The sequence below is a fragment of the Eretmochelys imbricata genome, chromosome 21 (assembly GCF_965152235.1).
Source record: "Eretmochelys imbricata isolate rEreImb1 chromosome 21, rEreImb1.hap1, whole genome shotgun sequence".
Taxonomy (NCBI): Eukaryota; Metazoa; Chordata; order Testudines; family Cheloniidae; genus Eretmochelys; species Eretmochelys imbricata.
Genome location: NC_135592.1, coordinates 13034671 through 13102923, shown reverse-complemented (window position 1 = coordinate 13102923; position 68253 = coordinate 13034671). Strand labels below are relative to the sequence as shown.

Here is a 68253-nt window from a genome sequence, read left to right as displayed (position 1 = left end):
CTGTGGGTACGTCTACACCGAGGCAGGGAGGTGTAATTCCCAGTTTGGGGTAGCTAGACATGAGCTATCCCAGGAACATTAGCAGTGTGGCTGCAGAGGCACGGGCTAGCCACCCAAGTACAATGCGTCTGAGATAGCAGGCAACGAGATGGGTCCTCATGAATTCTCTCCCCTTCCCCTGCCCAAAAATCAGCCCCCCGCAATGGGCTTGGCAGATAGCTTATGCTGCCACCCCAGCTGTGGTTTGCCCTGCTCTTGAGAGGCATCCCTGGGGGAGCTGTTGGCTGGAGGAACCCCTGTGCTGTCCAAGGGCTTGCAGGGCAATGCAGAGAATAGGGAACTAGGCGTATAGGCTTGTCTCCAGGTGAATTCTGCTGCCTGGCAGGCAGATCCTCACTCATATAAATCAGCGTAACTCCCTTGAAGCCACTAGAGAGATATTGACAGGTACCAGCTGAGGATCTCAGCCTCAGAGCCAGGATTTTACCCAGGGGGCAGGCGTGGAAGCGTTTTGCTGTCTGTAAAGTGCCAGGCAAATTTACAGCTCTCTATAAATACTTAATAATAATAATATTGGGCTTGCTCAGGGACCAGACAAGCTTGCTGACTCCACTAGTGGCCAGAGGCAGGCAAGCTCATGGGTGAGTAAATGTCACCATAAAGCAAATGCTATGGAACCGAATAGAGACAGGGTGGTAGCTGATTAATGGCCAGCCGCAGCCCCACAAGCCCCTGGGGAGCGATGCAGACGCCTGTCGGGTTTAATCGCACAGCTAGTCTGAGGTTAATGCACCAACGGCCACAAGCCGCTCTTTCTGGCAAACTGGAACCATGGCCTCCCCCCGTTAACTTGCTAGGCAGGAGCCTCGTCGGCAGCCAGTTCATTTGTGGGTTATTGAAGTGACTACTGAGTTATTATGTGGGATGGGGCTGTGATTAATATGGGCAGGCCCCTACGTGTGTGCTAAGCAGTAAGGCTGGGATTTTCAAAGCACACTTTGAGAGCCAGGCACCCAACTCCCACTGATTTTTCAGGGAGAACTGGGTGCCTAATTCTCTTAGGCACTTTTGAAAATAGCAGACTCAGGGCCTACAGTGGGTGCTAAAAATCTGAAAGGAAAGGACCAGTGTGTATGTGTTGCGGGGGTGGGGGTGAGGACTAACTGTACCCCGAGTTTGCAAAAAGAGATTCATTCTCCACAGTGCAGAGGGGCCAGAAAGGGGCCTCAGCATCATTTACGTCCTTTTTTAGAAGCTTAACTGGAGTTTAGCTGGTGCCTGGGCTTTGCACTTTGGTCTTCTGCACAGGGGGTAATTCTGCCTAGTGGAAGCAAAGAGGAGGCTTATGCCACATGCTCAGTGGCAACTGGGCTGGGTGTAAGTGATCCCTCTGCCCAGCCTGCTAGAGCCTCTCTTGTACCTGTCTGTTTGAATCAAACAGGGCCGGACCCAATCATTCTCTACATGAGGAAATGAACACAGCTGATGCATAAATAGACTTTCCCCTAGGTGCATCAATTCCATGTATAGCAGCAGACCTCTGTAAGACTTAGGGGGAGATTCACTCAGGGGGCCAGCACACTTAAGTCCCACCTCATGCCAGTTTTGAAGCCTGGCATTGGTCCACAGCCCAGGAATGAATTCCACCCTAGATCTCCAGTGCTCCACAGCCCCCTCTGTTTATACCATTTTGCTCTTCTGATTTTCCCATTTGCTTTTTGAAAGGGACACTGTCAACATAAAAATCCTCTATATTAAAAATCCCTTTTCTGCATTACTTGGATAAATTCAAAACAGGAGGGATGCACTTTTTTCTCTCTGCTGTTCATGTACTTTATTTGTAATTCAGGCAGCTTAGATGGTGATTTAGATTAAAGCCGGTCAGTTTCGCTTTAGAATCACAGAAGCAGAGGGTTAGAAGGGACCACAAGGGTCACCTAGTCTAGGATTTGGCTCTGGGTGCTTTTGGGAAGCACATCCGCTCCCCTTTTCCTGCCCAGGTGCTCAGGGTACTGAAACAAAGGTACCTTCTTCCTAAAGCTCTGGGCTAAGAGAGCAAAGAGCATGAGGAAGGCACTGACACAGAACAAAGGAGAAGGAGAAGGAAATAACGGACCAGTGATGATGATCATGCTAAATAAACACCCATGGAGAAGAACTTGTCCATGTGAGGAGGGAGGGACTGAAATTGGGGACTGGTCCTGCTTTGAGCAGAGGGTTGGACCAGATGACCTCCTGAGGGACCTTCCAACCCTGATCTTCTATGATTCTATGAGATGGCCGTCATAGGAGAGCAAGGTCCACAGCCTTGGGGGTCACTGCAGCAGTGGGCTGATGATCCACCAAGCTAAGATGCTCCCTAACAGGCAGGTGGCATCAATGCAAGGCTTAGGAAGGAGGTATCGGTGCGGAGTCTGCTCACTTCTGCCCGTGTGAAGCAGGAGTAATTCCAGTGAGGTCTGTAAAGAGCAGCAGAAAAGGAAGGAATTTGCAGGGCACAATGTTAACAAAGGATGGGTTCGCTCAGACCCCTGGACAATGCTACATATTCCTGAGCACCATCTACAGTTAACTAACTGCTTACCGGTCTACGGACCTAGCACTCTCATAACAAAAGGACTGGATTGGCCCCAATACAAAACCAACATGAGATCAGGTACCTTAAATATAGCAAGGAGGACCAATCCTCTTAGGGATTTATATCCATAGGGCCAATTTACTGACTCATATCTAGCGTGTCAGGGTATACCACGGTAATGCAATAGTCAATGCCTTAGCCAGGATACAGCTTAGTTCTGCTTTGCCTGGACTGGACCAAACTGTGTGCTATAAACCATGTTCCAACCCCGTCAAGCCCATGAGCCAGATTGTGCTCTCTGTGTAGGTCTGCCCGTGTGGATATACTTGAGCTACTTGTGTGGACGTACTGGCTGTTGCTTCAGTATAAACCCAGTGTTACCCTAATGGAGAACTTGACCCATAGATTACAAGTAGCCTTTCAAGGTCACCCACCCCAGGGTTCTACATCAAACAGGATTGGCCTCTCCCCTACCCATTGTGCTCGACTCCCCTCATTAGGCAAATTGTCCTGCTCTGTAATGATCATCCTTCCCCTTAATGTTGTCCCCTCCCCCGCCAATATCCCAGATGAATATTACTGCTGTTAATTGAAGCCCATCTCTCCTTCTCATTGCATTAGTGTCTGGTGTCATTTTCCCCCTCTTACATATTACCATAGATACTGTGGAGCACCAACAGCTGCTCATTAATTAAGGCTGCAACTTTGAGTTTCCATCCTGCCTTCTAGAGCTTTTCCCTCATGGTCCCCAAACAATCCTTGTGAGTCTTCTCTGGCCCAGTTCACCAGAGCCTGGGGGACCAGGGGCAAAGGATGAACCCCACCATTGTGAGATGAACTGCACAGAGAAATGAGATGAGTAGCCCCAAGTAGCTCAGAGACCCCAGAATGTGCATGGGATAGGAACTGGGCACATTGCTTTTTAAAAAGCCTACATTTGTGGGCTAAGTCTGTCGGTATTAGCTGTATTCCAGTAGCCCCTAGAGGCCTCAATGGAGATCGGGGCTAGATTTGGGGATGAGGAAGGTTTTCCAATCCTACAAGAGCTGGAGATTTCAAAATCCACTCCCACCCCAAGTCGGGACAAAACCTAAAGTCATTTGACCAAAAATGTCAAATCTTGAAATATTTTGTGAACTGATCATCAGAAACTAAACTGCATTCGGGCCATATGAAAGGTGTTTCAGTAATTTCAAAAAGATGTGTTTTGATTTTGACTTTGAAAAAATAAAGTTTTTAAAATACTTTTTAAAAAGTCTGAATTAACTAAAATTTCTAAATGAACAGTCACTTCAGACCGTACAATGAAACTCTTCATTTAGAAAATGTTTTGAAGTTGAGAGAGTCGTCCAAACTGACCCTACCCAGTGAATAGTTTTGGTTTTGATGAATCAGCACCTGCCGTGGGAGGGGCGGGGGGGCAACCAAACATGGTCAGAAAATTCCCAAGTAGCTGTAATCAGGGCCTCACTGTGCTAGGCACTTTACATACACCTACTTAGAGTCCCTTTCCCCAAAAAGCTTACAATCGGGGACCATTTGTTCTGTGTTTGTACAGCACCTTGTACAATGGGTTCCATGGCTCCTGGGTGCTATGGTAATAAAAATAATTAATACAATTAAGGCAATACAGACTAAAGTATTGTCATTCCCATTTTAGAGATGAATAACTGAGGCTCAGAGAGGTGAAATGATATGCCCAGGGTCACAGGAATTCAGTGGCAAAACCAGAAATTTAACCCAGATCCCCTGCAGCTCAGGCCAGTGCCTTAACCACAGAGGCACCCTTCCTCTCAGAGGAGACAGTGTCAGCCACTGAAGCCTGCCCCAGTGTTTCCTAGAGCAAGCAAACACGTGTCCCCCATCTCAATTGGGAGGACTTCTGTCTATAGCAGGCACAGAGAAACAAGGCACTTGAGGGCTCGTTAACAAGCGGTGATCCATTTTAGGAGACAATTTAATGCTGCAAGAGTGCGCTGCACAGAGAATTAGCTAGCACAGATGTCACCCAAGCCGCCTTTGCTAACGCGAATGGAGGTAATTCTTGATATCCTTACGGGACCGAAACATCCTGCAGGGATGCTGGCCTGCCTCTGACCCTGCTAATGCGTCAGGCTATGAGATGAGCTATGGAAATGTTCAACATCCAGGGAACAAATATGCCCATCTGAGCCTTGACCGGCACTTTGGAACGTTTCCCCTCTTCTCAGGAAGAGACCCCTCTCCTGCAAGTTATTCTGCTCATCGGGGTTAATAGGGCTCCATGCATTGCAGGGATCTTCCCACCCAGCAGAACGCCTTGCAGGATTGGAGCCACAGTCTGTCAATTGTTCAGTCCACCAGGTTTTTGGACTGTTCCTTCGGAACCTTTTATTGGCTGCTTTAACCTTTTCTCGGAGAAAATGATGCAAAAAAAAGGAAAAAACACTTCGACAAAAGTGGGACGAGAGGTGATGGGGAGGGGATAGCATGCAGCATCTGGGAATGGGGAGAATGGTAGAAGGGAAACCAGGAAAATGAAAGGGGAAGAGAACGGTTTGCCATGCCCCCAGAGCAAGGCTCAGGTGTAGCAGTTTTTGCTCATGCCGTTATGTGGGTTTTATAAGGGTTAAGGAATAAAAACGCAGCTACTAATAGGCTTAGGATGCCGCTTGGAGGGATTCGATTTTTACTGGTAAATGTGGTTCAGGTATCGATTTCACTGTATGCACAAATATTTCTATTCATGCGAACTGAAATTTACAGTTAGGCAAAGAAAGAAAGATAGGGCTGAGAAGGGATTCGAGTTTCATTTAGGGTTGTTTACTTGGTGTATTTTGACCAGTGATGACGACTGCATGCATGCTAAGGGTTAAAAAGCTATAACTTTTCGAATCACAATGTCCACAGTCATTAAATAATTGTCCGCCCCCCCCCTTATTGCCTGCCACCCCCATAATTTCCTGCAACTGTGAAAACTTAAACTGAGAAAATTTGGGGGGGGAATGCTTAAAAATTAACATTATCTGTTGAAATTATAACCCCCCCCCCCCCAGAAATAGAATTCTGCCAAGCCTACTTATGAAGACAACCTAGGAATAGGACCCGATACAGACAAACGTGGTCTTCTCCAGGCTCCTGCTCCAAAGCCCACTGAAATCACTAGGAAGACTCGCTGACTCCAGTGAACATTGAACCCAGGCCTGCATCTGGCTTCTAGGTTCCTCTCATAAGGACAGAAAAGCCCTCGCAGACAGGGATTTTCAAAAGGGAACCTAAGGGAGTTAGGTGCCTAACTTCCAATGGGATTCAGGCACCTTGGAAAACCCCCAAACGTCAGCCTCAGTCATACTTACCTCTTAGCTAGAGCTTTTGTAGCTGTACCCAGCTCTCTACACATTCAGGAAGTGCCACCCATGTCTACGCTATTTTTTTTTTTTTTTTTAAAGCAGTATAGCTCCCGCTGCCTCCCCGCTGCCTAAGTCTTTCACGGCAGTGTGTTGCTACACAGCACAGTGTGGACGCAGGCTGCTTTGCACTACTGTGTGTTGCCATACACTCCCTCCGTGCTGCCACGACCTGAGAGACAGAGACCCAGCCCAAAGAACTTACAGTCTAAGTAGACAAGACAGGCAAAGGGGTTAGAGGTAGAGCTGTCAAATTCTCTCCAGGGGGTTCCCTAGGGAGGTGGGGGAATCTCCTTCTTTAGAGGTTTTTAAGGTCAGGCTTGACAAAGCCCTGCCTGGGATGATCTAGTTGGGGATTGGTCCTGCTTTGAGCAGGGGGTTGGACTAGATACCTCCTGAGGTCCCTTCCAACCCTGATATACTATGAAAATGCCGGGTTGTTGAAAGCGAAGCTTTCCATTGCAATGCGTCAATTTCAACATCACTTCATTTCTGGTGGGCAGGTGGTGGGGAGAAAAGTGAAAGTATTTAGAGAAGGATGAAACATTCTGTTTCGACCACCTCAGAATGGGATGTTTTGATTTTTTTTTTAAATGACTTTACATTTTGAAATTATATTATTTTTAACCTATCAAACAAAACTGAAAAGTCAAAATCAGAATGAAACCTTTTGGTTTTGTAAGAAATAAAAACATTTTGATGGACCTGAAATAGTTCTTTGAAATAATTTCATTTCGTGGGCAACTTTTTTGGTTTTGTTCCAGTATGGAATGAAAACAAATTTTGAAATTTCCCACAGAACAGAAATTCTGAATTTCAACCAGCATTAGAGGGAAGGGAAACTGAGGCACAGTGTGGTGAAGAGACTTGGCTCAGGTCACACAGCAGGTCAGTGGCAGAGTCAGGAATGTCTTCTGAAACCCAGCTGGGTTCTCTGTCCATTGGACCATGATGTGAAATACCAATATGACTTTTCACAGGTTATAATTCTCTCGTCTATAAATCCATTTATCTATTTAAACAAGTGTGTTCATATTGTTTCCTGGACCTAAAATGTTTTGGAAGATATTTCAAATATAAGCAGACACAGAATATTTTCAAGGATATTTACATACTATATTCAGACGTAATATAGTCACACAATTCTCCCCCCTCTCCCCCACAACACACTTATCACGGATACCAACACGTTGCACACTCTGCACTAGCATGGGGGGGGAATCAGCCTAATTTTGTCTTTGTTTTTGCAAAAAGTTGCAAATCCTTAATTTTATTCTAACACAAATTTATAGTGACTATAGAAGGACAGTTTAAAATAAATCCAGATGTTTCTAAATCATTTAAAAACTGCATAATTTGTAAGGGTAGAATGATTGTCTTCTCATTCTAGTTTATTAATTTTTTTTTCCCCCACACATCAGTAGAGTTGGGTCTCATCTGCCCATTCTGAGATCATCAGAAAAAAACATCAGTGAAGGAGACTGAAGGGGCTGAGATGTTATATACAGAGCCAGGCGAGGGAGGGTGCTCTCAGATCTCATCAGGAGGAGAGCAAGGAGAAAGGGGACAAGGACTTCAGACATCGCGCTGTTATTCTGGCACGCCAGAGAGAGAAGAGTTTCCTTATTTTCCTAGTCACCATGAAAACGGTCATCCAAATCTTGTGCTTCTTCCTTTTAATAACTTTTTACAAATGTGCAGTCATCACTGGGGTAAGTCTGACTTTCTTGCCTATCTAATGTGACATCTGAACAGGTCAGAGATTTTGTATTCCTTCCGAGATGTGGGTGCTACAAGATTCCCTAAGATTGGAGAAGATAATTGCATCTTCTAGTAGTGAAAATATTTATTTTCTGAAATTCAGAAAAGAATTTCCTCCTGAACGCTCAAATAAGAATACATACAGCAAAAATTTATACTGTGCTTATATCTTCAAAGCGTGTCTTTATATTAATTATAATGAAATATCATTGTGTGTGTATTAACAGCTCACTTTTTGGTCCCAACGTACCAGTGATAAAAAATAAGCAATCCTAAACCCAAGAGAAATGCTTGCACGGTTTTAATTTTCTGTTTCTGATGGAAACTTAGTTTGAAGCTGTGATCACTCGTATCTAATTACATTATTTCCAAAGTGAGACAAGGCTAGCTGAAGGATAAAAAGTACTGGATTTTTGTATGAATTAGACTAAACGCTAAATTCTTACTCACTGATCATCTTTTGTACTCTTATCAGCTATGAACCCACAGAGAGAAATGTATGCAGATAAAAAGCAGGCGGGGGAATCATAAGCGCTTATTCATAACACTATAGTGCCATAAACTGGTATTTGAGTCAAAGAGGGGAGGAGAGAAATGTTAAAAAGTTTTCAAGCTGAGAAAAATGTCAAGTTCTAACACAACACAACACAAAGGTCAGGACATGTTAATAGACAGCCCCAAACTGGCCCATGAGCATTTTGGGGGCTTTGATCCTAGGAGGTACTGAGCATCCCAAACAGTCACTGACTTCACTAGATGTGAGAGGAGCACAGCACCTTCAGACAGAGGCCCTGATCTTCAGCTGGCATAAGCAGTCCTAACGCCACTGAAGTCAGCGTCGCCTATCTGCCCCAGCATCCTAATTAATGTCAGTCTCATTAATTTATACCCAGAGAAAAAAAATCCAAATTTAAAGAGAAAAGGAGAGAGGCCAAGAGTCCAAGCAATATATCCTAATGTATTTAAATAGTGTTAATTTGCATTGGAGGTATATACATTCTGCTTTTGTGAGAGCATATTATTAAACTTCTCTTGGGTTAGAGTGAACTCTGAGCTGTTGGAGGGGCCTGGCTGAAGTCAAAGCACAGAGGAATAGTGAAATTCCTGAGCATCACTCCAAAGCCCCTTATGTTACTTTACATTTCAAAGTCCTGTCTTCCCTTGTTTTCCATTTCAGAGGCATGAATTCAGAAAAGGATTAAAATATACAAAAAAGCAGATTCACTCTCTCATGAAAGAGAGCAAATCCTAGAATATCCCTTTATTCTCCCTGCAAATAAATTTGTAGTGGAGACTTCTTATGCCCAAAGAATTGTTTAAAGAAGAGAGCTTCATTTCAAAAAAGGAATGTACAATTTGTTTCCCTCCCTAACAAAATATAATTCACACCTGCCTTTCTGTGCAATTTCAGCCTGATCCTGGTCCCACAGCTGGGAGTTTTACTCTTGACTTAAACAGGATCAGCATCAGGCTCTCCTTCTAAAAGGTTTAAAGTTTTTACACTTTACTGATCAAATCTAGCTTGTTTTAAAAATTGAAACTTTTATAGTTCCTCTCTCTCAATACACACATGTAAATACTCCAGAAGAGATTGCAATTCTATCCCACTGGTTTCCGTTATGAGCTCCACTATCTTCCTTTATGAAAAAAAAAAAAAAAAAAAAATCTAGTGGCTATTCTTAGTCTGATAAAGCCACACAGAACAAAGGCCTTTTTCACTTCATTTCATCCATTCCCAAATGGTACTCTAAAAAATGAAAAGTTAACCCTAGAATTATGACACTTCACCACCAAGTAAACTGTAAAGATTCTCCAAAGCAGCAAAAAAATCCCACTGATTTCAGTAGGGCCACTTGTGAAATAAACGACCAGGCAGTGTGAGGGAGGGGATCTGATTCTAGCCACACATGTAATTTCAGCAGCTGAGAAGCTAAAACCTGCCGCCCTGTCTCAGGCAAATCTCCCATTGACTGGTATCAGCTTGCTTGGTATTAGCCAAATGTCTCAAACATGGAGCATTTTGGAGCAAGTGGAGCATTTTGTCACGCTGCACTGTACAGTAGCTTGGTGATTTTGGATACAGGAAACAAATGCTAGGTAGGGATCCACTTGTGTCTTTGATTTGAAAAGTGTCCCTACTTTCCAAAGTTCAAATCTGTGCAGATTGTCAAAAGAAAATAGCTTGCTTTAGCTCTAAGCGTTTCCTAGAATATTTGGGCCTAGAACCATGATCTTCTGGTACACGTTACCGGTTCCAAGCTTTCATTCTCTAGAATCTGGGAGCCAAAAACTGAAAGATTTGGGGCCAGATCCTCAGCTGGTGTAAATGAGCATGGCTGTTAGTTTCAGTGGGAGCAACAGTGATTTCCGCCAGGGTCCTGATCCCTGACTGTAATGCAAACGAATCAGTGACTATTTTATTATGTAGCCATTGGTTTAATGCTGAACTCAGCATGGCTGGCTTCCCTAGCTCACCTCGTGCATCACCTGTCAGCCTCAGGAGCACAAAGACCTTTTCTCCCTGTTGGCATCTGAGTCCTGAACATGTCAGAAGAGCTTGTGTAAAGCCCTTCTAGCCAGAATCGGATTCTCACTCTCACCACAAGCCCTCATCAACTTAACCTGAGATATGTGGCTTTTAAAGGGTCTCTTGTTCCCATTAAGAATAGATGCTTGTCTTTGAAGCACTTGCCAGTGCAGCTTGACTTATTTACCTGTCGCCCTGGAGCAGGGATTTCCCCTGCTCACAGTAAAGCTGATCTGAATGCACCTCCAGCTAATTGGTGCTTGTTTTGCCTCCCCGTTAGGCTTGCGAGAGGGATCTGCAGTGTGGAGCCGGGACATGCTGTGCCATCAGCCTGTGGCTTCGAGGACTCAGGATGTGCACTCCGCTGGGACAGGAAGGAGATGAATGCCACCCGTTCAGTCACAAGGTATGCCCTTAACCCTTTCACAGCCTCGTCTAAGCAATGGCCCAGGGGCTGATCTTTTTCAATATTGCTGCAGCTATATTTTCTAGAGCAACTCTTTGTTGGGAGGGAGGAGTTCAAAGGTAGTATTTTTTTTTAAATGGCACATCACATTAGTCTAGGCAGTGCTATAACCCTGCTAACCAGATCCTGTAAGGTATGTTCATGGCATACACAGAGAATTCTCTTGTGGGAAGGTTGCAACATAACATTACCTCATTTCTCAAAATTCAGATTGATAAACATAGAAGAACCCAGAACAGAGAGAGAGAAAACAGGCTGCTCCCTAAAACAGAGGCACAACTCATCCCAACTTATTCTAGACTGGCTCTCTGCAGACTTCCAATTGCAGACTTCCCTACAGACCCCCCCTGCCCCAGCCTACTAGCAAGACAAGGAAACCCCTTAGGATTTAAAGTGACAGCTTGTAATTTTTACAGTTTAACATATCACACTGTAATCTGAAGGACTTTCAGGGATCAGGGTGCACGATGCCATCCATCTGTGGATGTATACTCCAGTGGGACAGGCACTGGTCTGGGACTCAAGCACTCTGGGCTCTGCTCTCAAATGGAGAGAATCCCTGCATGACATGTGGTGCCTAATCTGTGCCTCAGTTTCCCCCATCTACACCAGCACAGAGAGGCTTATCCAAACATGCAGAGCTGAAAAGAGAATCCAGGAGTCCTAACACCCAGCTTCCCCTACCATGACCACTCACGCTTCCAGCCAGATCCACAAACAGCACTCTACTAACATCAACCTGTCAAAGCTTCTACAGGTCACTGCTGGCCTATGGCCAGAGCTGTACAAGCCTGTTTAACAGCTCAAGTCGTGCTGTGCACGTGGCTCCAGGGGGCTCAATCTGTGCTTACAGTTTATTTAAAGAAAGGTGCTTTTGTCACTTGAGATTTAATTCTAAATACTCAACAAAGCAAACCAGAAGCCAGGATAACGTCCGTGAACCTTCAGAACTCTGTGGCTTTGTCCAGCACGCAACACAAAAGCTTTAGCATTACCCCAAAGTGGAAGTACTTAGCACCAGTCGCTAAGGCCTTTGAGGGACTCTGCTAATAACTCCTCAGACATTGATCTCTTAGGAGGGAGACTCAGTAAATAATGCAGGGCTTTCTGCCCAGGATCAGCCTGCAGGAGATGGAGAAAGATTCAGAAGGGAATCAGACTTTATTAAAATCACCGCCAAGGGGAAATAAAGATACATTCTCGAGGCTTAAATTTCATAAGGGATTGTTTTGAAAAGACAGGAGATAAATGTCTGTCACCTCACCTTCCCATTTAATACCAGAAAGGAGGGAGAGAAGATGGGGGATGAGAAGGACAAATGGAGGAGAGGCGAAGGAGGCAGTTGAAGACATTGGGGAATCCAGGCCCTTTCCACCCTGGCTGTTCTAATGGTGAATCTCATGGTGTCCCCTAATTTTCAGCAAAAACAGGTAACAGCTAAACGATGGCTGCTCATAGCCAAAGGATAGTTTATCCCAATAATTTGTCCTGCTCAGCTCCTTTCATTATTGAGGACCTCCATGTGCTGTATAAGTCTCCCTCTGAGGGAGGCATTATCCTCATGTTAAAGCTAGGGGAAACTGAGGCACAGAGGTCTAGATTCTGCAACCTTTATTCAATGAGACCACTCCTGTAATGGCTGCATAATCAGAGGCTCCAGGCCAGTATCGCCAAGGACACAGCTGGGGCCAGCATGATGAGCTGTTGCAGAAATCTGTCCATTTATTCTACCGCCCAAATGGATGCCACGTTCTTTTGAATGTCTAGCCCTAAGTGGCTAGCCCAGGATCAGAGAGATGAGATGGGCAAGGCGATAGCTTTTATTGGACCAACTTCTGGGGCGGGGTGGGGGGGAAACAAGTTTAGCAACTGTGGCTCAAAAGCATGTCTCTCTCACCAATTAGAGATATTGGCTCACCCATCTCATCTCTCTGATGTCCTGAGACCAACACAGCTACAATCCTGCATAGCCTAGACTCATGCAGCCCCTGCTGGAGTTAGGAATAGAATCAAAGGGTGAAATCCCAACACCCCCAACCAAATCAACAGCAAAACCCCAGTTCACTTAAATGGGGCCAGGACTTCACACTGAATTTGCAAACCCCACAGTCACTACTCTCTAGTGTGTGCTACATCCACCAGGAGATGGAGCAAGGACTCAGCAGTTCACATGGCAGGTGAAGGGTTAGAAGCAAATTTGAACCACCCTGGGGAAAGCAGAGAGCTTGCCCGAGATTATATGTTACAGAAAGAGACAAGGGGTTCCCAGGGCTCTCTAAATACATCAGGGGATAAACATCCAGGAGGGAGAAGAACCATTGAGGCTAACGGACACCGTTGGTACAAGAACAATGGAGGATAAACTGTCCAGGAATAAACGGAGGCTGGAAATTAGAAGCAGGTTTCTAACCAGCAGAGGTTCTGGAACAGCCTCGCAGTAAAAGTAGTGGGGGGTCAAACAACCTAAGTGATTTGAAGGTGGAGTTTGGTCAGTAGATGAATGGGATTCTGATAGGGTTGCCTGTGACAGCAGGGACAGGATTTCATAACGCGGCAGGCCTATGTCCCTATGGATTCTCTAGTGTCTAGAGGCAAGGAGACAATCAGTATTCCTTTCACCCCCAGAGATCCGGTGCAATTAGTCCCCCATTCACAAACACCCACACAACAGCACATCTTACTCCAAAACTTCTCCTCCCACTACACTTCACAGGACCTGATCTTGCTCTCACGCATGTCAGCAATCAGGACCGGCTCCAGCGGAATTGGAGAGGTGAGAGGAGAATCAGGAGCACCATGCATCACAGTTGAGTTAACTCTCATGGGGGAGCAATAGCTCAGTGGTTTGAGCATTGGCCTGCTAAACCCAGGGTTGTGAGTTCAATCCTTGAGGGGGCCATTTAGGGATCTGGGGCAAAAATTGGGGATTGGTTCCCCTTTGAGCAGGGGGTGGGACTAGATGATCTCCTGAGGTCCCTTCCACCCCTGCTATTCTCTGATTCTAGGATACTCATTGTGAGCAGGTCCCAATGCAGGCAGAATGGCTGACTTTAATGGAACTTCCCCAGCTCACACCAGCTGAGGGTCTGGTTCTCCGATCCCTGTGAGAACAGGGAGCAAGTTGAAGCTAGACAATTCGGGCTGGAAATAAGGCATTCATTTTTAACAGGGGAGGGTCATTAACCACCAAAACCATCTACCGAGGGTCACGGGGGTTCTCCATCACGGACCATTCTTAAATCACGATGGGTGTTTTCCTACCAGATCTGCTCCAGGAATTATTGGGATGCAGTTCTCTGGCCGAGGTGAGACAGGGGGTCAGACTAGAGTTTTGCCCCGGGAATCTCTAAATCTATGAAAAGTGAACTAAGGGAGCCGGTGAAGTGAGCGGTAGCTCACGAAAGCTTATGCTCAGATCAATGTGTTAGTCTCTAAAGGTGCCCCAAGTCCTCCTGTTCTTTTTGCGGATACAGACTAACACGGCTGCTACTCTGAAACCTAAGAGCAGAATGAGACAAAAACAGGAGGGGGGGCCTGCTGCAGACCCCAGCACCTCTGAAAGTCAAGCTGTTCTTATGTCACTGCCCACTGGGATTGTCAAAGGAGCCAAAGTGACTTTCAAGGGAAATTGGGTGCCTTAGCCCCTCCATCCCCACTTTAAAGGCCTAACTTCACGCACCCCAGTATAAAAGTGGGGGAGGTTTAGATTGGATATTAGGAAAAACTTTCACTAAGAGGGTGGTGAAACACTGGAATGTGTTACCTAGGGAGGTGGTAGAATCTCCTTAGAGGTTTTTAAGGTCAGGCTTGACAAAGCCCTGGCTGGGATGATTTAACTGGGAATTGGTCCTGCTTCGAGCAGGGGGTTGGACTAGATGACCTTCTGAGGTCCCTTCCAACCCTGATATTCTATGAAAAATGCTGGTTCCTAGTTTCAAGGGAAAGAGGCAGCATTGTCCAATAGTGAAAGCAGTGGGCTCTGATGCAGGACCCTTGGGTTCTGTTCCCAGCTCAGCTCAGAACTCGACCTGCAATGCACTGCAAGGCACCGACTGAAGCTCCACTTGTCTACAGAGCACGGGGAGCGTACACTGCTCTGTTCAGAACACGTACAGCGACAAGGCCCCTATCCCTAAGGGGTGACAGCCTAACAGATGCATGCGAGATGTGAGAGGACAGCCCTAGCGGCAGACAGCGGGGAAGTGCTGGGCAGGGGGATCATGCTGGGAGGCCTGTGAATCTAGCACGTTTTAAGGGAGAATCCGAAGGAGAACTGTATTTATCCACCTGTACCATCAAGACACCTGACAGCACATGACTCCTCAATAGCCACCTGATGAGGCTCACGCTAGTTCCTCACCTGCCCTGACCCAGCCAATGGGAGTTGCACCTGCGGGCGGGGCAGCACATGCACCCCCCGGCCACCCCTCAGGCTAGGAGCCGGACATGGCGGCTGCTTCCCGACCTGGGAGCCATGCGGCGTGGCGTGGCGGCTAACAGGGAGCTGCCAGCCCTGCTGTGCAGCACGGCAGCACCACAAACTGGACAGTCAACAGCCCAGGCGGCGGTGCTGACCGGAACCGCCAGGATCCCTTTTTGACTGGGTGTTCCGGTCCAAAACCGGACACCTGATCACCCTACTCCCTGGAATTGCCAGGCTAAATTCACTCATGACTGTAAGGAGTTCTGAGTTGAAAGCCTCAGCTGGCTGTGGTCCAAATGAGCTCCAAGAGGATACCCGAGTCAGGACCAAGCACCTAGTCCTGCAACCCTTTACTCTTGCTAGGAATCCCGTGGTCAGCAAGGGGACCCGTGCTGCCCATCAGAGCTACAGGATTAGGCCTTGATTTGCAGTGTTGCCCACTTTGACCATTTTATTGTCAGTCTGGTCGCAGCGGGTGTTTTCTCACAAGGCACCAGCTCTTGGAGTCATGCCATTATGGGAGAACCTCAAATTCCATTTTAAAATTAGGCAGTTGCTAACCCCCATGGTTAGAGAGAAAAGCTGGTTAAACAAGACCTGGGTGCTTCCGAAAGCTCAGACACTAGGAGGCTAATTAAATAAGCCAATACTTTTTAAAAAGGCCCGTGATTTGTCAAGTCAAGTCCCTGAGTTTTGGGGGCTTGAGTCCTGAGTTTTGAGCACTTGGCGTTGACAATACTGTGCCTGACCAGTCCTACTGAAGCCGGTGGGGATTACTCACATGGCCAAAGTTATCCATTAGCTTAAGTGCTTTGCTGGATTGGGGCCAGAGCAAAGAACTTCAGGATTTGGCCCATTGTCACTGGAAACACATGAAACACCTACAGGAAGACAGGGAGGAGTCTGTTTCACCCAGCCAAGGATTTTCCTAGCATTGCTCTGTGGTTGAAGTTCTGACATTCTTTGCGGTGTCTTTTGTCTCTTCCATTTTCTGCTGAAGGTCCCTTTCCTTGGAAAACGCCAACACCACACCTGCCCGTGTTTGCCAAACTTTATATGCTCCAGGTTCATTGATGGCAGATTCCGGTGTTCAGTAGACTTCAAGAACATAGACTTTTAGCAAACAGGATGGAGCTTCAGAGCCCTTCCCAGCTGGAGGACCGGGCAGCACTGCTCTCTGAAACGAGCACCACCCAACACCTTTTTTAATTTCCCTTCACCACCACCAAGTATTCTACAGTGAGTGTAAAGACAAAACACAGGTAGAGGGAGATTTTCAAAGGCACAAATAACATTGAGCACTGATTAAGCACAGCCTTCAGTAGATCTCAAAATGCATTACTAAAGAGGTTAGGATCATTATCCCCATTTTATAGCTGAGAAAACTGAGGCACAAGTAGGCAAAGTGACTTACCCGTGGTCACTCAGCAGACCAGTGGCAGAGACAGGAATAGCACCTTGGTCTTCTGAGGCCACATCCAGTGCTTTGTTCACGAGCGTGTGTGCGCTCACCTAACTCCCATTGACTTTCAATGAGCTGGGTGCCTAACTGCCCTTTGAAAATCTCCAACATCTTCTGAAAATGTCACTCCGCATGTAAAAAAAGTGGGGGATGCTGTCAACAATACTTCAGACCCAACATTTATTTTATATAACGGAACGAAGGGGTTTGACTAGAAAGAAAGGTTTTCAGGATTAAAAAACCCTCACTCATATGGTTAAGTGCTTACTCACCCAAATAAGCCCTGTGCTGTTATTCTTAGTAAGGCATGGAGCTTATGCTTAACAGTTATGGGATGCTTGAATAAAAAGAATATAAGACCAGAGGCAGGCTGCAGCTTATGGCATCCACTGTCTGATCTGCTCCGTGCCGTCTACACCAGAGCTCCACCTTGCAAAAGGAGGAGGAACTTTGGCCTCTGTAGTCAAACCCCACATCCCTGCACACCAACAGCAGCTGCTCCACGCAGTCCTGTTGTATCCAGTGGGTCTACTCTGGGAGTAAGTACTGATCAGGGTGAGTACAGGCTTTACAATCAGACTAGTGCAGGGGAATAGGAACTGAAAATAAACAGCAGGTGAAATTAAACAGCCGAGTTTCATTAACCAACCACAGTGAAATGCTAAGCTGAACAGCAGCTCTGTGGAGCTCAAAAACTTGTCTCTGTCACCAAGCAGAAGTTGGTCCAATAAAAGCTATTACCGTGTGTGTGAGATCCTGGGACCCACACAGCTACTACAACATTGCAAACTAAATAGTGTACATTCTCCCCCCCGCCCCATTTCATTTTTGAAAGTCTCAGCTGGTCAGAGAAACTTTCATAGAACCATATTTTGAGAGAACATCCAGGTCCATCAAATCAAAATGCTTTGCGAAATTTGGTTGTTTGTAGTGGAATCTCCTTTTAGAAGAGAATTGGAAAAAAGCTCCAACAATATCAAAATGGGAAAGACATTTTCAGAATAAAATCTTTTGATTTTTGTTTTGTGGTGACTTGTCATTAAATTTTATTATATTAAAATATAATAAAGAATCAAAATTAAACAACTGTGTCAATTTATTGTTTAAAATCAACCTGAAATGATTGTGTCATTTGCAGAGAATTTCAATATGGTGGGTTTTTACCCTGATTTAGAACAAAGCTAAACATTGAAGTCTCAGAATCCTGCACAAAACAGAACTTCCATCCTCTGCACAGCTGTTAATCCAAGCTATAATGATTAACAGTTAGGTTTTTAAGGATAGGACCAGATGCTAGCATCCACACACATGTTGTGTAGTAGCATACTCCACAAGCAGTCCTATTCGTTCTTCATGGGATTGTTTGCAGAATCAGCTACTACTCAACATGGGTAATAGTGGAGAGACAAACTTTAAGACCAGAATGGACAATTGTGATCGTCTAGTCTGACCTCCTGCACACTGCAGGCCACAGAACCTCACCCACCACTGCTGCCAGAGACCCCTATCCTCTGGCTGAGTTACTGAAGTCCTCAAATCGTGGTTTAAAGACTCCAAGTTACAGAGAATCCACCATTGACACTAGTTTAAACCAGCCCAACCCGTTTTTTATACTGTGTGTCCCTTTAATTATTGAACGGTTTGATTTCCCTTTAGGTGCTCACCCAGATACAACCTTTTATCGTAATGTTTCAGTTAAGTCTAGCATTTATTCACTAGGAGCTTGAACCAAAGTCCATTCAGGTCAGTTGCAGTATCTCCATTGACTTCAGTAGGTTTTGAATCAGTCCTTAGGGAAAGTATGTAATACAAAAAGGAAAGGTTTAGTTATTCACACCCTACTCAGCATCTGCGTAAGCTTCAGATATCCTATCATTACGATATCACAGGCTGGTCTTTACATTTAGGTCTGTCGAGCTCACTCCAAAAATATACTAAATACAATTAAATATTGTTCACTAATATATGTAGTACGTTACCTTCAGGAAATTTTATCAGTTCAGAGGCCTGTATGCACTTGCCCTTTTTACAGGCCTGTTTAAGATCCTTCTGCGTCATTTGACCTTGATTTCTGGTTTAATTTTAGCAGCTATTGCAAAATGGAGGTTTGTTTCCAAGAAGATAGAAGCAATGCAAAAAACTTTTTGGAATGGATTCAAAAACCCTGTTCACTGGGAAAATAACATTCTGTTTGTAATAGGTACGTGGGAAACCTGTGTGTTTGACTGTATTATGATAAACATACAATGGTAAAACTGTGTTTTGAGGTCTCAATTTTTATGCCATCTAGTTCAGCACTAGACCATTCATTTGCATTACAGTAGCACCCATAGGGCTGCAACTGCTGTTAGGACCCTGTTATTCTTTACAACTATAGAAAGAAAGACAGTCCTTGCTCAGAGTTTACAATCTAACTAGACAAGGCAGGCAAAGGGTGAGAGAAAGGCTGTATCTGTCTCTTTCCACTTAATTTTATCTGGAACATCAGATGAGATATTGAGTTTGCAGAGTCTTATTGACTAGGATACATCATCTTTAGTCTTATAATAGGTGAGCGGGCTGATGTGACACTTATCTGGCACTTTTCTGGGGACATGCCATGTGGATCCTAGTTCATTGTTGGAACCAAATAAAATAAGCGTTAGTGGAACGATTCTCTGTATGTACTAAAGAACTAAAGGGCTTGGCTTGAGCTAAAGGAGTAAGACCATTAGATTGTTGCAGAAGTAGGTTGTTACCCTATGATGGACCAGCTGCTAGAGCAGAACGTGACAACACATACCCTGCTAGTGAGTTTCTCATTTTGTTTTGCACACCAAGATACACTTTCAGAGCCAGATTCTCTGCTGGTGTAAATGGAAGCAACTCCATTGAATTCAAGGGACCACTATCCACTTACCCCTGTAGAATTTTGCATTCAGTCGGAATGACTGTTTTAAAACTAAAGAAAACAGCAACAAGAATGAACAGAAGTAAAGTTTGGGGTGGGAGTGAGAGAGAGAGAGCGCGAGCACAGTGCGTGACCCCCCTCTAACAAGCTGCAGTAATGCTGAGAACAAAATGGCCACTATCGCAGCACATAGGTGGAGTTCTTTGACATTCTAAAAAGTGCACTGTGCAGAAAAAGGAGTAATACAGTTTCACAATGACATACACCCCCATAAGGGATTATGGTCTTTAAAGTCACTGTGACGGGGTTAGGACTCACCACCACTGGCACCTCCTGCTGGTTGCTCTGGGAATTAGCTCTGTCCAGTCACAGAGCACCTTTTTCGCATGGTGCCTTGCCCTTCGTCTGCTCTGCTGCTTCAGGGATCCTTGTTGCTCCCCGCTCAGCAGCATCCTCTTCAGGACACTGCCCTCCGGCAGTACCCACTGCTCCAGTCTCACCCCCTTCTGGGGTCTGGTGTTATCGGCAGTACACGATCTGCACCTTGTTGGAGTGGCTTGCTGCAGCCTCTAAGTCTAGCCCCTTATCACTGGGACCAGCCACAGCCTGGATGGGGCCACGCTCCTCTTCAGCCTGGTGTAGCACAAGGGGAAGGGGGGGGACCCAGGCCCACCCGCTACTCTGGGTCCCAACCCAGGGACCCTCTAGTGGCAGCCTCCCTGCCCTCCTTCTCTCCCCTTTCCTGCTATTGTCCCTGGTCCACTTCCCCTTCAGCCCTATGCACCTGCCTGGCCTAGGCCGGCAGCCTGTGTTTTCCTTGGCCAGAGCTCCCCAGCTCTGCTCTGTCCAAGGTGCTACCTTTCCACAAAGGAGCCTGTCCTCCTCCCTTGCCAGTCAGGGAGAGACTGCCTGCTCCCTCCCTGGGCAGCCTTTATATATGGCTGAGCCTGGCTCAGATTGGCTGTCTCTCACTCAGCCTCTGATGGGCTCCTTAGCAGGCCTTCTCTGATTGGCTGCCCATGTGCACCGCCTCCCTGGCCTGCTGAAGCCCCACCTAGTAAAGGAGTGGGGCAGCCACCCCACTACAGTTACCCTAAGGGCTTAAATGAGGCTAGGATCGTACCTAGGTCTCATGCCATCTGCCCTGGGGTGAATTTCACTAGACATGAGGACTGGTTGTACAACTGAGGGTTTTTAATTCCCCTGCCAGAAATTTCAAACAATACATTTGTTCAGGTTTTATTATTTTGTTTCTCCCCCATCCCCACACACGCTTGTCACAGAACGTTTGAAAAGTTTGTTTTTTGTTTCTTTTCAATTCTAATAAAAATTGTTGTTCCATTTCCGTTCTGGAAAAATATCAAGCCGAAAAGTGCACCTCAACCCCGAAAACATGGTCGCAGTTAAACATTTCCCATTGAAAAAAAAATAAAATGTAACCTGGAAGTGACATTTTCCTGTAAAACCCTGTTTTTCGGTCAAAATGTGGACAAGCTCTACTCGACATGCATAGCAGACATACCCGTCATCCTGAGTCACTTATCTTACTCCAGACGTTTTCCTTTATCGAACACATGCTTGTTTCTGTTGCCACCTCGTGGAGGGAGCATTTTATTCTTCAACCGTATTGAAGCGAAGACCTTGGAGAAGGTGGAATTATCCAGAAAGCTAATCTATGCATAGGTGCTGGAACTAGGGAGCTGCCACACCCCCTGGCTTCAAGTGGTTTCCATCATATACAGGGTTTATGGTTTGGGTCAATGGCTCTCAGCCCGCCCCCCCCCATAAAAACTGTTCTGGCACCCCCGAATCTATGGCATTTTTATGAGCATCTCTGTATTATGAAAACTGACTAAAGTAGCAATGTTATAGCATTTAGACACCCAACATAGAGGAGACTGAATTACACAAACCCTTAAATAGATGGACACATGAATATGCTGGTCACAGATTTACATTAGGACTGGAAAGGACCCAGAATACGGCATTTTCTAGACCATCTCCAATAGGTACCCATCAAGCAGAAACTTAGAGGTCACTAGCAATTTTGGTTCCACCATCTTTTTCAGAAAGGTGCGCTACTAAACATTGTATTCAGAGAAACTGATTGTAATGACAATACAGAAGATAAGGAGCTTACTAACAATAGTGTTATATACACCCACCTATAGGCCAGAATCCTTGGTATAATTCAGTCCTAAGCCTTTAAAACATGTAAGACAGCAGATGCTGTCTGTTTCACACATAGGAGATGTAGGTTGAGTCACTATAACTGCTAACTAGTTAGATTTAATGACATACTCTTCCTAAGTTGTGAAGTAACTTCCTCTTTTATCTTTGTCTTCAATTTTACAAGCTTTAAACTTATCATTTGTAACAGAGATACTGCATCAAATAGTATGGCTTGATCTACTGCAGGGGTTCTCAAACTGGGGGTCGGGATCCCTCAGGGGGGTCATGAGGTTATTACATGGGTGGTCGTGAGCCATCAGCCTCCACCCCAGACCCTGCTTTGCCTCCAGCATTTATAAGGGTGTTAAATATATTTAAAAGGTGTTTTTAATTTATAAGGGCGGGGGGATCACACTCAAAGGCTTGCTATGTGCAAAACGTGCAAAGATCATCTAAAGAGAGCAGGAGATAAAAATTGTCTTGCCCTTCATTTCCTTTACTTTTATTAAAAAATGCCCCAAACATTTAATTGGGCCTACTTTTTTAAAAAATAAACTTTTCTGATTAGCTGAAAATTCCAAACCGTTTTGGTTCAACCCAAACAGATTCCCACCCCTCACCCCCCCTGTTTTTCAGGGTTGCCAGTGAATCGAAAAATCAGTTATTTGCCCAGCTCTAGTCAGGACCTAAACCTGGACAGTTTTGAAGATAAAAATCAACACCATGAAATGCACCCAGAAATGAATGTAAAGCCGGGGGGAGAATTAGTGTAATATGCTCCCCACACAGTGGTCCACTGAATGGGGAGAGACGTGTTCTGCAGTAGCTGTAGCCTCTGGATGGTCTTCAGAAGTAAGTGCTATAAACAAGAACCTAATAAATAAGTGCTTCTGAATTCTACGGTGATGCTCCCAAACACTGCAGCTTCTGACAGGGTAAGGACACGTAGGACACAAAGTAGTAACCCTGTCTGGGGCTCGGACAGTGGATAATTATGGCAAGGCCTGGATCAGAGAGAAATATCGAACCAAACGCAGATGGAAAGAGGTGCTTTATCACCCCCAAGTGATGCTACCTGAGACTGCAGGAGGAATCAGGGATCCAGACCCATCTATAGCCTGTGGTGAAGATGGGGAGAGGTAAGTCCCCAGCTGTACCATACTCTCTAGATGTTTCAGCTGATCTATCAGCATCATCTTCATTTTGTTCAGCCTTAGATTTAGCCAGATTTCTATCAGCCATTCCCCCAAGCTCACCCAGGCCCTGGGATATCACACTATCTTTACAACTTGAGGGGGACATGTAGAACCTGGTTGGAGCTCCGAAGAGAAAACCCAGGGGATGGATGAGCAATTACGCACATCCATCCTTTGTGTGAAAAAAGAACAAACAATGAAGCAAGAACCCATGTTCTCCTGCCAGGGAAATCAATAGAACCTCATCATCAAGGGTATCAAAGGCTGCTATCTAGAGGTTAATTGCATTGTTTATTGACATGCCAAGCTCAGTTCTTCTGCACTTATGTGTCACTTGCTATTTAATGTTCTCTTTGTGTCGTTGCAAACCCGGGTTGCTTCCGATATACCAGAAAAGTTTTCCCTCTTTGAAAGTCATCAAATGCATGCCTGGGATTGAAGTGGAAAGCTCCACATCTCATTATAAATTGATGTTCTAGTTATTAATATTTGATGCAAAAAATTGTGCATGTAATATCTATATAAAAAAATCCAGCCTCAAACCACCAAGTAAATTAGTCTCCGCATTTTATCATGAGTGCATTTGCTTCACTTCATGCACTGCAAGAATTGGTGAACCCAGAAACAGTAAAAACCAGTTAGCAAAAGAGAAATCCACCTGGTCTTGCTTTAGTTCATTCTGGGCCCAAACCTGGTTGAATTTGGTGGAGGGCTGACAGGATCAGGCCCTCAGACTCAGGTTGTATCTACTCTGCAGTCAGAAGCGAGACCGTAAAACTCGCCTGTGTTAAATAGTCCTGTGATGCTCGTAAACCTTCCCAAGCTTCATAATGGCCACATCTCCCCACTAGAGAAGCTACATTCAATCCCTGAACAATATATAAACTTTGCATTTATAATTCAGTGGACTCCAAAACTATTTAAACTCAATTCAGTAACATCTCCCAAAGATATTGCAGGAAATTGCCATATCTGTCACAATTAATCTGTTACAGGCCTAGCTGCAGAATCTTGCTTCTTTAATTCAAGCTGTAGCCGCTAATGCTTTTAGCTCTGGAGGTGCCAGGTTCAATCCCAGCTGCGCTGGCCAAGGTGGCAGCCATCAGATAAATGGGGGACTGTCTGGGCTTCGAGTCACTGTGCATCTCAGATGAGCTTCCTTTAGTAGCCTTATTAAATTACTGTATGTGTGAATGTCCCATGGCAGAACCTGCCCCACAAAATGCATACAATATTGAGCTAAGGTCCAAACCCTGAGCCACTTGCTCAGACCTTTAGATTACTCACTCCTGGAACGAGAGTACAAAAACCACAAGGCTAGGGGCCTAGCCTCTATTCACTAGTTCCACTCTAGCCCCTGTTTACTCCAGAGAATGATTTTCAAACCTGGCGTGACTGACCCATTGCTTAAGCATCCCCCATTGACATCAGTGGAGTGACACCCACTTTTATAATAGTCCGCGCCCATGGAAAGGATCTCAGGGCTGGTCTGCATGGTAAAGTTATACCGGTAGAAGCTAATATGCAAATTTAAAGTGATGCAGTAATATCAGTGTAACCTGTGTACACACACTTATTCCAGGAGGTGTCTTTTTTCAGTTTAGTTTGTTAGTTGGTTCCGTTTATACCAGAAGCAGATAGGGGATTATGCCAACATAACTATACCAGTATAATTCTACTGGTAAAACTCTCCCATGTAGACAAGGCCTCATTCTCTCTCAAATTCTATAAGCTTTACAACAGTCTCTATAGAGCCCTGTTACTTATCACCATTCAAGTCACTGGGTAGGACACACACAGCCAGATTCTCAACTTGTGTAAGTTGTTGTAACTCAGTTAAAGTCAATGGAGCTAGGACCAGCTGGGGATCTGGCAATGGCACCTGTTCCAAAGCCACTGAAAGACTCCCATTCGCTTCAACGGACTTTGGATCAGATTTGTATTGGTGTCTTTAGACAGGTCCAGCTCCTGAAGTCCGTGCTGGGTCAGATCTCTCAGTGCAGTCAGTGGGAGCCGGCATGAGTAAAGGCAGCACATACAGTGAGCGAAAGGCTCAGGATCTGAGCCCGAGAACATGTGTTTGTGTTCCATTATCAGGGTTTAATTCTTAGGAAAAAGTTCTAAAGCACCACCTGCATCGTTAAGATTTGAATCATTTCAAACTCAAGCACACCCTTTGTTTTGGCAATTGCTCAGCATCACAGCGAATGGCCTGGCGATTGCCGGCTGCCAGGCGATTGCGGATATAGGCACTTTCCTCTGGCCTGTGCCAGCACCTGCCAGCAGCAGCATACAGAATGCCACAGGGGCCATGCCGGGCCAGATCCCTTCTTAAAAGCTTTGTCACGGCATCTATGTACTGCCCTGCAAAGGGGCAGGGTCCCTTCCCCATTCTCAGCAGGGCATGCCGACCCTGACTAAGCCTAGGCCTTGACTCCCTGCTAACTCCAAACCAGTAATGCAGCTTATACGTTAGCCCAAGCTTGGTTATTCCTAGCGTTTCCCCGCCAGACCGCCTCTGTCCTAGCTCCCTGGTTCCTGCTGGTCCAAAGAGCCACTTCCACTCCCCATTTGTAGCCTGACTGGAGTGAATGGGGCCTGCCTGCCAGTGTGACGCAGTAGTAATTACTCTACATTTAAACACAGGGTTTTAGCGTCTGAGTTTAGCTGCTCAGCAGAAGAGTCCAGCATTTCTAAACTGGGCTGTCATGGGGCTCACTCACCGCTAGGGCACCTCCTCCTGGCTGCTCTGGGGATTGGCTCCATCCAGGTCTGATGCCCCGTTCCTTTGTTTGCTCTGGCCACAGTTGCACGCACTCATTAGGAGTCAGCAAGATCCCTCTTTCCTTCTTCATGGCTTGGCCCTCCAGCCAGTCACTACTTCTTTTCCTCTGCTGTGGGTAGAAAAGTCTCTCCTGGAAATCCTCTAACCTAAGACTATACCACTTTCCCCATGGCAGGTAGGGGAACACAGGCCTGCCCACTGCCCCGGGCTCCAGCACAAGGATTCTCTATCCAGCAAGCAGAGTCTGCTTCTCCCAGACCTCATCACGCCTTCCCTGCTCTGTGTTCTGGCCAGACTCAAACTCCCAGAGATTAACTACAGGCTACTTCTCCTACAGCCCTTTCTAGGCTCAGCTTTCTAGCTTTGTCCCAGGCAGCCTATAGCTGCTCAGCTGAACTTCATCTGCCCTTAGGCCTGCCAGCCTAATTCTCCCCTGGGTGCAGCCTACTAAGTTAATTAGCCCCTTCCAAGCTACCTTAACCCCTTCAGGTGAAATGTGGCATGAACACTCCATCACAAGGGTAAGTCTACACTGCAATACAAAACCATTGCACCAAGTCTCAGAGCCTGGGCAGCTGCCACGGGCTTGTGGAGTTCAGCCTGTGGGGCTAAAAACTGCAGTGTAGACATTCAGGCTCGGGCCGGAGCCCAGGCTCTGAGACCCTCCCCTCTGGCGGGGTCTCAGAGCCCAGGCTTCAGCTCAAGTCCAAATGTCTATACTGCAATTTTATAGCCCTGCAGCCCAAGCCCTTCAAGCCCAAGTCAGCTGGCTCAGGTCAGCCACAGCTGTGCCGCACGGGTCTATTATCACTGTGTAGACTTAGAGTCTGCCAGCCTGGGAGCGTCTATGAGCCCTGTTCCTTTTGTTCTCAGAGCTCCTGCTGTCTGTTACTCCTCCTGTGCTCCCTTATTGGGTTCTCTTGCTTTCATTTTTCTTGTTATCTGTCTGTCATCTTAAACAGCAATTGCCTCTGAAGTATTTTATAGCCCTTTGCAAATAAGTCTCTGTGCATGGAAAACCAGTAATACCCCATTCTGTTCCACCAGGGACATCACTGGAGTTACACCAGTAGAACTAGGGGAGGAATTTGGCCCCAGACCATATTTTAACACTACATGATCTGAGTCCACTATTGGGCTTTTTGCGGCAGGGGGTTGGCTGAGGACCAGAAGGTCTGGGTATATTTGGCCAAACCGGACAGTCTCTATGCAAAAGAATAAATGGACACAAATCTGACATCAGGTATCATAACATTCAAAAACCAGTAGGAGAACACTTCAATCTCTCTGGTCACTCAATAACAGACCTCGAAGTGGCAATTCTTCAACAAAAAATCTTCAAAAACAAACTCCAACGTGAAGCTACAGAACTGGAATTAATTTGCAAACTGGATACCATCAGATTAGGCCTGAATAGAGACTGGGAGTGGTTGGGTCATTACAAAACCTAAACTTAATTTCCCCAATACCTATTTCTCCCTACTGTTACTCACACCTTCTTGTCAACTGTCTGGAATGGGCCACTATCTTACCACTTCAAAAGTTATTTTTCCTCCTGCTGTTAATTGATTTACCTCATTAGACTGACCTCACACTTGATAAAGCAACCCCCCATCCTTTCATGTACTTATACCTGCTCCTGTATTTTCACTCCATGCATCTGATGAAGTGGGTTCTAGCCCACAAAAGCTTATGCCCAAATAAATTGGTTAGTCTCTAAGGTGCCACAAGGACTCCTTGTTGTTTTGGGGTATATTTTGTTATCTCCATTATATCTGTGGTTGTCTAGCTATTTATGGGATGATTATCAGGATAAGAAAAGGAGTACTTGTGGCACCTTAGAGACTAACCAATTTATTTGAGCATAAGCTTTCGTGAGCTACAGCTCACTTCATCGGATAGCTCATGAAAGCTGATGCTCAAATAAATTGGTTAGTCTCTAAGGTGCCACAAGTACTCCTTTTCTTTTTGCAAATACAGACTAACACGACTGTTACTCTGAAACCTATCAGGATAAGGTAACCTGAAGAGCAGGCTCAGGTGGGCTGGCATCAGTCTCCAGGAACTCGAGCAAATGGCTCAGAACAGGACTCACTGGCGGTCTCTGACAAGATCAGCATGTAACAGGTTCGAGCAGCATCGACAAAATCGTCTGCAGGCTGAAAGGCACCGTAGAGCTGCATCATCAAACGTCCCAGATATGGACTTCCCAAGCCCTCTGTCTATCAGGGTTCAGGCTTCACTGTCATATGTGTAGCCATAGACAAGAACTCTGACAATATTGTCATTGCCATCAGCGATGGACTACCAACCACCAGGATGGGGTGCTGATGATCATCTGGATTGTTTATTCTTGTGACAGGCCATCAGCGCATTGGATGGGTTCGTTTGTTCAAACAAATCATGAAGATTTCAGGCTAAAGCCAAACCCTGTGAAGCTTGCCCACCTTCATCTTTTATGCTCAGCACGGTGGGCTCATTGTTTCTTTCATAAGAGGATTCCCTTCTTGTCCCCTCTAGTATGACATTACCTACAGCAACCTGATCATGCCTGATGTTGTCTTTGTCATCAACGGGATGCAGTTTCCTCTGATTCCTTCAGCCTATGCAAACCAGGTAGGAGAGGGAACCTTTTCCCCAAGCAGTGCAAGAGCACAGGGCGGCACTGTGCACATGGGAACCACTGTGACATTAACGAGCAGTGCGATCAATGGCAGTACAATTGTATTTTAACGACTAGTAAGGTTGCACTAACCTGTGATGATGTCTCTGAGGACACTCTGTCTGGTCTGTAGTTGGTAACATTGTTATATTAAACAATAAATAAAGCATCCGTAGTTTAGAATTAGTTAAAGACACATTGGTTTATACGCAAAGTAAGCAATAGAACAGCCCAAAGTTCAAACTGTTTATACAGCCAGAGGCTGATACCCTCACACTGAGTAGCACCTTACTTTCCAAGCAGATGCACTGAAGTCCATGGGCTGGATCCTCAGCAGTTGTCAATCACCAATGCGCCATGGAAGTCAAGGGAGTGATGCCACCTTTCATCACCTGAGAATCTGGCCATATCTTAAGTGCTATTATCCACATTTTGCACACGGGGAACTGAGGCACAGAACGGCTAAAGCCCAGATTGTTAAAGGTATTCAGGCATTGTTCTTTTCAGCATTGCTACACCTAACTCATTTTCAAAAGTGACTTAAGAATTAAGTTAGGGGCTTAATTCCCTTTAAAAATCTGGCCCTAAGTGACACAGAAAATCGGTGTAGAGACAGGCCCTGAACCCAGCTCCCCCAAGTCATACATCAGGGCCCTAACCACTGGACCGCACTTCCTTAGCAAGATGCCTGCTGAAGTAAGGCAGGGCCTGCAGATTGTTATTTAAAGTGTGTAGAGGAATTGGTTCCCCGCCCCTTAGTCCCTGACGCTTCTCTTCCCTTCTCGGGTGCGTCTCCCACCAGCAGCTTGACGCCCTCCAACTGGGGAGCTCCTACATCTACCCCCTTCCAAATTTGAGTGGTGTTGCAACTTGGCCTGCAGGGTCACATCACCGATCAGGTTTGGCCTTGCCAAAAGGTGGTCAGACCATGGCCCGGTTGGCCCTCCCAGGCTCCGTGGCCTATGAAGTAAGCTGCTATTCATCATCATAATCAGACCCATAATGGCCTATATTCCATATAGAAAAACTACACCAAGAGAACATTAAGGCTGCTCAGCTAAGCACTCTGAAGTCAGGGAATGGCAAAGTTAAGATTGGACACACAACCTTAATTCTGACACCTTCTGTCTAAACATTACCTGTATAAGATAACCTTTAATCACATGATCACAAACTGCTTCTCAAATAGTATAAATAGCGTATTATACCATATTTTTTGCTCAAACTTTCCAGAATCATTTACCAAGCCTGGAAAATTTCAGCCCCAAAAGTAAAAGTTTCAGAAAAGGAAACGTTTAAAGTTATGAATGAACATTTGAAAACAGGGGCTTGGAATGGACACACTTGGGCAACCTCAGCCTTATTCATGGCGCCATCTCCAGCTATAATACAAAAAGAAACCAACTGACAATACAATCTGTGGGTGAACTCCCGCCCCACTCAAGCCAATGGGGGTTTTGCCATTGACGTCAATGGAGCCAGTATCCCACCTTATGTATCTATCACCAATCACCATAGTATCTGGGTCCTAGATTCATGCATGACTAGTACAAACGAATCTGTATTGCAATGAGAATGATACAGGATTACATAAAGCAAAGAACAAAAGATGGGCTAAGATGAACCCCTGGATCTCTCACACCCTTCCAAATGTCAAGATGTTGAAAAAGCCAGATCTGGATCCAAATTTTGGGCCTCGAGGCCAGACTGTAGATCCTAGTTTAGAATCAGTTTCAGGCAGAGGTGAAAGTAAGCCGGTGCGGTCAGGTATGGCGTACCAGTGAGAGTCGATGCACAGCCAACCGTATCAGCAGGAGGCAGCTTCCCCAGGTCGACAATTTAAAAGGGCCCTGGGCTCTCAGCAGCGGCTGGAGCCCCTGGCCCTTTAAATTTCCGCCAGAGCCCTGCTGCCGGAGCCCTGGGGTAGCGGCGGCGGCCGGGAGTCCCGGGGCTCTGGCAGCGACTTAAAAGGGCCCAGGGCTCTGGCTGCAGTAGCAGCGGCCGGGAACCCCAGGCCCTTTAAATCACCGCTGGAGCCCTCTGGTAGTGACAGTGGCAGCTGGGAGCCCCAGTGCTCCAGCGGTGATTTAAAGGGCCCAGGGATTTAAAGGCCCCGCCCCTACTGCCCGAGGCCACGCCCCTTCTGCCCGAGGCCACGCCCCTTCCGCCCGAGGTGCCCCCCACATACACCTTGCTCAGGACCCTGGCCCTGCGTTCCGGTAAGTCCCTTAAGTTATTTTCACCCCTGGTTTCAGGATAAGGTTCAAACAAGGCACACACTGGGCCACTGGGTGAATTGGTTGGATAAAGATCCAACCTGAGCCTTCCTTAAGCCAAACCTGAACGAAACTGCTTTTACACAGGGGGAAGGGCTTGGAGATCAGGATTTCGTAGCTCTGGTCTCCTGAAGTATCATAGTTTTGCCTGGTGGCTCAGAGTCCACCAGTTGAAGGCTTTGTAGCTCGTGGGCTTGAGAATGGAGACATTCTTTAGTGACACAGCAGAAGCGTTTAATGAGACTCTGCCAACCCCTTTCCTCTGTGTCTTGGACCAGGGAGGAGAACAGCACTGAAAACCAATAAAGAGAGGCCAGGCAAAGGAGATCAATCCCACGTCACTTTCTGCTGGTGGGATGGGACAGCGTTTTGCTGAGGATCCTGGAACAGAAAGAAAAGGAAGCAAAGTATGAATCAGGCACTGGAGATAGAATCCTGGAGTGCAGGGCCAGCCTTACACATCAGCAGCACAATGTGGACATCAGGGTGGGCGAATCTGGCTATAAAATGATAACGCTCTGTGGGTATCCTCTGCCATTAAAAAGCCACTGGTGGCATTCAGACTCCCAATAAAGCCACTACTGAAATTATCTGCTGGCTAGAGATGGTTGGACATTTTTAAATTAGCAAAAATTTGTCAACATTTTTTCCTGGCAAAAATTTGGCCCTTTTTTGTTTTGCAAAAATGTGGCATAATATTTTTGACAAAAATTTGGCACCCTTTATTTTTGCTGGAGAGGTGGAGTGGCAAAAATTTGGCACCAAAAATGCATCAAAAACACTTTGCCGACATTTGTGACTGTTTTTTTTTTTTTTTAATACATATACCAACTTCCTGAGTGGTCGCAATGCTTCGAAAATTCAAAATGTTGGTGACAATTTTTCTTGAAAATGTTTGCAAAATGTCATTCCGCATTTCTCTCCCGATGGCCTAACCCATTCGGTTTATTACCACAAAGGGGGCAAAACCCAGAGCTCAGCTGTACCAGTGTGAACCCTGTCCTCCACAAGGAGACTTGCTATATGGACTGGGTGAGCTTTGGCAAGGCTTGCAGTACCTTATCGATGGAGCTAATTGAAGTGAGAGAAAGGGACAGAGGCGGGAGGGTCGAGGTTAGTACATTGCTGCTCATCTACATTTCGATTCTCTCTTACCGGGGCCTTGCTGGAGGGGAAAGCAGACATAGTAATATTGGAAGACGAAGGTTCTTCCTTGGAGCGTCGAAGCCTCGTAAATAATTTCCAATACTCCTCTCTCACCTGAGGGTTGAAAATCCCCCGTCACTTACGGGATCTGAGCAGGGATGTAAACAGAAGTCCCTGATCACATCTTGACATGCTAAATCCCACAAACACATGCCAATCCATCCCACCATGCTAGCCAAATCCCAGTGCAGGTAATTCCATTCCGCGGGCCAGGTCCTCAGCTGATGTTTGACTCCAAAGGCGATATCTCAGATATCCCCATGGAAGATCCAGCCCAGCTGTTCCAGCGCTAAAGGGTTGTACTGTGTTGCTGTATGCTGCTAAACAGCTACTGTGCTTTGCCCCAGAGGTGGCTGCATTTCAGCACCCTACTGCTTCCTCACAGCACCCTACTGCTCTCCCTTCCCCTCCCCTTTTCCACTCCCTTCATTTCTCTCCTTCCCCCACTCCTTTGCCACCCCCAGTAAAAGCTCAGACCCAGCCCACACCTGCTGCCCGTAGGCTGGGGGCATGCAGGCTTCACCTTTCTATTGAGCAGGCAGTGCACCACAAAGATGAAGGTTCCCAGCATGCTGTTGGTGATGGTGAACAGGTACCCCATCACCGTGGCCAGCGGCCCGAACTGGAAGGTGCCCAGCCCCCAAGTGAGGCCCAGGACTAAGAGATGAGCCAGGGCTTTAAAAGTCAGTGACCTGAAACAGGGGGAAAACAACCATGTGACAGCCACTGGGATATTGGCACTGGGAGGGAGAACATCAGACATGAAAGCAGAACCTCCCCCTGAGTTTCCATTCCAGATCCCTTGAAAAGGTAACGCCCACGCTCAGTGAAGAGCAAGAAAGAGGAACACCCGGTTGAAAGTGGATCCTGGCGGGTCCGGTCAGCACTGCTAACTGGGCCGTTGACTGTCCAGCCGGCGGCATCCCACAGCTCCTGGGAAGCAGCCGGTATGTCCGCCCTCCAGCTCCTATGTGTAGGGGCAGCTAGGGGGGCTCCGCGTGCTGCCCCCGTCCCAAGCACCACCCTCCCATTGACTGGGAACTGGAGCCTCCTGGCCACGGCTCCGCTTGGGAGCCGGAGGGGGGACATGCTGCTGCGTCCGGGAGCTGCTTGAGGTAAGTGCTGCCCAGAGCCTGCACCCCTGACCTCCTCCCAGGCCCCAACCCCCTGCCCCAGCCCCAGCCCTGATCCCCCTCCCACCCTCCAAACCCCTCAATCCCAGCCCAAACCACCCTCCTGCACCCCAAACCCCTCATCCCCAGCCCCACCCCAGAGCCTGCATCCCCAGCCGGAGCCCTCACCCCCGCAACCCCAATCCCCTGCCCCAGCCCAGAGCCCCTCCCCGCTCTCCGAACCCCTCAGCCCAAGCCTGGAGCCCCCTCCTGAACACCAAACCTGGTGAACATCATACCTGGCCCCACCCCAGAGCCCTCACCCCCTCTTGCATCCCAACCCACTGCCTCAGCCTGGAGCCCTCTCACACTCTGAACTCCCCATTTCTGGCCACACTCTGGAGCTCACACCCTCAGCCAGAGCCCTCACCCCTTCACACACCCCAACCCCTGAGCCAGCCTGGTGAAAATGAACAAGTGAGTGAGGGTGGGGAGAGCGAGAGACAGAGGGAGGGGGGATGGAGTGAGAGGGGGCGGGGCCTTGGATAAGGGGTGGGGCATGGGCAGGGTATAGAAGGAGGGCGGGACAGGGGCGCGGCAAGGGTGTTCAGTTTTGTGTGAGTAGAAAGTTGGTAACCTTCCTCCATGCCTCAGTTTCCCTATCTGGAAATAGGTTCATAGTATTTCATCCACCACTCAGAGGTGTTGTGAGGCTAAAACTGTTAGTGAGGTATTCAGCCACTGTCGTGACAGGGACCACGTAATAACCAAGAGAGAGATTATCCATTTCCCCCTAGGAATCTTGCCTGGTGTTCCTCAGAGTAGACAGCTCTGCCTTGAGGGAGGAAAGATGCTCTCGCAAAAGCTTCAGAGTAAGGCAGAAAAATACAAAATTTATCTGTAAAGAGAAAAACCAAAGGAGTCCCTCGTACATTTCATCTCAACCTCAGGGTCCAGAGCCCCACCTAGTGTAAATCAGCCTAGCGCCTGACTGGACCGTAACCAAGTTCCACCAGTTGAGGATCTGGCCCATGGGATGGAAGATTAAATTGGACCCTGGGGCTAGAATTACTTTTGGCCGGTGGTTCGAGATGGCCTAGTGTCCCAGAGAAATGCCTCACGGCTGACCTGCAGCCCCAGCACTTTGTTGCTCTAGTCCCCAGGCCTTGTGCAGGTTGATGATATACGGGGGGAGCCTAAACGGGCCAGGAAATGTTCTGGACTGTGAGAATATTGAACATCAATGAATGTCAAAAATACCCGGTGGTGCCTGATTGCCCTCTCACTCAGCCTGGTGTAAACCAGGAGTAACTCCATTGGGCCTGTTTCCCCTCTCCCTCACGCCAGTGTAAATCAGGAGGAACTCCACTGAAGACAATGGAGGGAGACCAGGTGTGAGGAGAATCAGGCCCACTCTGTTGCTCAGACGGCTCTGAACAACGTTGTTCTTTATGTTCTAGATGGCCCATCCCCCCAACTCCCCCACACCATAGGCTATAGCTCTCCTTAGGAGGTTTATCTGTCTGGGGTGTCTGTCACTGCTAGCCTCACTGAGGACGTGTAGGGGCCAGAGCTCTGGGATTACACTAGCTGCTCCTCGGGGGGCTGCCGTTCCCAAAATGGGGTAGCGATGCATTCATTCTGCAAAATCTCCTTGGTCGGGTCGGGTTGTATGCCTTCAGACTCCAGACCCAGGGCGCCCCAGACCCGCCTCCTCCTAGTGACTCTGGTCTGGGCCCCATCTCTTTGGTGTTCCCATCTATAAGAGATTCCACCACAGCCCTCTGGTTCTGCTGCTCTGGGAAACCCGAGACCCTGCTGTACCCACCACAACCACAGCGCAGACAGGCCCAAGGAAATTCCATCTAAAACCATTATCAGGATTGAGCCAGCAGCTACAAAGAAAGAGAGAAAGGCCATCAGCAGAACCCTGGCAAGACCTGTACGGCCTGCATTTGCTACCTCGGCACCACTGCCATGTGACACCGGTGGAAGCACCAATGGTGGCACCGGCATTGCTGATCTAAGGTGGGGGTCTTTATACAGTCAGTGTGAATGGAATTCACCCCAGTGCCTGCAGGATGCACAAGTGCTCCTAGGCACAAGGCTCTGGCACAGGTTCTCCATACTGAGACAAAGCTCCCCCTTGCCACGCAGGACTTACTGATAAGGAGTTCCATAGCTGTTGGGAGCGCTGGCTGCAGACGTGATCACAATCACTGCGGGGAGTCCGTAGCCAAAGGGGTACATGCATTTCCGTGTGCATCTGCCCGTGCCTGAGTAATTTTTCACCTTCAGATTCCTGACAATGAGGTACAGACTCACTGCTTCTAGCAACATCCAGGCAAAGCAAGCAAGGAAGAGGTAATGCAGCAAGCCGGCGGTGATGGAACACATAAGCTGGAGGAGGAATGGAATGTCAGTCCAGGTTTATTTGGAGAAATGAGCTCTCTTCCTGCCTTGGGAGGGTGCACCTAGATTGTGGGCAGGCAAACGCTTAGGGTGGGAAACTGAAACTGACCCTAAGTCTGTTGAACACCTGGCGTGAGCACTGCCCCAGCTCAATGCTGCATTATAGGTACAGCCAGTGGAAATCTGGGGATCTTGTCTCAGCAGGGTCAGAGCAGGCTTTGGCTTTGTTTCATACCTGCTGAGATTTGCATTGGGATGGAATCACTTCCAGCCTGCTCCAAATATCAGCCCAGATTCACTGAACTCAGCCCAGTTATGGGGTTGAAAGGAAGCCTCTAACCTGGGGCAACTAAGTGAGGGTTAGATTATTGAGGTTTTACCCCGCTCTAGTTACAGACCCCAGCAAAGGTTGCAGTTACAATGGGTCACAGAATCATAGGAGTAGAAGGAACCGCAAGTGTCATCTAGTCTAACCCCCTGCTGAGATGCAGGATTTGTTGGGTCTAAAATCATCCCTGGGTGGTGCAATCTCTACTGCAGTCCATTTACTATCATTCTCCTCTCACTCACCCTGGTGTAAATCAGGAGTAACTCCACTGAAATAGGTTTCAGTGGTAGCTGTGTTAGTCTGTATCAGTAAAACAAACAAACAACAACAACAAAAAACGAGGAGTCCTTGTGGCACCTTAGAGACTAACAAATTTATTTGGGCATAAGATTTTGTGGGCTAGAACCCACTTCATCAGATGCATGAAGTAAAAGATACAGGAGCAGTATAAATACATGAAAGGATGTGGGTTGTTTTACCAAGTGTTAGGTCAGTCTAACGAGATAAATCAATTAACAGCAGCATACCAAGGTGCCACAAGAACTCCTCGTTTTTTTCCCCACTGAAATAGCGGAGTGTAAGTGCAAGCAGAATCCGGCCCAGTTGGGAGTCAGCCCAACATATGTGAGATCCCAATGCAGGTAGGTGAAGAAACCACAATGGGAGCTGTGAACGGTGCCTGGAGAATTCTGCGCCTACTGTACCTTGTTGTAAGTCTTGTCTATTCCCACTAGGAAGAGGAGATCGGCCAGGAAGAGGCACATGCTGAGCTGCAGGTGGAGGAAGGTGCTGCTGGTGTTACGGATGGGGTGGCAGAAGAGGAAGGTGACGATAGCCAGAATGAGACAGATCAGGGAGATGATGAGCCCAGTTTGGCTGATCACAAAGAGGGCAAAATCCACCTGTGACACAGAACAGCTGAAGTCAGGGCCATGGGTTGCTCCCACTCACCAAGGCCTTTGGTGCTTCTAGTCTGTCTGGGAACTCATAGAATCATAGAGTATCAGGGTTGGAAGGGACCTCAGGAGGTCATCTAGTCCAACCCTCTGCTCAAAGCAGGACCAAGCCCCAATTTTTGCCCCAGATCCCAAATGGGCCCCTCAAGGATTGAACTTACAACCCTGGGCTTAGCAGGCCAATCCTCAAACCACTGAGCTATCCCTCCCCCGCTTCTTACTACATCATGCTGGTTTTGCGTGCATTAGCAACGTAGCCATCTCACCTTCTCGTGGCTGCCCAAAATGTGCGTAAGGGGCCTGGTATAATGGTGGCCACAGACGTTTTCCTTTAGCTAAAGCGGTAGAGGCCTGGGCTTTTGGAGCTGAAGCTCTAGTGGCTTGATTTTTAGAGATACACTCTACCCAAGAGGCAGCTGCATTTCGGAGGTGAGAGAAGCAATTCCTCTACGCATGCTGCATAAGACACGTGAGAATTGCTGTAAACTGCCCCAACCCTATTTCTGCTGTATTAGCCTGACAGCCATGATCTAAATTCAGTGGATTCTCATGGGACACTGACTGTCTTGGGGGATTAGCATGACATTTTATTAAACGGGCGGCCCAGGACTAGAGAAGCAAGAACTAGACCGTACACTGGATTGACTCATTTTACAGCAGTTTGCGAAGGCCCCTGGGGAGAGAAAGTCATTAGTTCAGTTTATCCAGGGAGTTAATTGCACTTCATTTATAGGCCTGGATCCTCAGTGAGTGTAAATGGGCATAACTCTGCTGACTTCACTGAGTTCAATGGAGCTATGTTGATTACACCAGCTGAGGATCTGGCCCATAGGTTGTTTTTTGTTGTTGTTGTTGTTTTGGGGTTTTTTTAGATATAATGAGATAATGGCAAGAGATTTTTCTAGATTATTATATGCAGTATTTTCTCTGCCACCATGATGAGCATAGCCCCCCCTCCTGTGCCATGTTAACTAGGGTGACCAGATAGCAAGTGTGAAAAATCGAGACAGGGGGTGGAGGGTAATAGGCACCTATATAAGAAGAAGCTCCAAATATTGGGACTGTCGCTATAAAATTGGAACATCTGGTCACCCTAATGTTAACTGCCTTCAAAGGAAGGGAATTGTTTCTCTCCTCTGAGCTTTGCTTGTCTCTTCATTTGCTTGCTTTGTATTTGCCAAAGCAACAGCGCCCCCTAGTGGAAAGACACAGAACATCTTATAAGCAGGCCTATACTTCCAACATGTCTAGTTGTCAATATTTAAAATTATACCCCTCATGGAAAGTAGAGGTTGATGATCTATGGATGGTTATCACAATGGTCTTTAACCAGCAGTCTGATCACTGGCTCACCAATTAAATCCCTCTGGAGTAAATCTAAGGAGCAAAGTTGTGCCTAATTGATAGATTGGGCATGGGCTGGAGAAAGCTACAGGGCTAAGCAAGCCATTAGCCCAGAAAATAGAAACGTGTGGGTGATGGTGGGGGTGCAACATGACATGATATGACATGACACCAAATCCTATGCTTTGAGAGTTGGAGCCAGAACAGATCTCAAAAAGGGGAAATACCTTTGTTCCCCTGCCCTTCGCTGAGTGAGCTAAGGTCTCCAAGTGGTTTGTAGAGAGACAGGAGAGGAATAATGCCCTGTCACAAACCCCAGTACTAAAAAACAGAATTTCAGGTTCATGGCAACATGGAATTCAGTTTTTAACTACACCCTATACAAAGAAAATTGCTCGTGTTTTTAGATTTAGATTTTAGATTTTTAGATAGGGGGAGGGATAGGTCAGTGGTTTGAGCATTGGCCTGCTAAACCCAGGGTTGTGAGTTCAAACCCTGAGGGGGCCATTTAGGGATCTGGGGCAAAGATTGGGGATTGGTCCTGCTTTGAGCAGAGGGTGGGACTAGATGACCTCCTAAGGTCCCTTCCAACTCTGCTATTCTGATTCAAGGTATATAGGATTAAAGGTGCCCAGAATGGGTCTTGTTACTTGTGATCACCTTGACTACAGTGTGGGTCTCTGTAGAAATAGCACTATGTTTAGCCTCTCTGTGACCCTATTAAATGTGCCACTCAGCGGATGGGTCAAAAGAAATATTTGTCTAACTCCCAGTCGTGCAAACTCAGCTTGGGGTCAGAGCATATGGCGCGGTTCCTTCTGGAGCGTGCGTCACTCACAACAAAGATTCTGCAACTGGAATCTAGTGACCAGTTCTGCTAATTCTGCACGAGTCACACGTAAATCTAGCAGTGCTGGCTCAGTAGGGCTAACAGTAAAACAATCTAATTTTAGTCAGCAAAGAGGAAGACGCAGCAGCAAAGAGGAATTTCTATTACAACAGCACCCAGAAGCCCCTTCTAAGATCAGGGCCCACTGGGAGGGGTGCTGTACAGGCACATGGTAAGAGACAGTCCTTCCTCCCAGTCCTCTGTCTGAGCTAGAGGAGAACCCTGCTTTGTGAGTCAGTGGTACTAGGGGTGGGTGACCAGTCTGGGTTGTAAATATCGAATTCTGTCAGTCCTAAGGCTCTACAGGAAGGGTCCAAGATCTCCAAGACAGCAGGAAACCTGCAGTGATGTTTGCACGACAATGCTACGTGTGCTGGGTGCAATGGAGATTGGATTTGACAGAAATGAATGTCGGTTTGGATTTCTGCCCCGAGGCCTGATCCTGCTGTCCCTGGGGAGAAGAGTAAGACGTCAGTTGAGATGGGCTGGAGCTGTTGTTGTTTCTGCTGCTGTTAAAGTCTGATCCTGTTTATGTAGCAGAGACAGCTATGAACAATGGAGGGACTGCCCAAGGCACATGGAAGGTCAGAGCTGAGCCGTGTGGGCTGAGGAGTTGCACTGGCTGCAGACGCAGGGTCTAGGAGATTGGTTTTGCAGCCTGTGTGCATAGGCGCTGACATCCCCTCTTTTTTGTGGGTGCTCGACCCACCCCTTTGCCCCCTGTTCTGCCCCCACTCCACCCCTTCTACGAGGCCCCGCCTCTTCCCCCCCTTCCCCGCCCCCATTCCAACCCCTTCCCCAAATCTCTGCCCCGGCCCTGCCTCTTCCCCGCCTCCTTCCCTGAGCGCGCCATGTTCTCGCTTCTCCCCCACCTCCTGAAGCGTGCTAACGCTGCCAAACAGCTGTTTGGCGGCAGCTGGGTGGGAAATGCTGGGAGGTAGGCAGAGGAGTGGGGACGCGGCGCGCTCTGGGGGGCAGGAGGAGGTAGGGAAGGGTGGGAGGGGAGCTTGGCTGCCAGTGGGTGCAGAGCACCCACTAATTTTTCCCTGTGGGTGCTCCAGCCCCGGAGAGGCAGCAGAGAGACAGAACTTCCTGGGCACAGAGCTCGCTGGAGTGGCTGGCGTGGAGATTTATGAGCCAGAAAACTGCCTATTCTTTGTATGTCCTGTGTTCAGGAAAACAGGACTTTGTGTACATGTTTTGTACATAAACAAGATTACGCTGAAGTACACACCTGAGCAGTAGCATCAATTTCTCCACCCTGCAAGGCTCTGAGTATTGGCCAGCTGCTTGGGCCACGGGGACATCGTTATGCCCAGTGGGGAGCCCAGCATCCCATGCACTGACCCTTCCAGAGACACCTGATTTTAAGCCCAAAGTCCCAAATACCTGAACGACACCAGGCGCCATCAGCACCGCAAAGCTGGCCAGGTAGCGACAGCTGCACCGAGTGTGAGTGACATTGGAGTGAAGGTGCTGGCAGCCCTGGGGGGACCAGACACCATCCTGGCCTGCAGAGTTCCAGTGGACACAGATGGCCCGATCCAGCAGAGTCTTGTCCTGCAAGGATTTGCAATCACAGACAGAAAGGGGGTTCAGACCATATTAAGCAACAGCAGAGTCTTTAACAGCAAGTCAACACAGGGATGAGTTCGGAGCTCCTGGATTCCCTCCAGGAAATGGTGATTAGGGTCAAGCAGGAGTTTCTCTCTCCCCACCGTGCTCTGCATGGCACAAACAACTAGACTCATCAGGAAGGATGCTGTGTTTGTTGGACACATGGGCTGAACTGCTACAGCCAGTCATGTGTCCCTGGGATCCTTTGATGTGTTTGGTCTTTCCTAGATCTCAGGGGATGAGAGCCCATGGGACAAGTCTTCAGCTAATTTCAGGCATCAGAAATAATGGACTGGCATAAAGTACCTTTATTGAGACCCACATCTCGACACTCTACTACAGCAATGGTGCAAAACACAGAGTGATTGTTATTATTAATCATAAATATTTGTATAGCACCATCAATAATTATTTTTATCCAAGGACCTTAAATGAAGGTCAGTTGGATTAACCTGATTTTACAGATGGGGAAACTGGGGAACAGAGCAGTTAAGTAATTTGTCCAAGTTCACCCAGCAAATCCACAGAACACCCTGGAGTAGAATCCGCATCCTTGGAGCGCCAGTCTGAAATCTTACTTTTGATATTCCCTACTGTCTGAGAGATACATACAGGGTCTCTGCCCCAAAGAGCTTAAAACCTAAGAAGAGACAAAATGAGGGGGTATGGACAAACACCAGGGGGAGGAGAGGTGGTGGGAAGACAAGGTTCATTCATCCAATGGCATCAGCTGAGCTACACCAGGGTGATTTTGAGCCTCAGTATTCAGCCCCAAGGGGTTAGAAATATTCGTTGCAAGAAATGGGCCCACGGCACAGCTTTTGGGGATGGATCCTAAAACTTGGGGTATTTGGTCCAGGCTTTGGGTTTGGCCATTCCTCTAGAATTGGGATTGTTCAATGATGGGTCACGACCAAGCAAAATTAAATGAACACAACCCAATGGGGGCTCCCCCCACACCCAGAAAACCCACCACAAGGAGAATGAAAACATCCACCTGCTCATAGGTTCCTGGGAATGGGGAGGTCAGGGACAGGGAGACAGACTGAGAGGCTGGAGAGGGAGAGAGGGCTTGGTGTGCTGATCATATCCCAGTCCATGTCAGGCCAGCAGCCACCCAAGAAACAGAGGAGCCAGGCAGCAGCCTCAATGGGCCGGTGATACAGTACAGGGGGTGAGGCAGTGACCTCACAGAAGTCTAGGGCAGCACCATGGGATACAGGGATGCATCTGGTGGTGCCCTTCCCCCAGCTCCTGGTGCACTATCGGGATCCCAGGTGCTTCCATGCCAAGCAGAGGGTATCCGGGGACCAGACTTGCCAATGGGATCCTATGACTTGCCCTGACAAATACATTCCATGACCTGCTGTGCCACGGCAGTGGGATCCCATGGCCGGCCCTCCCTGCCATTTCCGGGGGGGGAGACGTGGTGAACACATCATCCCATGATACTTCTCCAATATCCTCCCCCCTCTCTGAGCCTTTCACCGCCACAGGGCATGAGGCCAGGAAGACAGAGATTCTTGTCTTAACCTATCACCTGGGGTTGCCACCTGTCCAGGTTTCCCCAGGATCGCCCCCCTTTTGAGGCGGCTGCCCTGTGAGAGCTGGAAGGGCGCTCAGTGCACACGGCCAGCTGCCCAGTGGTAGGGGCACAGCATCGTCCCACGTGTCCTGGTTTTTCGTACCTGAGAGGTGGCAAACCTATTACCACCACTCTGACTGAACTCCTGCGGCATGCACCTAAAGCTGGGCCCAAGTCATGGAGTTCCGATCCAGATGCGAATCCAGATCCAAAACTCCCTGAGGCTTCTCAGAGACCCAGGGTCGTGGTTTGGGCCTTTACGGACTGCCATACTCTGCGGGGGTCCATAACAGACAAGATGGGTTGATAACGGACTCTCCTTTCCCCCAGCTCATGCTGTTACATATTGAGGACACACATTGTCGACCCACCTCAAGGTGCTGGAAGGTGAGGTTGATGGGGCTGGAAATCTTCTTCTTCCAGGTGTTGGTGGAGGTACTCACCACTCTGGAGTTCACGCGAACCTGTTCTGGTCTTGCCTTGCTCCCTGGATTTTCATCCTGCAAAAATCTCCCTCCCAGTAGGGACTCCAGCCCCATGTAGGAGATAAAAGCGACAGCAGCAGAACCTGCAAGCGGGTGAGGTTGAGGGAGGAGGGGCTGAAACAGCTTAGGGGCAGATGGTGGGGCTAGTTGGGAAATTTGGTTTTCCTCCTGCAAAAAAATTGTGATGAACATGACCCCCCCCCACCCAACCCCCCGTTTCCTTCAATTTTTTGTATTTTTGTCAAAAAAAGAGAAATTTTTCCAACAACTGAAATTTTTTGCTCAACATGCCATTTTATCAAAAAACTCATTTTCTGCAGGACAAAAAACAATGTTTCCACCAGCTCCGGAGACTGGCTGAACCAACGGGTAAAAATGATTTCCCGGATGTGTTGCTTAAGGTAAGATAGCACAGAGTCCAGCTCTGCAAGGTGCCTACAAATTCCACTAACTTCAGAGGGACACTCAGCACCAACAGCTTGTGGCTATCCTAAACCTCTGAGTTACAGAAGCCAGGAGGGGAAGACAGGGGTTGATTTCTCCAAATTGCTCTGTTTGTTACACTCCCCCTGAAGCTCTGGCACTGGCCACTGATGGAACATTGGTCTGATGCAGTACGGCCGTTCTTGTGTGAACCGGACTGGGGTCAAACAGCATCCGATTGGACAATATTCCCAGACTGTGAGGCCAGAAGGGACCATTAGATCTTCTAGTCTGACCTGGCCTGAGAATTTCACCCTGTTATTCCTCTATTGAGCTCAATCACTTGAGTTTGGCTAAAACATCTCTTCCAGAAACGCAACCATCTGGATCTATCAAGAGATGAGAAATCCACCACTTCCCTTGACAGTTTGTGCCAATGGCTAATTGTCCTCTGTTAAAAATCTGTGCTTTGTTTCTAATTTGAATGCGTCCAGCTTTAACTTCCAGCTGTTTGTTCTTGCCAGGCCTTTCTCTGCTAGGTTTAATGGTTTAAAAGCCTGTCCACTGTCTGGGATTGGCTTTTGATCAGGCCCATATGACATTCTTGCCCGCACAGCGAACTTTGAAAGGGCCCACTGAGTCCCTACTTGGGCAAACTTGCCCTGACCTCGGTGTCTGAGGAAGTGCTTGATCCAATAAGAACAGGAAGGAAGGACTTTTTAAGGCATGCAAGACCTGGGCCTGACCCTGAGGAATCAGTGAGAGTTGAGGGTACTGAGCAGAATCAGGGCCCTTTGTCGGTGCATTAACACCAGCGGGGGAGCCAAGAAATCAATGAGACGCTCATTTAGAAAACTGGCCTATGAGGAAGAATTGTGAATATTTAGTTCAGAGAGGAGAAGGCTGAGTAGGGACCTGATAACAGGCTTTCAATACATACAAGATTGCTATACAGAGGATGGTGATCAATTATTCTCCATGGCCACCGAGGGCAGGACAGGAAGGATTCAGCTTTTGCAGTTAGGGAGCTTCAGGTCAGAAATTAGGAAAATCTGTTTAACTCTAAGGATGGCTCAGCACTTGAACAGGTGACCTAGGGAGGTTGTGGAATCCCCGTCATTGGGGGGTTTTAAGAACAGGTTGGACAAACACCTGTCAGGGCTGGTCTAGGTATATTTCATCCAGCCTTAGTGTGGAGGGATGGACTAAGTGACCTCTTGAGGTCGCTTCCAGCTCTACATTTCTCTGCTTCGGTGATTCCATTACTAAGGGACTTGCACAGCATGGCTGGTCCCCACACTACGGGCTGCATTCTGCCCCTTTACTCATATGGGATCAAACTCACTGTTGTCAACCCATTGAAGACAATGGATAGTAAATTGCTCCACAAAGAGTCCTGTAAACCTCATGGCGCCATTCACAGAGTAAGGGCCAACTTGCCATGAGCAAGTTACTAATCCACGAGGGTGCCAGTTTTATATATGAGCCCTGAACTACAAGGCACCGGAAAGGAAAGTAGTTATGATCAGTGGGTTGCAGGGATGTCTCCATGGTACCTTCCATGTCAGGATCAGTGACGGCAGTGCAGTGAATATCCATTCTGTCTTCGTGAGCACTGAACCCAAGTACCTCACTCCGCAGACTACAGTTCTCATCTGTGAGCTTCGTCTGAATCGCTGAAAGGCGCCAAAAGAAAGGGGCTCGGGTAACTGAGTACTTCTCATGCACATGTATTAGCTGTATTACAGTAACATGCAGAGGCCCCCAGTTAGAGATCAGGGCCCCACTCTGCTGGGTGTTGCACGGACAGGTAGGAGGAGACAGTCCCTGCCCCACTGCTCTTACAATCAAAGTAACTTCAACGGCAATATCTCTGTATGTGGACCAGCCCCCAAGGCATTCTGTCAAAAAGCTGGTTCCAGCCTCTAAATCCACACCTGGATCCAGGGCTGAATGTAGAGCCTCTTTCTAAGACAGACTTAATCATAACCCTGTGCTGAACACCCCAAAAACCTGGGGGTAAGTGGTTAAAAACCCAGCGCCCGACACCTATGTGAATTTCATGGCTCGGGCCCAGTCTACTTCTTACCCATTAGCTTGGTGGTTGCAGTCTGGGTTTGGTTCTCCGGAGAGGCGAGGGCAGCTGTCACTGCGGCTGACCCCACACTCTGCAGAAGCAGCGTTGCCGCAGAAGCGACTTCTTCCATGCTTTCGATGCTCCAGAGGGAGCTGTCCACAAGGACATGTTCGAAGGATGCCGCTGTCTCCTAGAGAGGGTTAGGGGGTCAGAGCCTGCATCATGACCGTTTGGAAAGTCTCCGGCTTTCCCCTGCATTCCAACGGGGGCTATGTTCCCTCTGTCCAGCTCCACGCACTTAAGTGCGGAACTCCTGGTGGGAAACGGGTTGCAGCCCACTGATTTCTGTGGCCTTTGGGGTCGGGCCCTAGGAGACGACTCAAATACTTATGGAGATACCAAAACGGTGAAGGATAGTCCTAAAATCTGTGTGGAAAATCCATACAGGCGGATAGGCAGACAGACAGACTGACAGGGACTATCCTGTCGAGCGATTGCCACCCCTGTGCAGAAGACCAGAACAAGGCCTGTTTCAGTCTCCTATAAACCCTACAGAATGTAAGTGACACATACACCTTTTGCTGGCCCACTGCTCAGTGATACATTTGATGTCAATGGGAGTTAGGCAGGGCTATCCTTAGGCATACGCAGCAAATGCGGCTGCCTAGGGCACCCAAAAATTTGGGGCACCACCGGGACCATAGGCGCCGACTTCTCATCTTGCTGCGGGGGTGCTCAACCCCTGCACTCTGCTCCAGGCCCTCCCCCGACTCCACCCCTCCCCCCAAGGCCCCACCCCCGCCCCACCTCGTCCCACCCCTGCTCCACCCCCGCCCCACCTCTTCCCCACCTCCTCCCCCGAGCATGCCCTGTCCCTGCTCCTCCCCCTCCCTCCTGGAACTCGAACGCTGAGAATCAGCTGTTCGCGGTGCTCTGGAAGCACTGGGAGGGAGGGGGAAGAGTTGGTAACTGCACTGGTGGGTGCTCTGCACCCACTAAATTTTCCCTGTGGGTGCTCCAGCCCTGGAGCACCCACCCACGGAGTCCGCCCCATGACCAGGACAGCAGGTAAGCGCGGGTCGGCTCCCACACACCCAGTGCACGCTGCAGTCTCCTTACGAGGCAGAAGGCAGGGGCCGTATTCATTTTGTGTTGCTAAGAGTAAGGAGGGCATAGGGGCACCAGTTTAATAATACTGCGGCGGGCCCCATAAATCCTAAGGATGGTTCTGGAGTTAGGCATGCAATACCTTTCAGGCTCTGGGCAGTTGTTCCTAAAGTGAACAGGAGTATTTGTGGCACCTTAGAGACTAACAAATTTATTTGAGCATAAGGTTTCGTGGAGCTCACGAAAGCTTATGCCCAAATAAATTTGTTAGTCTCTAAGGTGCCACAAGTACTCCTTGTTCTTTGTGCGGATACAGACCTACACGGCTGCCACTCTGAAACCTGTTCCTAAAGTGGAGTGTTACAAGAGGATTCTAAACTGGCTCAGCCAGTGTCAGTCAGGGAGCTACACCAGTCCTGGCAGAGACCGGGGTGTCCCAGTGTTAAAGGTGGGTCTCTCTAACAATGGAACATTTCTGACCTCTAGGGAAGTGGTCAAGCTGACATTCTCACAGGCAGGTGTCAGGAGGCTGAGGGTGGAATTGACCAGCGAACAGAACAAGCTGTTTTTCCTGTTATCCCAATTAATCTAGGAAACCACAAGAGATAAGACACATGTCATTAGGGTTCATCCAGTGAATAAAGGCCAGTCATGCACAGTGTCCCAGAACATAAGCTCGTGTAAATCGATATAGCTGCATGAAAGCCAATAGAGCTACATTGATTTACATCAGCAGGAGGCACAAATACCGTTCATGGAAGAACTGCATTGCTCATACGTTCTATCCCACCCCTTCTATCTCATCTCAGCACGGCAGGAAACCCTGCCTGGGAATTATCATCAGTGCTCTTCATTGACACTTAGAATAGGGGATAACAATCCCTAGCTCTTATATAGCACTTTTCAACAACAGCTCTCAAAGGAGGTCAGCATCATTAGCCTATTCTGAAGAGGGGGAAACTGAGGCATGGGAGGCGAAGTGACTTGTCCAAGGTCAGCCAGTAGGCCAGCGTCAGAGCCAGAAACAGAGACTCAGCTCTTCTGAATCCCACGCTGGCGTCTTGTCCATGTGTGTGTCCTCCAGTGCTATTTTCACATCCACGAAACAATGCTAACTTACCTGCTGTGATCCATTCAAACACATCTTCACGTAGTCATTTTCTCTCATGAAACCTGATCGGCAGTGAAGGGGGATTTCTGTGCAAGGAAAGAACAGGGTGAGACCATTTGTCCTCCTCACGCTGTGCAGGACAAATGCAGCTTGATTTTTGGTTTTGTTCACAGCTAACACCCTGGAGCCAAATGTAGGGTCCCCGTGGCCTTAAGTGATACATGGACCTGTGCTGGCCCTCTGCACAGAGGTGAATTCCACCCTGTATGGGGACCCTTGGATGAAAGATGCTGAAGAAAGACCCAGTGCTAGTGTGACACTTACCCTCACAGCCAGACTCACTGGTAGCAAGGAAAGGCTCTTTTCCAGAGATGAATCTGAACCCGTCTTCACATATGCAGTGAGAGATGTTACAGGAAACCGCATTGGGGCCACAGTCATGGTCGCTGCCACTCCCGCTTTCTACATCTTCAGAATCATCAACAGAAAGAGCTGGAACAATAAAAAGCCGCCCATTTCAGTACAAGAGTGTCAGGGTCTGCTGGCCCTGTCTCTCGGGCACCAGATCAGACTCCGATGGGACGCAATTGGTGGAGAAGTGGGCAGTGGCAGGGAATCACCCTCAGCACCGGTGATCGGGGACTGCTGGAGCTCATGACATGTGCATCCCAACTGGCTATGTAGCACTAACTAGGACAATTAGAGACTCTTTCCAATGGGCTTTGGATCAGGCCCTCACTGAGTTAAACAGAAGGAGATTAAAAGAGGCAGGGCAGGGTAGAAAGGCATGCATTCAGCTGGGAGGTAGAACGAGCTGGAGTCAGTGAGGTGGCAAGATTCCGGGGGGCTTTCAAATGGCAGGAGCTGAGGGGAAGAAAGTTCTTGCAGAGTGTTAGTAGCCTGGCTGTGGAGCAAGCCAAAGAAGAGGCCAGCAGGAGATGAACAGGAATGAGGAGGGGCTGGAGGAAGACGAGATCTGTGGGGCAGGCTGGGGGAACTCCAGAGAAGGTCTAAAACACAAGGAGCTGAACTCCAGCTGTGGAAGTCCCCTGGTGCAGAGGAGCTCCGAGACTATCTGCCCTTTCACCTGCCATGCACGGGGAAGGGGGAGGACATAGGCAGCGTTCTCCTGGTCCTTACACCACTGGAGCAAGATTCCTTGCAGAGCTTGGGTGGGCGGAGGGCAATTTTGAGCTGGATCTTGAAAGGAACGGAGAGCCAGTAGGGACGAGCAAGGATGAGGGCAACGTGATCGCAGTTCACTGTGCCGCACTGTGTTCTGCTCACGCCTGGAGCTGGGCATGGAGCAGAGGAGGAAGTTGCAAAGGAAGGGGCGTGAAGGCCCGGCTGAAGGTTGCAGCCGAGCTGGACTTGAGATGGGTGGAGCTCGGGGGTGCGGTTGCATTGCGGGCAGGACATGTGCACACACAGATGACGTGAGGGTAGGAGAGTCCAGAGTTAAGGATGATGGCTGGGACACAAGTGGTGGAAGATACTTATGATTAGGGGGAAAGATGTGGGGGAAACAGCCAATCACCATCCCCTTAAAAGCCCTGGGGAGGAGTTACCTGATCTTGGTCAGGCTACCAAGCCATCAGAGGACGATGTAGGTAAGTGGGGGTGGGATCACTAACCCTAAGCAAACACCCCAAAATCATGAGATTAACTGAAAAATGATAAGATTTTTCAAACTAACAAATGTTGGGTTATTTTTATTTGCCTGCTGGCACTGGGTCACAATTATTGGGAGTGGACCACATCCACCCTGACTGAATTGGCCTGCAATGTAGGTTCTCCACTTGTAAGGTAACTCCCTTCTCTTCATGTGCCAATATATATTTATGCCTGTATCTGTAATTTTCACTACAAGGCATGTTTTCTAATCCTTCAATCATTCTTGTGGCTCCATTCTCCTGAGAATATGTATTTCCATCAAAATCAAAATGCTTTGTGAAATTGGGTCAATTGTTCCAGAATTTTGTTTTGGAAGAAAACTAGAAAAAAAAAATTCTGACAATGTCAAAACATTTGACATTTTCAGAACAAAACATTTTGATTTTTCATTTTGAAATTACTTTTCATGTCAATTTTTAAAAACGTGTTATGTATTATTATATATGGTTTCGGGCATGACCTGAGACCAGGGTTCAAATCTCTGCTCTGCCACTGAATTTCCTGTGTGATCTTTGGCAACTCACTTAGCCTCTCTGTGCCTCAGTTCCTCATTTGTACGAGACTACAGTTGAGGTGGCTGGCAGTCTGGGTACCAAAGAAACCATCAGAAGTCAACCCTACCGAAGCTTGGCATTGGAAACAGGAGAAGGTGATATATGCATTAGCTTCTAATACAATACACAATTTTCAAAAGTGAAAATGGAAACAAAACATTTTTGGTGGACACAAAATGATTTTTTTCTGGAATTTCCTATGTGGAGAGTTTCAGAATGATCAGTTGTTGTTCTGATTCGGAACTGAGCCAGAGTTTGAAGTCTCGAAAGTCTTTGCCAAATGAAATTCTTGGGCTCTACACACAGGGACCGCCTACCAAATCCCCAAATATCACTTCAGTGCTAGGAATTGCTTCTTTGCCTTGTGCTGGCCCCTTTGTAATACCACCAGCTGTTTGCCTAGGCCCCTTTCCCTTCTTATTAAAATGTAATAAGGAACTGGAGGGAATTAAAATTCATACTCACAGTAGAAAGTCACATGATAACAGCTGAAGGCTGTGGAAAGAAAAAAGAAGGCAAATAATCTGAGAGTGCATTAAGGTAAATGCCCTGGGAGAGCTGCTAACAAAAATCCCAGTACACGTTAAGATGCTCCATATATGAAATGTGCGACATGTGCATGTTGCAAGTATATGAAACCATCCAGGAGAACGACATGAAAGGGACAATTGATTCAACTCCCACTGGATTTAATGGGGCTCTTTCTCATTGATTGTCATGCAAGTTGGGTCGGGCTCCACCCATTGACTTTAAACTGATTAACAGCAGCTGAGGATCAGGCCCTTAGTAAAAAGGGCTTTACAAAACTAAGGACCTAAAGCTGCTGCCCTGTGTACTGTATGCGGCCTGATGCAAAGCTCACTGAGGTCAATGGAAAAACTTCCATAGGTTTGGCACTAAGCCCACACGTTAGTCCTACATGGAGTGCTGTTAACTTCAGCTGGTTCCTGAGTGAATAAATGTTTGCCAGATTGGGCCCTGGAGTGGTTTTTTATTTATGCTATGCCCATTGTGGTGGTATCTGGTCACACAGCAGAGAATAAATGCCAAAATAATTGCTTCCCACCACAAGTACAGACCAATAGGCACAGGCTAAATTCCGATCAGCCTCCCCCATTAGATGGGAAAAATAACACAGGCAATGCACCCAAAGTCAGAAAGTTAAAAATAATCCCACCTGCTTCATCGCAGAAAAGAAGGAATCCGAGACCTGCAGTTAAATAACAATCGGATGTTAAAAGGGTTGTGTCTGAGGGCAGAGGTTGTGAGGGCTTCCCCCTTGTTAACCCCACCCAGAGCAATTGATGGGGCTAGGCCTTATGTACTAATCAACAGGACTCTTTGTTCTTTAAAGAAAGGTAACATGTGATTTGAAATGACTGGAAGTCTCACTATCTTCCAACTTTAGCAGGCAAGGGACTCTGCTCTAGACAGCTCCAGGACCACTGGGCTTTGTACTCTACCCAGGGTCTCTGTCCTGTACACTATTCCCCATTCATTTCAAATCTGACCTTGCTTTTCAAACCCACTTGCACCATCCAATTTTCACGTCTCTTTCTCTTTACTCCCCTCTGCTTTGCTCCGTCTTCTCCTCTACTGCCAGCCTCCTTGCACTCCCTTTGAACAATCGACTGGTGAAAGAGTCTTCTCCTCTGCAACCTCTGAGGCCTGGAACTGCCTCCCTGCCTCATTCTGCCACATGAGTTCTCCATCTGTGTTTAAACCTCACCTGAAAATGCACCTTTTCTCCCTGGCATTTACCATCTCCTTTAGTGTGTCCCCCTCTCTGCTGTTTTTTATTACACCACATCATTTTATTCTGTGCAGCATTTAAGTAAACAGTGTGTAGGAAAAGAGCTGCACAAAAGCTGTGTGGTGTGTTGAAATTAATGGTCCCAGAGAAGCTCTGCTGGGCTCCTGTCTCTAGCTGCGATTCCAGAGGCACTCTGGCGCTACTCATTTAGTGTTAGTTCTAGAAAGAGGGGAATGGCGGGGGTGGGGGGCGGGGGGCAAGGAGCTGGTATTGTAGTGGAATGCCAGTCATGCATGAGCAGGACATCAGTTAAATCAGCCTGATATTCACTAACACAACAAGAGGTGTAAGTTACACAAGCTGTTACAAGGGTGTAATTGGGTCCAGTATAAACTGGCTTAATTTACAAGCTGAGGGGGCTGGAAGACAAGGCTACTATGAAACAGATGTTAGTTGCATTGCTTAATGAACTACTGAAAGGTGCTCAGATACTATGGAGTCGAGCACATTATAATAACCTTATAGACTAGAAAAAACACATATAAAATACATGTTATAAATGACCCCCTCTTAGAATCTCTTGAATGCATTTATAACCACTTGATAGATGGACTGATAGAGGGACAAAAGACTGTGTCTCATATGATGATGCTAGGTAGACAGGTAGGCAGATGGAAAAATAGAGGGATGGAAGACTAAGTCATTATAGACAGATTATATAGGTAGAAAGACAGATAGATGTCCCATATGATGACAGATAAATAGATTTTGGTCCAAGGAAGATTTTGACCCCAGAATCAGACTAATTTTATAATAATCCTAAATCAAATAGTCGAGTGTGATTTTAAAAAAACAATTTTCACACAATAAAATTCCCGGAGAAAATGACCTTTAAATATTGTCCCACAGATCAGTGAAAATGGTCCCCCCTCTGGCCCTGGGTGTCGTACTCACCCCATAAAAAGCACTTGGGTCTGTTCCTCATGGTGTTGCTGGGATGTGTTAATATGTCATCAGTTCCAAAGCATGAAGGAACTTCAAACTGCTGGCACTGACTTATATAGGGTAGAAATTGCTTGTTTACTTCCGCAAATACTGGGGCCTTCTTGTAGAAACATTCATTATATGGACTCTGCCTGCTAATCGCTCTGTACAGCAGCTAGCCCTCTATCTATCTCATTGTACAGTCGATCAGTGGGTCTCAACCAGGCATACGCGTATCCCAGGGGGTATGCAGAGGTCTTCCAGGGGGGCACATCAACTCATGTAGATATTTGCCTAGTTTTACAACAGGCTACATAAAAAGCACTAGTGAAGTCAGTACAAACTAACATTTCATAGAGACAATGACTTGTTTATACTGCCCGATATAAGATACACTGAAATGTAAGCACAATATTTATATTCCAGTGGATTTATTTTATAATTATATGGTAAAAATGAGAAAGTCAGCCATTTCTCAGAAATAGTGTGCTGTGACCCTTTTGTATTTTGATGTCTGGTTTTATAAGCAAGTAGTTGTTAAGTGAGGTGAAACTTAGGGGTATGCAAGACAAATCAGCCTCCTAAAAGGGGTTCAGTAGTGTGGAAAGGTTGTAGGGGGGGAGGGATAGCTCTGTGGTTTGAGCCTTGGCCTGCTAAACCCAGCATTGTGTGTTCAATCCTTGAGGGGGTTATTTAGGGATTTGGGGCAAAAATTGGGGATTGGTCCCATTTTGAGCAGGGGGTGGGACTAGATGACCTCCTGAGGTCCCTTCCAACCCTGCTACTCAATGGTAGTAGAGTTTCTTCTCTCATGTCCACCAATAGGCTCCAGCTTTTTAAGAATTTCAAAAACTCACGGTTGTTCAGTGAACAAGTTTAAAGGAAATCTTTGACTGTCCGAAAGCCGAAGGAAACTAAAAATTGCAGCACGAAAGGAAATGAACAAATTGCTTTAATTTCAAATGTTTTCACTGGGGGAAAAAAATCATTGCAACTGAACTGTTTTCACAAGCTATTTTGATTTCGATGGAATGTACTTTTCCACGGAAAAGCATTTTGGTGGAATCAGGTCTAATAATATGCATTTGTGTCCATAAAAACTATTGTAATGCACAGGCTCAAAAGGGCAGGGTCAAGTTTACGTTAGCAGCCTTAACTTTGGCTTTCCAGAGTTGTAAGCACTTCACTTTGCAAGCTGTAGCTTCTTGGTACTGCTTTGGAGTCTGTACAGAGGCCCTAACTGGGCATCTTAGTATGCCTTTGGCATGGGGAAATCCATAGGTGGTGTATAGCTGGTGTCATGCCCTCCCTGCCTGGCCTCCCGTCCCTCTGGCATAGGTGTATCAGAGGTGTGTCTGGAGGCAGAGATGTGGCCAGAGCATGGCTGGATTCTGGTGGCCCCCCAGACACTTTAAGAACCCCTGTGAGCCTATTAACGTGGGTGTAAGTTAGAGCAGGTCTGAGGCTGCTCTAACTTACCCTGGGGTTTAGAGCTGTCCCCAGGAATTCCAGGGATCAGGGGAGTGCCAAGATACCATACTGCCTCCCCAGTTTGGGTCCTGCACTGAGTGCACTTCATTCAGCCCTGAGCATGAAAGTCACTGAGTCTGAGGGCATAGGCGCCGGCTCTGTGAGCGCTCCAGGGCTGAGCACCCACCGGCAGCCCCCTTATCAACCCCTCCATTCCCCAGGGCCTCCTACCCATCGGTGGGCCCCACCAATCAGCACCTCTCCCTCCCTCCCCGTGCCTCCTGACCGCCACAATCAGCAGTTTCACAGTGTGCAGGAGGCTCTGGGGCAAAGGGGGAGGAGCAAGGATGCAGCACGCTCAGGGGAAGGGGCAGAATGGGGTGAGAAGAGGCGGGAAAAAGACGGGATGGGGGCGGGGTGGGGACTTGGGTGGAGTGGGGGGGGCCTGGGGCAGAGCCGGGGGTCAAGCACTCCCCGGCATATTGGAAAGTCAGCACCCGTATGTCTACACTGCACATGAATCCCAGGCTCTGACTCAGGTTTGAGCCCAAGCCCCCTTCGGTCCACATGCAAATTAGTCTGACTTGGGTCAGTAAGCTCTTAGGACACTGCTAGAGGGGTGGGTCAGAGCCTGAGTGCTACTGTGACTTGTATCCAAGCCCCGTCATTTTGCAGTGTGGACACAGGACAAGCCACGGACCCAAGTCTGCATGGTGCAGTAGGGATGTGGTACCCCGGCTCTGAAACCTGAGCCCAGTAATTGCAAGCCTAGTGTGGACACTCAGTCATGGGCTTGAAAACACTGAATCCACAAGCCTGGGTCCCACAGATCCAGGTTTACAATGCGGTGTAGACAAACCCTAACACCATTAATATTGGTTTGGTGGAAGTGCCCAGAAAATGTGTGCGTGGAGAAAGTCTTAAAAGGTAGATGCCTTCAGCTCGTCGCATGCTTCCTCCGCAGATGGTGTCAGCACATTTCAGACCACAAACAAATGTGTTTTATGTGAAAAAGGAAAAGAAATTAGGGGAATTCCTGGTTTGGTTTATTTGGTCATGAGGTGGTCACCTGGGCAGCCAGGACCTCGGCTTTCCCTCCGGACACACAGTTCTGCCTTTAAGTGACAAGCCCAGACTTGTTGCTCCCTCATTTGTCAAGGAATCAACTCCATGAATTAATCAAATGCAGTGCTGGGCTTGTTCTAGGGGCCCCATTCATTCTCGGAGACCAGCAGACTTCCTGTGCGATAAAGAGGAAGAGACCTTAGGCTGAAAACTAGCAACAAGCCTCCAACTATTAATAACCCAGATATTTCTAGCCCTGGAACAGGAAAGCTCAGAAACAGAGAACAACAGCATAGCTCCAGAGTGCATGATGGATAGGCTTGGCTGGATTTGATTTTGCTATACATGATCTATAAATGTTGGCAGATATGATCAATATTTATTTTTAAGCCTTTGAAAGATTTTTACTCATTTCAACTTTCACAGTTGCACGCAATTATGGGGGGTCAGACAACATCCACTGACATTAAATAGTTATTGAGATTCAACCTTTGTAACCATTAAGACACAAACTGTCAACATCACAAGTCGAATATACAAAGTAAATATCCTGAAATCAAACTCTAATAAATTCTCGAGCAGCATCTTTTTAAACTTTGCCAGCCTCTAAATTTAGATTATTATTGGTGGGATTTTTTTTTTTTTTTGGTCAGATTGTATGTGTATGGTGAAATAGACATTTACTGACATTTACTGATAAAAATCTAGCCTTTCTAACCCTTATGTATGGGTAATATGCTATGGGCTGCTATGGGTTGGTGAGAAATATCAGGGATTAGCCCTATGCAGCTTTATGAGACACTTTCTCCCCATCCTTTGTTCTCTTCATTCTCCTTTTCTCTCTCTATCTACAACATCCCTTGATCCCAGCATGCTGTCTACCAATCAGCAAAATCCTGATACAGTTCTCATCAGCATAGTATCTGGGAACTCTTTCGCTAATGGACCCCTTTCGTGGACCAGCAAAATAATTTTTCTCTTTCTCTAAAATGGTAAACAATAATTTACTGTGACCCTTACCACTTGTGGATCCCAGCATTGTTGACTCTCATGCTTTTATAGTCTGATATTTGGTGTTTTCCTTAAAATCCACCTCCAGGAGTCGTATGATTATGTAAAAAGAACAGGAGGACTTGTGGCACCTTAGAGACTCACAAATTTATTTGAGCATCAGCTTTCGTGAGCTACACCTCACTTCATCGGATGCATTCAGTGGAAAATATAGTGTGGAGATTATGTGAGACCCACAGCTTTCATTTAATAAGAAAAAGTAAGTTTCTAGCTCTCATGGTTGTGTAGAAAAGCTTGAAACGTGACCCAAGTGTGACCTAAAGGCTCTGAAACTAGTAGGCAAATTTATTAATTTAAAATGAAAGAAATCTCATGATGTTTAAGTCAATCTCGTGATCTTTTCAGGCCAGCGTCATGATTTTTGAACACCTGGGGCTGACAGTACCGGGAACTCCTAAGATCTGAAAGTTAAGAGAATGCAGCCCTTGGCTTCTTCTGAAAGGGGGCAATCCCCTCCCATCACCTCCGCATATACACACAAATGGAGGAAGTTCCACAAACTGAAACTCTAATGGGGCCCTAAAAGGGATCTTGCCTGGTGCTCAAAAGAGGAAACCCCGGGGGAACTCCTCCCACAAGCTGAGCTGAAGCCACTGGAAAAAAAGGTGAAAGAGCCTTCGCTCATCTGTGAGAAAGGAACTTTTCTATCACCCTTGCTCAGTGGGGAAAGGTGGCCCTGTGGTCAAGGCAACATCTTAGGATGATGGAGATCTGGAGTTTACTCCAAGCTTTGGTACAGATCGGATGCATGTCATCAGCCAAGTCACGCCATCGCTCTCTGCCTCAGTTTCCTCATCTGTAAAATAAGCATGACCTTTCCCATCCTCACAGGAAGGGGCTGTGTGGCTCAGTATTTTTGGGCTTGGATTAAATTCAGATGGAAGGAGTTAGAGAGATTGAAAGTATTTCCATTTTGTTTCCCAGCTTCCCAAGGAGCATGGAAATCCAGGGCCCATTAGGTCCAAGAACTCACTTCCGAGGGTCAAATCTGGCCTATTGCAGCATTTCCTCATTTTTGGCCATCTCTGAGTCAGTGTATTTTGCTTCAGGGGAAGAAATTTAAGGAATTCACCATAACCATCCCCTTTATTACCCTCTTGATATGACTAATTTGGACAGATTATTTTAAACGCTAATTGCAATACCTGAGGGAGCATCTGGATCCAAAAAGGTCATAGCAAATGGCTTTCACCGTGATACTTCCTCTTCTTTAGGATGGATCTAAACTGAGCCCAGGCACTCCCCTGCGGGGGCCAGCTAGGGCTCCAATCCTACCAACGGGGGACTTTGCGTATTGAAGCCTGCCATCATGACTCCGATTGCAGGATCCAGACAGAGAGAGGGGTTCAAGCAGCAAAGGCATCTGCATGGGCCTGACCAGATGTAAAGCTAGAGCCACCCCTGCAGAACGAATAGCGGGGACTGGATGCGTGATGCAGGTGGCAGCCAAAGGTTAACAACAGCAGGGCTGTGGATAAAGTTACTGCTGGCCTATATCTTCAAAGGGTGTGAATTGGGTAGTGGATGATGTAAACAGAGGACGCATGGTGCAAATGCTGAACATGGTAAGATGCTTGCTGGAGCACTGTGCTGCAGGGGTTTTCATGGATCAGCAGATGCGTTAACAGGACAAGAAAGAAGGGAAGAGCCGCTGGGGGTGGCCAAGGGGACGTACAAAGGCTCTGTTTGAGTGGGGAAAGGAAGGCTAATGGGGAAAATTAACAGAGCTCTGCTCCAGCCCACGCTGGCCCCAGTGTACACCCTCTGCCTAGCATGCTGTATATTGCCTTCTCCTCCTGGGGTATGTTCTGTGGGACGCGTGGCCTTGGTAACCCCATCAGAAACAAGGAGTGTTAGGAAGTGGCAGGAGCTAAGGGAGGGAGTTGTCTGGGGAGGGACGGAGGTGGCCAAGTGTAAGGACTCCAAAGTGTGTGTGAAGGGAGATCAGTGACTGGGGTGCAAAGCGGGGGTCGGGGGAAGGGAAGAGGGTGGCAAAGCCCCTAATTTGTGGGCTAACCCACTCCCCCCCACCCCCCTTCCTAAGGGCTCTCCACCTCAGCCAGTGGGACTGAGCCTTTCCTCTGGGTCAAAGTCCACTCAGAAGGTGGGTTGTGCCGTATTCGTGCATGTACTGAGCTGCATTCCCAGCTCCCGTCACAGCGTAGGGGAAATCAGGGTGTGGAGACTAGCCCAAGCCGGAGCCCCGAGAACAAATGCCCAGAATGGGCTCGGATTCCTCATCTTGATTCTGTGAGTTGGGCCTTCAGCTCTATGGGAACCAATGTTAGCAAAGCACTCGCAAGGCCGATGTTTGTCTTGGAGCACCACCTAGCGGCCACCATGGGGAGACTGCAGCTGTGTTACAAAATAAGCACTGAGGTCATGCTCATAAAATGACAGAAGAGTCACAGCTAGAGCTAGAAAATAACAATACCAATCTCGGCATCAGCAAATCCCAATGCACTGTACAAAGCAGGTCAGCATCATTATCCCCATTTTACAGACAGGGAAACTGAGGCACAGAGACGGGCAGTGACTTGTCTGAGGTCACCCAGTAGGCCTTTGGCCAAGCCAGGCCTTTCAAGTCCCACTCCAGTGCTCTAACCACTAGGCAAGACTCTTCTTGAAGAGAAAATCCATCTTCCTCTATAACCATCCATAAAGTCAGTTTACACAATGGGAGTGACCCTGGCCACACACACACACTCAGTTATTGACAAGTTGCGTTAAATCCCCTTTCTTGGAACCCTCTGTGCAGGGACATAGAATCATAGAATACCAGGGTTAGAAGGGACCTCAGGAGGTCATCTAGTCCAAAGCAGGACCAAACCCCAACTTTCGCCCAGATCCCTAAATGGTCCTCTCAAGGATTGAGCCCACAACCCTGGGTATAGCAGGCCAATGCTCAAACCACTGAACATTCTTCCCCAGCCTCCATCCATCACCCCCAAGGCACACACAAGCAATGTTCAACGGGCACTTGAGCAACAGGGATGCCAGACAACTCACTCAAGGACAGCAATTACTCACTGCTACCATCTCAGAGAAGCAGAACAGCACAGGGACCAACTGGCCTGGTCAGCCAGGCATCACAGCACTGGGTAGTACGAGTGCATGTCATCAATCCCCAGAATGTGGCATGCTCAAGGCACCCCTCCCCACTTTCCTCTCCTTTTGTACTGAGGTGTGTTATATGTGTTGCATGGACACTGATCATCACCTCCCCAGCACAAAGCATTGGGGATAGACCTCCAACCACCTTCTAGTTCCCCAGGCCTCAACACCAGAGCTACAAAGGAAGGGGATCTGGGAGCAGCTCTCAGCAGCAGAGTCACTGCATCCAAAATGTTCAAAAGTAACTTCGGGTGACTCGATTTTTTGGAACCCAACTTGAGACTCCTTAAAGGGGCTGGATTGCCAAAGGGCAGGTGCTCAGCACTTCCTGCATAATCCAGCCCCTTTAGTGAGTCTCCAGGTGAGCACGGAAAAAAAAAAATAGAGGCTCCCAAAATTACTAGTAGCTTTTGAAAAGCTTGGCCCATGTCCTCGTTTCAGGCTTCCAGCTACTAGGAGGCCAGGGCAATACAAACCAATGAGGCAGGGCAGGCGCATGCCATCCAGGGGGCAGCGATGAATGTGCGCACACCAGCGTGCAAACACACACAGGCTCACTTCACGGGTTCTGTGATACCCACATAGGCTGCACTTAAATTAGGCCTTTCAGGAACTCTTCAATTATTCTGTTTCTCACCTTGAGGCTTTAAAGGGCAAGAAAATGAGTCTGAGAAAGGGGTCGTTCAGGACGCATTATAATGCAGTTTAGTGAGAGTTTCTTGGGCAAATGGTGCTCTCACAACTGTTTATGGTGAATCTTGCAATATTTGGCATACTTCTTAATGCACCAGCTCCTGGAGTGAGGTGGTTCCAGGAAACTCTCAGCTTTCATTAAAAAAACAAGTTCATTTCTAGCCCTCCTGGTTGTAGGGGAAAACTTTGAACACATGTCCCAAGTGCACCCTAAAGCACAGAAACCAAAAGGTCCCCAGATGTGTTTTTTTAAAAAGAATCTCATGATTTTTTCAGGAGCTTGAATGGTGATTTTTGAATGCTTGGGGTTGGCCATGTTGATAAGAGTAAAAAAAACCAGACAGTCAACTCATGTATGTCCCAACCAGACAGGAGGAGGCTACACACTGTGCATGGGGTCCAATCCCCTATGGCCGGTATTGTCCATTCCCAACCACATAGCTATCAAAGCACTTTATAAAGGAGAGTCAGTATCACCATTCACATTTTACACATTGGGGAAACTGAGGCACAGAGAGGCGCGGTGACTGCATCAAGGCCACATAGAGTCAGGAACAGAATTCTAGGATCCCAAAGCTCAGTCCCTTTGGTCTACAAATGGTTGTTCCTTATTATGTGTGTTTGGTTTTGAGAAGATGTGTTTTTGACTGTGGCGGTAATTTGTGGGAATCAGTCACACGCTCTCCTATTTCAGATGCTGGAGTAGAAAGCACCTCTGTGTTCCGATCTCTCCTCCGTCACATTGGTGGAGCAGTCACTCCCAGATGGCTCCGAGATATGCTTTCCATCTCTCAACTGCTACCTGCAGTTTGCAGTCACTGGGATTTGGCCATAGTTTTGCACATTTCATTGTTGCAAGGCTGTCAGCTAGTGCTGTTGAGAAGCTGTGTTAGCTGCTACTAACTGAATACTGATCCCCATTATGGACCATGGGCATTATCAAGCCTTTGTAACTCTGGTCCATAGGAGGTGACTGGGTTCAGGAGATAAATCCAGGTTCTTCCCAGCATGCCTTTGTGTCACCCGTTTATTACATCATGGGCTTCTTCTTCTTCTCATGTCTTTCCATCACAATCATAATTTTTTCCAGTGTTGGGTACATGATATGGCCCGGTCTGTAGCCCTGACAAGATATTCCGTGGTGCACAGTTCCTCCAGGAGCTGGCAGACCAGCAGATGTTTCATGGTTTGCATTTCACCATAATCACATGTGTTTGGACCACTGCAATAGCCCCATTTCTGCATGCAGACTCTTGACTTGCCAGTTCTTGGCTGGAGGTGATTTAAACATCTCCAGGCCAAACAATCCTTCTCCAAGCCTATAGGAAGGTGTTTGGCAACGCTGATGCGGATTTTGATGTCCTCGTTGAGTATTGCGAGCTGTGCGCACTCCATTTCCAGTCACGTAGCTGTTGGAGATCTTCTAAGTTCTCCCATTGCAGCTAGGAACACATACCGCATCCCAGGCTGACAACAAGTTCACCCAAACTACTCAGCCACGAATACTTTCACGGAACAGAAACAAAGTCAATCAGGATCAGGTGTAAACCTAAACTGGTAGAGAATGCAGGACCAGCTCAGCTGGTGTGAACCGGTGTCCGTATTGAAATCAGCAGGGCTGCACTGATTTACACCAGCTGGGGATCTGGCCCATTATTGATATAGAACAGTTCCCAGCCTGCTCTGCTTACTTCATAGGACAATATTAAGACTCCCCACTAGGTGCCAGCCAAAGCTGCGGGATTCACCCATGACAACCCCCCTTGTACACAGGAAGAGAAGGAGGGGGAACCTTGCCTGTCCTCGAATGCCCATTGATTTAGCTGGCGGTTAACACACCCTGCCAGGCGTGTTGGTTGCCCTGAGCTCTCTTTGTCCCTTAAATGCAGATTTTTATTAGTCTTTTGCAATCTCTCTGAAGGCAGCGGGATAAAATCCCCACTGCCGTTCTCAAATGCCCATTGGGAACCTGGCTGACGATGTAATTATGCAGCTTCATTAGCCAACAGTGAATGTTTTCTGAAAGCTATACCATGCAAGGAAGGACAGCCAGGTGCTCTCAGGGAAGCGGGTGTGAGTGAGCCCTCATGCTTTTCATCATGTACCTGCGGTATCTGGCATCACCAGGCACCTTATCCTGCATGATTGCTTCCAGGTTGCACAGCAGTTGCATAACTGCATCTTGGAAATAGGATGCTACAGAGGCAGGATGGTTACACAGCATCTCACATGCTCCCACCTTCATATGCCTCCGTGGCCAGACGGCCACTTTAATTCAGTGGCAGTGGAAGGTAAGCAGGGGATCACTGACTGACGGCCTTACTTTTAACCACAGGGCAAGTACTAGCAGTGCCAGATCAGTATGAACACAGGGACTACCAAGATCAGACCGGTCCGTCTAGCCCATGAGGATCCTGTCTCCAATAGGAGCCAGCACCTGCTGCTTCAGAGGAAGGTTTCAGGAACCCTTCAATAGACAGTGATGGGCTAACTTGACCCAGGGGAAGTTTCCTCCTGACCCCATTGGTTAGAGGTCAGCTCGTGCCCTGAAGCAGGAGGGTTTAAAGCCCTTCCAAACCTCTTGTGTTTTTTCATCTTACTCACCTAACTCTGAATATTCTTGTCCTCCACCTAAATATCCACATATAAGTATTAGCCATATAAGTATTCAGATCTAAATATCCAATCCTTTTCCAAGCCGGTGAAGCTCTTGGCCTCCCTGCTATCTTGCGGCAGTGAGTTCCACAGGCCAAACAATGCATTGTTTTAAGGAAGTATTTCCTTCTCATGCACCCTCCTGCCAATGTACTTCAACACTGAAACGGAGTGAGGGACTTATCTCCAGCAGTGGGCACACACACTTCAGTCTCCGTAGCCCATTTGATCTTTGGCCTCTCTGCTGAGGTTGTTAACAAAGCTCTGAATCAGTGTCAGCTGCAGGGGTGGTTCAGTTGGTGGGGGCACCGAGGAACTGGGCTAAGCCCCACCTGCCAGCACATCGCCACAGAGGGAGAGAAAGCTTAGGTTGCTACGTGTACTTCCCAGCTCAATTCTGAGGCGAACCCGCAGAGTGTGATGCTCTACCTCCCATTAACTATCTGGGTCTATTTCTCTTATGTGAACTTATGGGGCCAGATCCTCAGGTGGTGTAAATCAGCATAACTCTATTGGCTGCAGAGGAGCTATGCCAGTTTACACCAGCCAAGGACCTGCCCCATATATTTTCTAGAATCTATCCCTACCCAAAGGCTGAATTGTCTTCCTGTAATTAGTTTACCAGCCCATTGCACTTCTGGGATGCCTCTTACAATGGCTATACTCCGTGCGGTAGATATTTAGCACTGCTGGGTGCAATTCATTACGGCCCCGCACCTATGGGAACACGCTTCACTTGTAAATCACAAAGTGGTTGATCAGGGTGAGGTGGTATCATTACTTCGTGTTACCGGGGGGATGAGGCACAGAGAGGGGAGTCAACTCACCCAGGGAGTCAGTGGCAGAGTCTGGAATAGACCTAGGGTTCCTGACTCCCGAGCCAGTGCTCTGCCCACTAGACCACGCTGGCTCCGTGGAAGTGAACGTGAGCTACAAAAGGAATCCTCAAGTGCCCCTTCCATTCTCTGATTCGGGCAGCTCTGGGGCCATATCCCCAGGAGGTGTAAATCACTAGAGCTTCATCCGAATCAACACATCTACACCAATCTGCACCACATTCTGGGGATCTGGCCCCTAGCATCTGTTGCATTACACTGTCACTCTGTTGCAGTTGTAGCTGGTTGAATATCTGGCAGGAGAGTTTTCCTCCCTCATGTCCTGCAGCCCTGTGAATCTCCCAGCAAGCCACGTGGGGAGGCGGCCAAGTCTAAACAGGAGCAAATGGGATTGTGAGGGGTTTAATCAATGCCAGTCCCTGTGTCTGCATAAGAGCTGCACCAGCCAAGGTCAGTCAGGTTCAGACAATGCCATGGAGAGAGGCAGATCACATCAACCAAATGGGGAGCTGCAGTTGGCTGTCACCACCTGTATCCCCTTGTTCTTGCCACATTCATCTGATGCCATCGGCCTTGGGTGGGTGGGTGGATGGGGGGGTCTCTTTGCAGGAGTTTCCAGGGCTGCTGTCTCTTGCCTCCATCCTCAGTAGGCTGTTTGGTTTTGCTGGCGTTGCTCGCTGAAGGATTGATGGTGTTTGCTCCAGGGCTTCATTCTTGGTCCCATGCCCCTTCTTATTTATGCTGTTTGCTTTGGAGGTCAGAGTTTTTAGTTCATCCCGGCCAGCTATCCTACTCGGCAGATGATATCTCATCCATCTCCCTCTCTCACCCCACTGATTCTGCTAATGAGACGCTGAACTTTGCCCCAAGTTTTCTTGAGTGAGATAACTGGCCACCTCTGGAGGAACTGTTAGGTTGCTCAGATAAGGGTCTCCACATCTGGTTTCTACACCGTTTTCACTGCTGCAGTTAGATATCTGCTGGAAGATATCTGTCCTGGAGTCGCAAAAAGAAAAGGAGTACTTGTGGCACCTTAGAGACTAACCAATTTATTTGAGCATGAAAATTGGAATTCATTTGCAAATTGGACACTATTAATTTAGGCTTAAATAGAGACTGGGAGTGGCTAAGTCATTATGCAAGGTAGCCTATTTCCTCTTGTTTTTTCCTAGCCCCCCCCCAGATGTTCTGGTTTAACTTGGATTTAAACTTGGAGAATGGTCAGTTTGGATGAGCTATTACCAGCAGGAGAGTGAGTTTGTGTGTGTATGGGGGTGGGTTTTTGGAGGGGGGTGAGGGAGTGAGAGAACCTGGATTTGTGCAGGAAATGGCCTAACTTCATTATCATGCACATTGTGTAAAGAGTTGTCACTTTGGATGGGCTATCACCAGCAGGAGAGTGAATTTGTGTGGGGGGGTGGAGGGTGAGAAAACCTGGATTTGTGCTGGAAATGGCCTAACCTGATGATCACTTTAGATAAGCTATTACCAGCAGGACAGTGGGGTGGGAGGAGGTATTGTTTCATATTCTCTGTGTATATATAAAGTCTGCTGCAGTTTCCACGGTATGCATCTGATGAAGTGAGCTGTAGCTCATGAAAGCTCATGCTCAAATAAATTGGTTAGTCTCTAAGGTGCCACAAGTACTCCTTTTCTTTTTGCGAATACAGACTAACACGGCTGTTACTCTGAAACCTGTCCTGGAGTGAATCAAACACCTTCTACTGCTTTACTATTCAGGGACCCTTGCTATCAGTATTATTTGTATTGTGGTAGCATCTAGGAGTCCCTGTGGTGGACCAGGACCCAACTGTGCCGGGTGCTAGACAAATACCAAACATGCAGAAAGCCTTTGCTCTAAGTGCTTACAATCTAAATCTTCCCTCTGTTTTCTAAGGCCAGCTGTGAGTCTTTAATGGTTTGGGGCTTGTTATAATTCACTTTATGCAGCCATTTCATCTGAAATCAGCCAATAAACTGCAAACTCTGTGCAATGTGCCTGCTAAATTGCTTGATTGAGACGAAACTGACCAACGTGTTTACCACTTGCCTAGATTTGCTTGCCACTAGATAAAAGCATTTTCCTGTGTGAATTTGAAAAACGTTGAAAGACTTTTCAGGCTGCGGATGGCTGCTGATTTAGGACCCATCTAAAGGAAGGCAGCAGAGGGCATGCCCTGAGGCAGAAACGTAGGCACCAAAGGAACTGTCACCCTGAAAACTTAGGTGCTGAGCGCTTAAACTCACCTACAGAGTTCGGCAGCAGTTTTGCAGATCACAGTAGAGCCAGAACTGGGACTTAGACACCTAAGCACCTTTGTGGATCTGGGTCCACATGTCTTTCTATTGATTTCATTGGGCTTTGAATCAGACCCTATGTTCTGGTAAGATTGAGTTACATATAGATAGCTGGTTTGAGTATTGGCCTGCTAAACCCAGGGCTGTGAGTTCAGTCCTTGAGGGAGCCATTTAGGGATCTGGGCCAAAAATTGGGGATTGGTCCTGCTTTGAGCAGGGGGTGGGACTAGATGACCTCCTGAGGTCCCTTCCAACCCTGATATTCTATGGTAAGATGGGTATTAATTAAGACCTGATTGATGTCATATACTTATCAAAAAGAGCCTCATTCATCCTAATGTAAATCAGGTGTAATAGCATTGGGATTAATTCCCTGCTCACTCACTCTTCTGTAAATCAGGAGTAGCTGGAGATCCATCAGCATGTATAGAGGATGAAAGGAGAAGCAAGCTTCGTACATTTCTTCCAGAAGAACTCTCCTTTGAGACGTCTCTGCTCCTTGAAGTCTTTAAACCACGATTTGAGGACTTCAATAGCTCAGACATTGGTGAGAGATTTTTCGCAGGAGTGGGTGGATGAGATTCTGTGGCCTGCATTGTGCAGGAGGTCAGATTAGATGATCATAATGGTCCCTTCTGACCTTAATATCTATGAATCTATAAGTCTCCCGGGGAATTTGCCCTTTGTCTGATTCATAAGTAAGAGATTTCAGGGTGGATATCCATCACCATTCAACAATGATAACCACGAGGCAGCTCAGCTTAAAAATAGCAAGTGGTACACCCAGGACAAAGGCAGATATTCTTGAAGTGTTCTTTCCTGAGCCCTTCATCTGTCACAGTGAGAAAAGTGTTTCTGAACAGGCCAAAAACCTCACGGAAGAACCAGTGCAGCATTTGAGACCATGTTTGAACAGCTCCATCCATTATCGTTATGGGCATGAGTGGTCCTCACCTATTTAACAAAGTAGCACAGTGGGGTAAATTAGTTTCATCTTACAGAGGGGCTGCCTGGCTGGTTTGTTTTGCAAGATCATTTCTCCCTGGTGCAAAACATTGTTTATAGCAGCTGTCAGTTGGTGGTGCTCCCCGCCCCCAATTCTTTGTTGCTTCTTCTCTTCAGCTCTAGGTGCAAGTAAAAAGCCAAGAGCCCAGACTGAATAATGGGGAATTGTCCAAAAGTTTGAATGCTTCCCCAAATGCCCCCAAAACATCACAGAGCAATCGCTTTCCTCCACTGAGATCTTGCTGGATGCAAGATGTTTGTGGGGAGAGCCATCCTCATGGCCTCTTCTGTGTCAACCCTATTCGCAGAATAGCTTAGAGCAGCCTAGTGTCTGCTCTAACTTACGCTGGCTAGCAATATCCCTAAGTGACTCATGCCAACTGGAGATTGCTGAACTGCAGCACAATCTGGTCAGACTCCCTTCTCACTCCAGCATCAGAGCTAAATGGGAGCGGGTGGCGCATGGCTGAGAACTTTGGTTTTGCACCAGCACCAGATGCCACTTTGTTCAACAGGCATCCAGTAATAACCAGAGGTGAAGTCTCCAGACCCCAGTACCAGTCCTCTGCACCATCCCCTTATTTTCATCTGGCGCCTCTCGCTATTGTTCAGAGTGCGCAGATTCAGAGGGAAAGAACAAGTGGTGGCTACAGCCCCGGGTGTAAGCTAACATGTTCTCATGCTGCCCCAGCAGTCTACTGCTTCGTGCATGCCGTGGCCAGCTTGATCTGGCTCAGGTTATAAATCAGGTTATTCAGAGAGTCAGCCAGGAGTCAGTGTCAAGAAATTCTCCCATCTGGAATTCAGACCTTGAGTGCGAAGTTGGCCAGTGCAGATGGTGGGGTTCTGGGTGTCGTATTTACCCAGAATGCAAGGTCAGGAAAGGAAGGACAGCCCAGCAGTTCAGGCAATAGGCGGGGACATAGGATACCTGGCTTCAATTCCTTGGTCTCCCACAAGCTTTCCTGCAGGCGGCTGGGTAAGTCACTTGGGGCCAGATTTTTAAAGGTGTTTAGGCACTTAACTCCCATTGAAATCAGTGGGAGACAGGCACCTAAATTCCTTTAGAAATCTGGCCCTTGGTCTCTCTGTGCCTCATCTGTAAAATGGGGATAACAGCACTGCCCGACGAGGATAAATACTTTAAGGAGTATGAGGTGATCAGTTACTATGATAATGGGGGCCCTGTGGTGATAGGATGGAGCCTGATCCCTGCTCAGAAGAGGAGACTGGTTCTTGCGCATTCCCCTGCACTGTTACGGGGCTAAACTGTACCTCTCACCTTTGTATTTTCATCCTTGGTTGGGAAGCAGAAGGAAAAAGGGCTGGAATGTCCCAAGTGGCCATCAGGGATGCCCTACCACTGGCTGCAAAGCCCAGAAAGGGACTGAAGCTGTCTGATGCAGACGGTATCAACATGAGGTAAGCAGGGATGAGGTGGACTTGGAGTGCAGGGACTCCCTGAATCTTCATCTACGAGACGTGGAGACCCAGCCACCATAGGAGTGAGGCTGAAAGGGAGCACAGAGCTCTCATTAGCTGGATGAGGACTCTGCTTAATCCTGTCCCAGCCACCCCCCACCCCCACCCCTTTTCTCCCCAGCCACACCCATAGCCCACCCCTTTCCCCTATGGCCACACCCTACCCCGCTCCTTTTCTCCCTGGCCACACCCATACCTCACCCCTTTTCTGTTGAGCCCCACCCCACCCCTTTTCTCCCCGGCCACACCCACAGCCCACCCCTTTTCTCTCCAGGAGCATAGGGGCGTAGGTGCTGATTGATTATCCCTCAGTGCAGACACAACACCTGGAGACAGATTTTCACACAATGGGCACCCACAGTG

General features: G+C 47.6%; 2 protein-coding genes across 2 annotated transcripts; one reads left to right on the top strand and one right to left on the bottom strand.

Moving 5' to 3' along the window:
- The first annotated feature begins 7604 nt into the window (after positions 1 to 7604).
- Positions 7605 to 16261, top strand: PROK1 (prokineticin 1). The gene is made up of 3 exons (XM_077839434.1): positions 7605 to 7676; positions 10533 to 10658; positions 16142 to 16261. Exons 1-3 carry the CDS (start codon positions 7605 to 7607, stop codon positions 16259 to 16261), a joined length of 318 nt encoding a protein of 105 aa, XP_077695560.1.
- Positions 16262 to 31655: 15394 nt separating this feature from the next.
- LOC144278254 (adhesion G protein-coupled receptor E3-like) lies at positions 31656 to 52202 on the bottom strand. Its single transcript, XM_077839491.1, has 16 exons — positions 52172 to 52202; positions 50642 to 50674; positions 49930 to 49959; positions 47561 to 47728; positions 47246 to 47322; positions 46606 to 46713; positions 45031 to 45208; positions 44498 to 44617; positions 42405 to 42601; positions 40221 to 40391; positions 36347 to 36544; positions 35067 to 35302; positions 34731 to 34797; positions 33709 to 33800; positions 32314 to 32482; positions 31656 to 31844 (listed from the first exon to the last, which is right to left on the bottom strand). The coding sequence occupies exons 1-16, from the start codon at positions 52200 to 52202 to the stop codon at positions 31656 to 31658; spliced, it is 2064 nt and encodes a 687-aa protein (XP_077695617.1).
- Positions 52203 to 68253: the final 16051 nt, after the last annotated feature.

Excerpts from the sequence above, each read along its gene's own strand:
- PROK1 (XM_077839434.1), top strand. The coding sequence starts at position 7,605 with ATGAAAACGGTCATCCAAATCTTGTGCTTCTTCCTTTTAATAACTTTT. Across the intron at positions 7,677-10,532 it reads AATGTGCAGTCATCACTGGG|GCTTGCGAGAGGGATCTGCA; the intron begins GTAAGTCTGACT and ends CCTCCCCGTTAG. Across the intron at positions 10,659-16,141 it reads GCCACCCGTTCAGTCACAAG|GTCCCTTTCCTTGGAAAACG; the intron begins GTATGCCCTTAA and ends TTTCTGCTGAAG.
- LOC144278254 (XM_077839491.1), bottom strand. The coding sequence starts at position 52,202 with ATGAGGAACAGACCCAAGTGCTTTTTATGGG. Across the intron at positions 47,323-47,560 it reads CAGTGAGTCTGGCTGTGAGG|AAATCCCCCTTCACTGCCGA; the intron begins GTAAGTGTCACA and ends TTCCTTGCACAG. Across the intron at positions 32,483-33,708 it reads TCTACTCTGAGGAACACCAG|GTCACTGACTTTTAAAGCCC; the intron begins GCAAGATTCCTA and ends CCCCTGTTTCAG.